Below are 57,500 nucleotides of genomic sequence, written 5' to 3'. Positions count from 1 at the left end.
CCAAGCGGTGTGTGTGTGTGTGTGTGTGTGTGTGTGTGTGTGTGTCTCTTTATGTCCGTCAACTCCGTCGCCTCTGCCTTTATTAGAGGGAAGAGCCGTAGATGAGGGATTTATACACACCGTAAACGTCTTAAATGCTTCTAGTAAAGGCAACACACCAGGGGAACACCTCTTGTGGTCTACAGCCTCGAGATCAACAAACACCGCGCCTCTTGTTAACACGGGACTCAGAGGAAGGGGAGGAAGGCGATATTGTGGGATATATATATTTTGACTTTTTTTTGGGGGACGGGGAAGGGGTTATGGGTTTCTGTCTATGGTTTTAACTTGTCCTAAATCCAGGTTCGGTCTCTTTAAGGTATGTACGTCTGTCGGTCCTGTTCTAAATCCAGGTTCGGTCTTTAAGGTGTACGTCTGTGTCCTGTTCAAGTCCAGGTTCGGTCTCTTTAGGTTTACGTCTGTCGGTCTGTACAGTTCGGTATTGTTCTTTAAGTCTTTTTAAGGTATGTACGTCTGTCGGCTGTTGTATGTTCAAGATTGGTTCTCTGGACGCTACGAAAGTCCCTTTACAGTAGGTGTGTGTGTGTGTGTGTGTGTTTTTCACACTCCAGACTAATTCCATATTTTCACTATCGCACTTGAACAAGTCTTCCACCACCACCACCACCACCACACCACCACCACCACCACCACACACACCACCATCACCACACCACCACCACCACCACCACCACCACCACCACCACACCACTACACCACCACCACCACCACACCACCACCACCACACCACCACCACCACCCATCTCTCCTCCCAAATCCAATACTTCTATATCAATATATTTCATAAATGATATATAGTTATTTTGTGTACGTATGTTAATTATAATATACATTACAGTACTTATAAGGTGTGTTGTATATATTTCTTGGCTTTGGTGAAGATTTATTGTTTATCTTTTAGTGTTTTGTGTTGCTTTCCCTTTTTTTTTTCCCTCTCCCTTCTTTCCCTCTCCCTTCTTTTCCTCCTCTTCCTTTCTTCTTTTCTTTCCTTCTTTCTTTTTCTCCCTTTCTTCTTTCTTTTTCCTTCTTTCTCCTTCTTTCCCTCCTTCTTCCTTTCTCCTTTTCTTTCCTTCTTCCCTCCTTTTTTCTTTTCCTCTTTTCTCTTCTTTCCCTCCTTTCTTCCTCTTTTCCTCCTCCTCCCTCTCCCCCCTCCTTTCTTTCCCTCTCCTTTCTTTCCCTCTCCCTTCTTTCCTCTCTCCCTTCTTTCCCTCCCTTCTTTCCCTTTCTCCTTTCTTTCCCTCTCCTTTCTCTTTCTCCTTCTGTCCTGTTCCACCTTTTATCTCTTCCTTTCTTCCTCTCCTCTCTCCCCTCACCTATCTTCCTTCCTTCCTTTCCTTTCCTTTTCCTTTTCTCTTTTCCTTTTTTCTTTCTTCCTTCCTTCCTTCCTTCTTCCTTTTCTTTTCCTTCCTTCCTTCCTTCCTTCCTTCCTTCCTTCCTTTCCTTCTTCCTTCCTTCCTTCCTTTCTTTCTTCTCACCGTCCCACCTATTTTCTCCCTCCCACCCCCCCCCTTGGCTACCTTTATGACACACCAAACAGACAGACGGACACAGACCTCTCTCCTGCTGGCCGCCTCTAGTGCTATACCTCTTTTTTATTATGCCCCGCCAGTTCTTTTGTATAATATCCATTACTTCTAAACCTCTCACGTGTTGGTTTTATGACGGTCAAGAATTACTGTTTTAAGTTTTTTATTGGTTTTATTCTTTGTTTGTTTGTTTGTTTTGTCATCGTACTTTGTGTGTATGTGTGTTTGTTTGTCTGTCTTTATTTTTATTTGTTTTGTACTCTCTCTCTCTCTCTCTCTCTCTCTCTCTCTCTCTCTCTCTTTCTCTCTCTCTCTCTCTCTCTCTCTCTCTCTCTCTCTCTCTCTCATTGCTGGTAATTTCTTCATATCTTGAACGGGCTTGAAAGATACACTACATACATACATACATACATACACACATACATACATACACATACATATAACATACATACACATACATACTCACACACACACACACACACATACATACATACATACATACATACATACATACATACATACATACATACAATACTTTTGCTTGTTAGTGAAATCGGGTAAAAAGAATGTTATCATTCCTCACTTCTCTCTCCATTCTCCTCCTCCTCCCCCCCCCTTTCTTCCCCTCTCCCTCCTCCTCTTGCTTCCTCTTCCCCCTTCCCTCCCCTTCCCTTTTACGTTGCCGCCTCTCCCTCTTTCATCACCTCCCGCATTTTCCTACTTTCTCCTCGTCCTTCTTTCATCTCCTCTTTTATTCTATTTCTCTTTTCCTCCCTTCTTTCTTTCCTTCCTTCTTTGTATCTTCCTTTTTTTCTCTTCCTTCGTTTCTCTGTTGCTATTTTTTCATATTTCACTTCTGCCTCCTCCTCCTCTTCCTTCCTTCCTTCATTCCTTCTCCTCCTCCTCTCTCATCTATTTCTTTCTCCTGGCTTACACCTTCCTCCCTCTTCGTCTTTCATTTCCACCTTTATCCTTTCTCTCCCTACTTCTCCCTTCTCTCTTCCTCCTCCTCCTTTCTCTTTTGCCTTCTCCTTCCTCCCTCCCTTCCTCCTCCTCCATCTCTTCTTCCTCCCATTCCTCCTCCACGTCCTGCACCTCCTCCCATTCCCCTCCATCCTGCACCTCCTCCTTCCTCCTCTACCCTCTCATTCCTCCTCCACGTCCTGCACCTCCCTCCTTCTCCTCCACCTCCTCTCTTTCTCTTTCTCCCTTCCTGCTACCTCTTCCCCTCCAGTTACCTCCCATTCCTCCTCTACCTCTTCATTCTCCTCTCCCTCCTCCCATTCTCTCTCTCCTCTCATTCCTCCTCCGTCCTCCTCCTCCATTCCTCTGCCTCCTCTTTCCGTCCTGCTCTCCATTCCTCTCTACCTCCTCTCATTCCTCCTCCACGTCTACCTCCTCCCATTCTCCTCCCTCTCTCATTCCTCCTCCACGTCCTGCACCTCCTCCCATTCCCCTCTCTCTTCCTCCTCCTCCCCTCTCCCATTCCTCCTCTCCTCTCATTCTCCTCTCCTACCTCCTCCTTCCTCTCTCCTCCTCTCATTCTCCTTCCCATTCCTCCCTACTCCTCTCATTCTCCCTCCACGTCCTGCACCTCCTCCCATTCCTCCTCCACCTCTCTCATTCCTCCTCCACGTCCCTACACCTCCTCCCATTCCTGCTGCACCTCCTCCCATTCCCCCTCCACGTCCTGCACCTCCTCCCATTCCTCCCTCTACCTCCTCTCCCTTCCTCCTCCACGTCCCTGCACCTCCTCCCATTCCTCCTCCACCTCCTCTCATTCCTCCTCCACGTCCTACCTCCTCCCATTCTCCTACTCCTCCCATTCTCCTCCAGTCCTCCTCCTCCTACACCTCCGTCAGCACCCCCTCCCCCCCTCCCCGTGTTGTGGCTGGTTTCGTCAGGGTGGCCTGGTAAGGTCATGGCGGGCGGTGGTCAATGTGTCAGGCTCACGGCTCCCACCTCCTAGCACTCTGTCTTATGCTTTTATCCTCCCTCCTCACAGTTAATAAGTCTTGTTACACTCTCAATGTCTCTCTTTCTCTCCTCTTTCTCTCACTCTCTTTCTCTCACTCTCTTTCGTGTTTTGAACTAGATGTATGTTATGTGAGAGGAATGATTGGATAGTGTTTGTTTATTTATGTGTGTGGGAGGGAGGGGGAGGGGAGAAAGGCACAGATTGAGCGATTTGCGTCCCTCACTGATGTGTCCTCCCCGAGTCTTGGTCCTTTGCGTTTCTCTGACAGATTGATGTCGTGTTTTTTTTTTTTCATTTTTTGTTTGTGTGTGGGATTTCTATTGAGTTAAAATAATATCTAATCTCTCTATAATCACGTTCATAATATATTCCCCTCCCTCGTCTAACATGTTCATTATCTACAGACGCCCACGACGGCAATGAGGCAAGCTATCACACATAACCCCCGCCCCGCCCGCCGCAAAGGGAAAAAAATTCCCCAAGTTTCCCCTGCAAGCAACCTCATTATGCTCAGTGGGTGGCCCCGTCCCTGTGTGGCAAAGTGTACAGCTAAGATTGACAAAACGTTCGTCCAATAACATATTTCCGTTTCACTATAGACAACATAACGTTATTTTTAAGTAAAGTAAAGATCCTCAATTATGTAACGACACCAATCAGACTACCAGATCGTAATATTGTTTTTAAATGAGTCAGTTTTAGACGCCGCGTTCTGACATCATCATCATCATCACTCATACCGGGAAAAAGTTTAACGCAGTGGACGAATCTCTGAGGGGCTGTGGGCAGGGTAAGAGGAGGCGAGGAGGTGGTGCAGGTGGTGGTGGTGTTGTCGAGTTTTTCTTCCGATGTCGGGGAAATGTTCTTTGGTATTTATGAACCTTCTGCGTCCTGCAACTTCTGACAAGAGTGATCAATTATTTCTGGACACTCAGAGGCAATTAGTGTAACGGAGGGAAGATGTTAAGAACCCAGGACACAATATTTTTGTGGTCTGTCTCTCAAGAATTATATTTTCGTCGGATAAAGTCACGTGTAGTTTTCATTAATATCCGTAGAGTTTAAAAAATATATATATCCGTCTTTTGGGAATCTTTATCATTAATCAAAGTTTATGTTATACTTTATTATGGTAATGGAGTTTTAAATATCAAAATACTTCCATTAGATTTCGTAAATGGAGATAAATAACTCGGAATAATTCACATTAACTTAGGGTCATATAACAGAGATTCCATGTTAACTACAGGTTATAAAATATGTTATTACACCCAAATAAACTTAATTATTATCTGATTTGACATTGTGTGTGTGTGTGTGTGTGTGTGTGTGTGTGTGTGTGTGTGTGTGTGTGTGTGTGTGTGTGTGTCACCTTTACAGATTGGAATATTGTTTGATGATTCTTCCTCACCTCAGTCCATATTTAAAAGAACTTTAAATACATCTTTAGAATTATATTTATTCCGTGTTGGTCTGCCTTTGAGTCATCTCTCTTGGGTGTAGCAACAGTAATTGACGTAATGAGACTGGGTGAACCTTAGTAACAGTGTTTTGAAGGTTGTCTCTGTTACTCTGTACACAGGTATAATTTACATTATTTTATCCTCTGGTGGTTTGTCTCCATCATGGCTGGTCAGTGGTGTCTGTTGTTTGTGCTCTCTCTCTCTCTCTCTCTCTCTCTCTCTCTGCATACAGCACGCCACATGTGTTCCCTACACAAACACACACACCTGTTGCCTCCCCCCCCTCCCCCTTCGCCACAGGTGTTTTGTGGGTGTAAATAATAAATAATAATAATAATAATAAACGGTTTATTTATAGAGTTGCAGTCGGTAGCTGAAAATATACAGTATGTAAGTCTGGGTGTGTTTGTATAATACGTGTATGATTACTGGGTATGAGATTCATACTTCGTGGTGTATGTTCAGTGCTTGTGTGTATATATGTGGGTGGAGGGTGTATATAATAGTTGTGTATTATGTGTGTGTTATGTATATATGCATGTGTTGTGTGTATATGTAACCCTTAAAATTTCATGACGATTAATTTTGTCACTCTAGTTTGATGTATAAGAACGTAAATAGCTTGATACAACAGGCCTAAAAATATCCACAATGGCATCAAAGTTTCCTTAAGTCTGTACCTTAACTTGATACATCGACTTAGTGAGGAGACAATGGCGACACTTGAAGATATTGTGCAGAGAAGACAAGTTTGAGCCAGTTTTAGATGACTACTGTTTTTGTTTCCCTCCCCCATCCCTCCCTCTCCTTCTCCCCCTCCCTCTCCACCCCTCCCTGTATACCTTTCACCTTCGCCTCCTCTCTCTCCCTCACTCTTCTCTCCACCTCCCGTTCAATTCTCAGCCCTCCTGCTTAACCCTCAACCTCTTTTCCATACACTCACCACCATCCTCACCCTCACCACCATCCTCACCACCTTCCTCACCACAATCACCACCTTCTTCACCACCTTCTTCACCACCATCCTCACCTTCTTCACCACCATCCTCACCACACCATCCTCACCTTCCTCACCACCTCCTCACCACCTTCCTCACCACCATCCTCACCACCTTCCTCACCACCATCCTCACCACCTTCCTCACCACCATCCTCACCACCTTCTTCACCACCTTCCTCACCACCATCCTCACCACCATCCTCACCACCTTCTTCACCACCTTCTTCTCCAGCGCCCTCTATAAAGCACCCGGGAGAGCCATAGAACATCCTGCTTTTCAACGTGCGTGGTCGTGTTCATCGCCGTCGTCCACCTGGTATAATCCCGCTCTTTTTTTATTCGTCTTAAAGCGCGTTTCTACCTGCCTGCTCAGATGGAGTATATTAATCCCACCACAATCTCCTCAGACAATAAATCCGTCAGATTGGAGTAATCACTGAAATCGCTAGTGTTCAGAGGGTGTTCACATGTTCATTGTAGATAATGAATAGGGATGAACTGATTTATTTTTGTTTCTGTCTGTGTGTCTGTCTATTAAGTTCATCTCCCGTCTAGTTCTTGTGATCTGTTTCAGGATGTTGGATTACCTGATAATTAGCCACCTAACCTAACCTAACCTATCCAAGACACATTGATGACTTAAACCAGTGATTCTGAGTTTTGTTGGTTGACTTAACTATCTTAGCTTACCATGGTATGACCTGATGATAAATGGTATATCTTATGGTACCTGAGTTATGGTATTGTGTGTGTGTGTAGAGAGAGAGAGAGAGAGAGAGAGAGAGAGAGAGAGAGAGAGAGAGAGAAATCTATACACGTAATTTTATTCTTATTTTTTTCTCTTCACTTTCACTCCCTCCCCCTTCTCTCTTCCCAAACCCCTGTCCACCTCCTTGCTTCTCTATCTCCCTTCCTCTTCTCTTCCCCCTTCTTCCTCTCCTCATCTTCTGTAACCCTTTAAACCCTTTCTCTTCCTCTCCCCCCTCTCCACAACACCCTCACCCCCTTCTCACCTTCATCCCCTCCTCACCTTTACCCTCCTCCTCCTAACACCCCCCCCCCTCTAAGTCCCTCCCTCCCAGACACCTGCCAGACAAGATCCAACCTGTGCACGCGAGCGAGGACACGTGGGCGGCAAGGGTGGTTGTGGGCGGCGTGGTCAGAGTAGTTTTGTGTGTGTGTGTGAGAGAGAGAGAGAGAGAGAGAGAGAGAGAGAATATGTCTGTCTGTCTTTCTCTTCTTCTCTCTTATGTTATCTTTCACTCGTGTTCTTCCCCTGTTCTTTCGTTCCGTGTTGGTTTTGTTTACTGTTGTTGTCTAATCTTCTTTTTCTTCTTCTTCTTTCATCATTAACTTCTTCTTCTTCTTCTTCTTCTTCTCTGTTAGTTTGTCTTCATTCACCTGTTTTATTGGTTCGATTTATTTTTTTTCTGTTTTCGATTCTCTTGTCTTCACCGTCTTCCCACTTTCTTCGTTCGCCTGCTGCTGTTTAGTCTTGCTGCTGTATATCTAATATTTCTTCTTGTTTCGTCTTCTTCCTCTCGTTTTCAACTTTTGATTCACCTGTCGCCGTCTCCCTTGTTTATTTTCATTTTCTTTGGCCGTTCTCTCTCTCTCTCTTTCTCTCTCCCCCTCCTCCGCCTCGTTCTTGTTCCTCTTCTTGTTCTTATTTTCTGATTCGCCCTCCTCATCCTCTCGCCGTTCTTCGTCCTCCTCCTCTTCCCTTCCTTATTTTCCCTTTTCTTTTTCTCCTTCCATTCCCTTCTTCCTCCCCTTCTCCTCTTCTGTTCCTTTTCCTTCCTCCTCCCCCTCTCCTTCCTTTCCCTTCCTCCTCCTCCCTTATTTCTACCATTCCTCCTCCTCCTCCTCCTGGGTGGCCAAGGGGGTGGACCTTACACATTCCAGAGTTGCTTTCAAGAGGAAATTCCAGGACCCCCGAATTATGCTGTGGAATCCTGCCTTGTATAGTTTATCACCTCTAATTATCTCCTCCTTATTCCCTCCTGCCTCCTCCTACCTCTTCATTGATAATAATCGGATAAAAAATAAATAAATACATCTCCTTGCAATACACAGAGCTCAGTAATCGAGAAGTTTAATATTATTGTATTTATTTTTCTCTTACATATATACAGTAATAAACTTTCACTCTCGTTCGTCGATCAGTAATCCGGATATAGTGTAAATAAACCGTCTAATTGTTTATGAGTTCTCCGACGTCTAATTAATTTTTTTTTTTATGATTTATATTTAGACTTCTGGTACACCTGTCTGTCTGTCTGTCTGTCTGTTTTTTACCTGTCTATATTCACAGGGCTGTTCTGATGTGTGTGACTACCTACTCGATCAGCACCATGTACTTACACCACTATTATCATCTACTACCATCACCACCATGGTCATCACCTACAAGAACGCCCACAACTACCACACACAAGCGCCGCCCACAACCACCACACACAAGCGCCGCCCACAACCACCACACACAAGCGCCGCCCACAAGTATGACCAGACTATGCGTCGTCCAGGAATGCAGGACAAACCCCACTTTTATGTTTACCTGAGGGGGGGTTTTGTCCAGGGGATTTTGTCCTAGGTAGGTTTTGTCCAGTTTCCGTCATCCGGGAGGGAGTTGTGGTGGAGGGGGTCGTCCAGGAGTGGGGGTGGTGAAGGGGGCTGTGGTGGGGTTATGGTGGGGTGGGCGAGGTGTTACTACCTCACCACATGATGAAGCAGATCTGCCTTGCTCGAGTTGCTATTGGTTGCCTGAGTCCGGTCTTGATATTGGCTGTAGGCCCGTCAGTGTTCTGGTTCGCTATTGGCCCGTTAGTGTCCTGGTTCGCTATTGGCTGTAGGCCTGTCTGTGTCCTGGTTCACTATTGGCCCGTCAGTGTCCTAGTTCGCTATTGGCCCGTCAGTGTCTTCGTTCGTCAGTGTCCTGGTTAGCTATTGGTTGGTGTATATTCAGGGTCTTTGTCTTCCGATTGGTTGACCTACCCGACTGAGAGTCCTGGATCCCTAATGACTGGCATGATTGCTTTAAGATCCAAGGCTTGTGATTGGTTGTTCATAATTCAGTCCTGGTTCGCTATTGGTCTACATAATTAGTTTGTTCTCAGGGTTGATATCTGAAAAGAGACAAATTATTATATTATTGAAATCATGATTGGTGGAGAGTTAACATACATACATACATACATACATACATAGACAGTTTACCTGCCATTACCTTGAGATAATGATTCACCTGAAGACTAAACACCGCCTTAATGCTAGCTGGTGTGGGGTTAGGTTTGGTTAGTCTAGATTAGGTTGGTCCAGGTTAGATTAGATTAGCGTTAAGGTGATTAGAAATGGGTATAATAAGCAGGGGGGTTAATCTTCAGGTGAGTCACTCGAGCAAGGTGGTCTCTCAATGAAAGGATTCTGATAAAACACCTGTGGATGTTATCTTGGCTTTACCTGTGGTCGATAGATTTCAGAGTTTGTACGTGTATATGTCATTATACACACACACACACACACACACACACACACACACACAGTTCCTATCTTAATCTTCATAAAATACAACCACATAACCACAACATACTGTCTACTGTATGTGTCGACTGAGGCACTACAACACAATACAGTATGTTGTAGAAGTCTTGGTAGAGGGCTTCAGTGTCGCCCCCTACAACACCCGAGGGTCAGTATTACCGTAAACGGGACTGACATACTTTTACCCGGAGTTGAAATAAAATCTGAGGGAACTTCCATCCATAAGTTTGCATTTGCAGCGTAATAGACAATGCAACAGTATGTGCAATGTGAATAGTAACGTGTGCCGTGTGCAACGTAATGAGCAACACGTGTAAGTTAGTAAAATGTGCGTGTGTGTGTGTGTGTGTGTGTGTGTGTGTGTGTGTGTGCGCGTGTGTGTGTGTGCGCGCGTGTGTGTGTGTGTTTAAGGGACTAATAACACACGCAACATAATTAGGAATGTAATTAACGTAATTAATAGTACATGTAACACAATTGGTAACATGTGCAATATAAATACCATAATACGCAACACAAGTGGTAACCTATGCAACGCAAGTGATAACCTATTCAACACGATTGGCAACACATGCAAAACAGTTAACAACATTTCCAAGTTAACAAGCCTGACGCAGCAACACACACACACGGACAGGTAAACCCGGACAACACAGTGACAAGAGGAATTCCTGGGCACATTGAACACGGGTCACCCCCTCCTCTTAAGTAACGGGAAACGGGGTAACACGTGCAAGGGAGGAAAACAACGCCCCCAAACAAGTTTACACAGTGACGGAACTTCAGAGAGAGAGACAAAATTGACATCATCCTGCAACAGATGCAACGAATCATCCATCGTTGTGGTTGTTGACGCCAAAAAAAAACCCCACCAGTTATGTAAACAGAGACAGGTATACAGTTATGTAAATAGAATCAACACTACAGGTAAAAATCACATATTGTGCACAGCAGGTAGACGACTGACAAGTGTTTGATGGGTCTCTAATATTGAGTGAGTTAGATTAGTTAGTCAATCGGTTGGTCAGTTAAGAAATTTAGTACGGTGTATGTCAGTAATAAGTTGGAAAGGGTTAGTGAATCAAGTTATCAGTTAGCTGGTTAGTTAGGTTGAGGTACAATGTCTTAATAGTAAGGACAGGTTGAGGTAAACTCCCTCAGTGTAGACAGGTTTAGGTAAGCCGGTGAGACAAGCGTCCTCTTAACATCAGCCATTGCTATCTTGTGTTCGTGTTCCCGGGAGAGTGAACTCAACAAAAATCACCAATAAAGATTCTTCACAAGCAGGGAACAAAAGTCGTATTTTTTGTATTGAAACTTAAAAGAAATTTCTTATGCTGTACCTATCAAGTCGAGTTATACTGAACGCAAGGTCGAGTGTCTGAGCTAAGTATTTTCCTTGTATATTAAATGACTGTTGTCTAAGTTTTACATAAGTGTTGCATTAAGACGGTGGTAAACTATTGTGATATACTTAATCTCGGTATAAAACTCTATAGTTTATACCCGTACTAAAGTTCCCGTATGCGTGAACATTAATGAATTAACTGTTTAAAGCTAAAAGTGCCGTGACAGTGCTGAGCTCTATAACAATAAATCATCATATGCATCAAGATTTAGTTGGTCATTATGTAAATATCATCTCGTGTGGTGTTCAAAATAAACTACACCGCGCGTGTTTGTTAGCATAAGAAATAACTACAAGTCAACAAAAAAACTCTTGGGGGGAGGGGGGTGTATTCTAGCGAGGCGTTATGCAACAACCTCAAGACAACACCAGTTAGCAACTTCATTCTGGAATCTCCCCCGCGCCGCCACCAACAACAGTGGCTGCTGCGGTTGGGGGGAAGTTTGGCGAGAAATTGCACCACTAGCGACTCCCGACAACTGTCTTCCACGAACTTAGTGACTTGCTTGGCCTGTTCGCGCCAGATGACCAAGTGACTTCTTATAACTTATCAAGATCCCACTATATTCAGTCACACTCTTCGTCCGTCTCCAGTGTTTGCTTTGGTTTCGCCTTGCCAATTCACTGCCAAGAAGTGCCGCTGATGAGCAGCGCGTGAATTAAGAGTGTAAATGTGTCATGATAGTTGATAATTAATGAAGAAGAACGTCTGGGAGGCGTGCTTGGGGCAGCCGTCGCGCCACACACCACCTCAGACTGAGTCGGCACCCGCGCAGCTAGTCAGCGCAGGCCACTCTATACGACTGAGCTGAGACGCTCCCTTGCTTCAGTTCGGTCACGACTGGCGAGGCGTATGGACGTGCAGCGCTTTGGTCCGTGAGCTTACTAGCAAATTTCACGGCTATTGGATGGTCAGAGCCTTTACCCTGTCGAATGGTGACCTCCTTGGTGTGAGATAGTGAGAGATCAACAAAGACCATCGCAGCGGTCCAGTGTTGAGCAATATAATCACGAGAAAAGCAAAAGTGAAATTGTTTTTTTGTTCATTATAATTAATCTGGTGATATCGATATATTTGTGAACCCTTTTTTTCATATTTATCGGAAACCAAAGATTTTATGAGTTTATCGAGTGTATCCAGTCAGTGAGACTTAGCCATATTTCGTTGTTTGCCTCATCGGTACGCAATTTGGCAGACCTTACGGAAAAAAAGGGTAACCAATTTCCATACATCCGAGTGTCTTGGAGACTATCGTGTTCGGTGATCGCCAGGGATTGTCTTGATGGCCGGATGGTGAGGTCTAGTGTCCTCCGGATTCCAACACTCCGGACAGCGGATTAAAGCCATCATAGGAGTATCCGGACAAGACCCCAAACAAACTAATCATGGTAAGTGTCATGAAAATAAGTATTAATTTGCATATGGGAATTTCGTGGATATTTACTGAAACGGGAATATTGGGATGACTATTTAATCACACGTGTTTAGTTCAGACAGTCATCCTGATCTGTCCTTCAGTAAATCTACCTCACATTCAACGCATTAATAACCTGATTGATTTTATTGTATTGGTAATCAATTCTTGAATAGTTCAGTAAACTTGTTTTCATTGTTATTAATGCCTGGTTGAATATAGCCTACTGGGACGCTTATTTTGTTAATATTTAGTGTAAATTGAATTTTTGTTATCTTCGGAGTTTTGTTACATATGTTCTGCATGATAAATATTTACTTGTGGTTGTTGCTCTTACACATTATATTTTATTGCACACTGATGAATTCCCGGTAAATTTAAGCAATCAATTTGTTATCGGTGATTGCTCTTAGAATTTGGGCGGGCTGATCAGCGTGCACGACGATAGATGTTAACGGGCTTCAACAACTGATCCATCCATGCCTGTTGTCTCTTTTGATACATTAGGTGTCGGGACATCTTAGTTTCAATGTAATTTAGATCGCTTATCTTTATCCTGTTAACGGGAACAGTGGTGACAGGTGTTGTTGCCGTAAGCACCCGTGTTCAACACCTGCAGGACAGGTGTATATCGCGTGCGGCAGCGGGGAATATTATGTTGAATCCACGTACAAGATTTTGTTCTCGGAACACCTGTACCCAGTTGCACCTGTGGAAGCAGCGGTTGTTTTTATTTTATGTTGCGGTTAGCTAGTGGTATTGTGACACCTACGCGTCCACGTTTTTTTTTACCTATTGTTCATGTATTTGTGAACCGCATTATATTGTATTGGCCAGGCACTTAACCGTGTCCCAGTAATTTTAAAAAATGCTAGCGAGTCTTCAATCTTGATAGCTTTTCACTTCATAAACGGATTGTTTCCGTAGAATATCATGGCATTATTATCGTTGAAACATCTTGATTTTGACGTTTCCCAAAATAAATGATAATCTGCGTAAATGGGTTTATCGTGGGAAAATTTGCGAGAGCTGTTGAAGGTGATGGATAGGATATGGTAATTCATGCTAATATCTGGGCGTGGGCTGCCCGCGCTGAAACGTGTACACAGGACTCCGCGTTGAGGCGTTACACTTCATAGCCCATCAGCAGTGTTGTGCACGAGTGTTGGCCGTTCCCTGCTGGTGTTGCAAGATTGCAATGTCTGGCTATGTTTCGTGTATTATATTTTTTGTGAGAAAGTAATTGGGTTAAACATGAGTAGTAATTAGGTTAATGTGCTGTATTTATGTCCCTCATCTTGTCTACTATGCGGAGTTAAGTATGTTGATGAATATAAGAAAAAAACATTAATTTGTTTTATTTGGGGGGAGTTATGGCTCGGGTATTATTGTAGTATCTCTTCAACAAACGCTATTTTTTTAGAATTTCTTTTACGCCATGGTTGTATTGTCTTCATCTAGTCGTCGCATATCACGTTGAGCATCGAATGACTACATATTATACGGATGATCGATAATCTTAGTTTTAGTGCAGCTACGACAAACTAAACACTTTTCTGGTGATTCCCGTCTGTTTATCTGTGGAATTTACGTGTACCAGCTAAATTTAAGTGCATCAGTACCACCAGAGTCGGGTAGTCTAGTGTTCCTCTGGTGCGAACGGTCTGGTTTTATGATTGTGTGTATCTTTTAGGCTTGACATTGGTTACACTTCATTGGTCACACTGTCGTCTCATGAGGTTAGGGGGCAGTAAAATTCCCTGTTCTTGGTCGAACCGCAATGTAAACGGCATCTGCAGGTTGTTCTGATGTTACTACTATATAATAAATGCACGGGGAAACAGTAATTATTCCCACTGAAGTACTGAACTGTTTTGGGATTACAAGACCAGCGGAGGTGGTGGTGGCCTCACGGCTTGGCCATAAACAAGTGACGTGACGTGTGTTTTAGGTACAATGCTCGACCCGCTGTGTGCCCGGATGATGTAGAATTTTGTGAAGAGCGCTGACCACCGAAGGTTTGTGTGGTGGTCAGAACTAGGGAATAACTGTTGTGGGGACTAGATTGAGCGAGACAGCTTTACTTGAAGGGAGACTTCCAATTCTGTCAATTTGAGCTATAGTGAACTTGATTTTCCATGTGTAACTAGATTTGTTTACATAGAGCATGATAGTTACGGTCGAGTATAGATTGGTTAGTTTGCTCGTTAGAGTCATTTGGAAGTTCTGTGCAGTTAAACTTGCCACAGAGTTGCTAGCTAGAGTGAGACAGCTCAGAGGAGAGAGAGATAGAGCGCCTTGGAGGGCGCGGGTGTTGCGGAAGAAGGACCACGCTGTCTACCCGGCACAAGTATCCCTTTGTTCCCCGCTGGAGGAGAGGAACAGCCTCGCCATGCTCCGACGGCATTCTCCTTTATCCCCGCTACGGCACCCCAACACCCCTCACACTTATAAGGGATTATTAGATCTTAAAAAAGTTCAAGTGGGTTGCTGGGATTCGTTGACATGTTCTCCACAGCTGTTCGGTGGATATATTTGTTCGTAGAGCATGAATAAAATCGGGATAATTGGTATTACGTTTAGTTTTTACGATGGCAGTGCAGTGGGTGAGAGAATTACCGTGTTTGATGTACTGAGTGAATCGTTAGAGTTCATGAGGGTTTTTTTTTATTGAATTTCAGCATGGTGTCTGTTGTGTTAGAGTAATTGTGTAAAAGTGTAATTATAATATTTTAACATGTCCTGTAGTTTGGTTTTATTGTTAACTGTGATGATATTCTGGTCGTGGTGGAAACATACCTATTGTGGGGTTGCTGTTTGAGCAATGCATCGTTGTTGTGGTTATGGTGTCACAAAAAGCTGTTCTAGTGACAGCATTATGATGTTAGCGATACTACTATTAACAATGGCTGTGATGACTAACATTCCAGGAGAGGCCAGGGATGGGCTAACATTTTAATTGTGGTTGTTATAATATTAAAACCGGTATCACTCCTATCTGGTTGTATTGATGTAAGTTATAATTGATAACTTCCAGCGGTGGTTGTGATAATTCCTAACACACCCCCAGCAATGGTTGTTTTAACATTAAAACCGTGATAACACTCCCAGTAGAAGCTGTGGTTGTGATAACACTTCCGGTGGTGTAGTGGAGCTGGACAGTGAGAGCGGAAGGGCAGTATGTGTCTCCTCATGGAAGTGGTTATTATTCATCATTTCCGCCCTGCCCGCCCGTGTGGAGAAGGGTTAAATGTCACTCGCTTTACTCTGGTGTATAGATTTCCCGAAAAAAAATTAAAATCGTTGTTCACTCCATTAGTATATAAAAAAGTAGCTGTGTTGGGTAATACTCTGGCGCGAGGACAAAACGTTTGGGTGGGCGTATTGTGTTGTGTGTTGCAAGTTTCTTAAAAGAAAACCTGTCAGGCGTATCTCGTTCACAAAACGTTTGGGTATTGTCGGAAATTTCCTGAAACGAAATTTAAGCTGCTCGTTCGACTAACAAGAAATATGTACCACAGTAGGATAGTGTTTTGAGTTGTTGTGTTGGGTGCGCCTCATAGAACGTTTGGGTAGTGGTTACGTCACGGTGTGCTGGAGGAAGAAGAGGGGTGGGTGGGGCGTGGGTATGGGTTGTCTTGTACCATGAAGCTTGGCAACGATTTGTTTCCGGACGCTCACGGTTGCATCATGTCAGCATATAAGGCTTCGCATTAACCTATACTGTACACAGGTCCGATTCGTGATCAGCTCGAGCTTACACCGCGAGGCTTGATGTTAATCCCTTATTTGGCTTTCAAACTTAAATTAGCTCATCTGGTGTGCATTTGTGTGGCGTTTATACAACCAATTTTAAATTAAGACAGAGTGTTAATATATCAAGCGCGATTTAGCTGTAAGCAATGTAAACAAGTTTTAAGTGGTAACACCAGTCAAGAGAACTGGACGCGCGTAAGAGCTGGCGGCGGTTCATTTGTAATAAATAAGAACAACTCCGGATATGCCCAGTAGTCATGCCCAGTAAATGTAATATGTTAGCGGGTGTATTGTTGCCACTAGTAAAAATGTCAACTTTATGGGATTTATATTTATAACAACTTAGCTCATTTCAGGGGGAATTTTTTTTTTAAGTAACAGTTTCCCAATTGGATGACCAACACCTCCCAGATTATGTTTCCGAGTAGTGGGAGTTGACGTAATGGTCTCCGTGAACAGGCATGGTTGTGGTGGCCGCGTTCTGAGAATAGGTTTATAAAACTCGGAAATTGCTGTACGTGGTTAGTGTGACGTCAGGCTTAATTCTCAAGATGGCTCTACGGTACATGGGAAGACACATAGACAATGTTTATTTTCATTGTGATTGGCAATTTATATCATGTTTCCCTTCTGCTGTAATCATGTCCGTTGTCTACAGATGTGTATTGTTTGGTGTGTACGTTGGTCTAGTTACTGTATATTGTGAAAATGTTGAGGTGTTTGTCGATGTGGTTTCCTCACAAGTGTATGATTCATGTCGTGTTTGGATTGTTTGCTTGCTGTGTATGAAGGATATTGAGGTGTTTGTATGTTTTGTCAGCAAGCTCCTTCTCCCCCTCTTCCTGCCCCACATCCTCGCTCCCCCTCCTCCCCCTCCTACTCCAAATCATCCCGCCACTCCTGTCCCAATCCTCGCTCCTCTCCCCTACCCCCCATCCTCCTGCCCCACCCCATCCTCCTGCCCTACCCCCCATCCTCCTGCCCTACCCCCCATCCTCCTGCCGCCCCATCCTCCCCTGCCATACCCCCCATCCTCCTGCCCCACCCCCATCCTCCTGCCCCACCCCCCATCCTCCCCCCCACCCCCATCCTCCTACCCCACCCCCATCCTCCCCCTCCCCCCCATCCCTCCTGCCCCCACCCCCCCATCCTCCTGCCCTACCCCACCCCCCATCCTCCTGCCCTACCCCCCCCATCCTCCTGCCCCTACCCCCCCATCCTCCTGCCCTACCCCCATCCTCCTGCCCTACCCCCCATCCTCCTGCCCCACCCCTATCCTCCTCCGCTCCTTCCCCCCCCCCTTCCCACCCTCCTCCCCTTCCCCCACCCTCCCTCCCTTCCCCCACCTCCCTCCCCCCCACCCTCCCTCCCTCACTCTTCCTGGGGTTGATGTGGCCGCCTTGTAAATTGTTTGCATAAGATGTGTCAAATATTATGCTAGCGTTGTTTACTCGCCTCGTGTGCCTGTTTGCTTAGCCTCACGGGGATACTTGTTTATGGGTTGTTTGTGTATATCCCATTGTTTACCCTGTTTACTGTTGATATATTTGAGTGTACTGGAAGAATCATGTCAGGTAAGTAACTCATTAGAGGAGGGGGCGGCAACACCCCCTCCCCTCCGCACCATCACACCTGTCTTAAAACCAATTGAAGGTAAGTCACAGGTAAAGAGAATGACTACCGTACTCTTTTTACCTGTGTTTTTTTTTCATGCTTGTGTTATAGTTTAGTGTGGAGAGCTACTATCACTCAAGTAGTAGGAAGTAGTAGGGGTGACCAGGAACTATTTTGGGGACTACCATTTTACGTACACGGTCCTCTATTTACACACACACACTTTTGCCTCGTCTCCACGCCGTGGTTGAGTGTTTGGGATCACCTGAAGATTAACCCCTCCACCGTAATCTAACTTCATTTTAACCTACCCTCCCCCCCTTCCTCCCAAAGATGTTAGGGTGATTAATCTTCATGTGAAATAAACTAGGGTATTGATTCTTCAGATGATTCTCTCGTTTATTAATAATAATCTTTCCCATTAACTCAGCAGCCTCTGTACCCCTGGCGAGGTGGTTGGTCTCTGCCACTCGCCTCACTATTACGCAGCCTCCTGTGATAATTTGTCTCAGTAACGTTTTATCTTGAACGGGAGTGAATTCACGCTCTTATCAGCTAACCGCGATAACACCACCTCAGATACCGTGTATGTTTTTTTATCTTCAGTTTTATTTTCATTTTTCTTGGGTCGTATCAGGTTATAGATTATTTCCTTGATAAACACTAATATCTGTTTCGTTATTTGAGAGAATTTAATCAAATTTGTGTAGTTTAGTGTTAAGGTTGTTTATAACTTAACGAGGTGGTTTGTTATGGTTTCTGATGGTTTTTAGACGGTTGGTTTGGTTTTATGTCAAGTGTTAAATTCCATGCTGTAATGATGAGCTGCACTTTGGAGCTGATTAACATTGATCTCTCTCTCTCTCTCTCTCTCTCTCTCTCTCTCTCTCTCTCTCTCTCTCTCCCCCGTGTTATGTCGTTGCGTCATACATCACATTTCCTCAGCCGATCTCGTTAAAGAATTTGTTTTAATGCTTTTTTGTTTTTTTCCCTTGGCCTCAGATGCTGGTAAATCATCCCTCTTCCTCCCACCTCCTCCTCCTCATACTTCCTCTTATGTTTTCTCGTCAGTTTTCCACCCGAGTCTTGATAAATGATAATTAATGTGCGTCGCTGTGTTTTAACTAACCAGATTCTTAGCGCGCGTGTTGTGGGTTAATAAACATGCTATTAATCTCTCTCTCTCTCTCTCTCTCTCTCTCTCTCTGCGGGTTGGATCGTGTGGCGCTCAGCGAAGTAGTCTCTCTGGTAGCCGTCCTGCTGGGGTACTAATAACTGTCTCATCAACAAACATCTCTCTCTCTCTCTCTCAGTGTTCTCGCCCCTTCCCCCTCCCTCCCTCCTCCTCTTTCCGTATCTGATTTTTGTTTGTTTGACCTTTATTCTCTGTTCCTTTAGCCGTAAACATCAACTTGAAGGGGGGGGTGTATTAATGCTGATTTTCCATGTAAAGGATTCGTATGTAATTGCCTCCTCTTCTTACCGTCACTCGTTTGTAATATCTCTCTCTCTCTCTCTCTCTCTCTCTCTCTCTCTCTCTCTCTCTCTCGTGAAGGACACAGGTACATAAAGAGTGAGAGAATTAATACGGATTTTCCATGGAAACTCGCTCACGTCGCGGCAAGGTGAGCGTGACCTGTCGGGTGGCTCCCTCCCTCCGGCCCACCTCACCCAGGTAGTGGCGGCGGAGAGTCACCCCACTACCGGAGGGATTTAATCGAGTGTTGGTGACTTGGTCGGGTTTATTTATCCTCACGTGGCGGATCTGTCTCGTCTCTTGGTTGTGTGTTGTTAGCAGTTAGTTAGTGAGGGTAATGTGATAGATAGATAAATTAAGGTCCAAAATATAAACGCAGAGAAAGACATAATCGGCATTCGCTCTGTAAGTAGTGAGGCGTCGGCAGGTAACGCCCCCTACCTGCTCGCTGCCTCGTTACTGAATGCGTCTCTCCTCATTTTTCTCCCCGTTGTGTTTGTTGTCTGTGTTTTGGCGGGTGTTGCTCTTGTTTCAGCTCGCGGGCGTGGCGGGGGGCTTGGTCAGCTTCCCCACGCGCCCACACCACACCCCAGAAGACGAGAAAATTAGCGAGTAAATGTGCGTATCTCGTATCTGTCAACAGGAGAGCGAGCTTGTGGGTGGCCTTACCGACCCTTTACTACCCCTCCTCCTCCTCCCCGCACCCCCCCCATCCGCCTTACTCCCCCTCCCGCCCTACTCCCCCTCCCGCCTCCACCACCAACACTCACCTATTTTGCTGTTTTCGTGTTTACGATAGCTTTTGTCCGCCGCTCAAAGAGGCCACACAGGTGAGTATTGCTCAGGTGTCGCCGATACATGTAAGAGGGAAGTGTGTGTTGTGCCACCACCATAAGGTAGAGTGAAAGCTTGCAGGTTTGGGTTTTGTGAGAATGTTTCTACCCCCCTCCCTCCCTCCCTCCTATGTCCCCGGGGCCCCTACCAGACTGTGTTGGGCCCGCCACCCACCCACTTGATGTAGCAAGCTGTGGTGGACCCGTGTTCTTAAGTAAGGAAAACATGTACAGGAGGGTCACTCGTGTCAAAAATTCTTCCTTTCCCTCCAACCTTACCTGTGAGGGGTCACGGCTTCATTACGGAGAGGAGGTTGATGATACGGATTTTGGGTGTCGGTAATATGTGGGTTATTAACGTGTGTGGGTGTTGGGGAGGGGGTGTAAGCATGGGTGTAGTACAGGTGAGGGGGGGTGGGGGGTGTAGTACAGGCGGGTGGGTGGGGGTGTAGTACAGGCGAGGGGAGGTGGGGGTGGGGTGTAGGAGGGGGGTGTAGTACAGGCGAGGGGTGGGGTGGGGTGTAGTACTAGTGAGGGGTGGGGGTGTAGTACAGGCGAGGGGGTGGGGTGTAGTACAGGCGAGCGGGGAGTGTGGGTGTGTTCCGCTTACAACCTGTTGCATTGGTCCAGTCTGGGATGATTTAATAGCGTACGGCGGGTGTGTCTATGTGTAAACAAGTTCTTTGTCATTATTCTATGGTGTGACTGAATTTATCCTTGACAACTATTAATTTATCTCTGGAACTGGCTTTAGAAATCCCCGCATATGTAGTGTATAATATAGAGGAGGAGCAAAGTGTGTGTATATATTGGTTCTCTTGTTGTTGGAGTGAGGGAGAGCCTTGTGCCGAGCCTCACGTCCTCCCGTGGTGAGTCCTGTGTGGCTGGGTCCTCCCTGGTCGACCTATCCATGCCTAGGTAGGTAAGCTCCCCCCCCCCAAACGCCACTTGTTCATGGTAGGAAGGCAGGTGTCTCGCGTATGACAAACCTCTGCAGTAAACATCAACAAACCCCTCCCTGTTACTAGCCCATCATCCATCACAACAACAGTCCCGGGTCACCATCCTCTACCTACTGTAACCGTAGACGTCAACCAGGTCGCTTTGGACGAAATGGTCGAATTAAGTTAATTGTGGCAATGGTGTGTAGCGCCCCCCCGCCCCTCCCTCCCCCGCTTGGGTATCCTCCTTGTCTTTCGCCAACTGTCATGTTCTCTCCAGATTTAGATTAGCTCTTGTTTATATCTTAATTTTTAGGTGTTTAGATGAGTTTTGGACAAGGAAGTCATTTTTTTTCATCGGTAAAGAGTTAGTTATTTTTTCTTATCAGTTATGGGCTTGAGAGATATATCATATTAAATAATCAGATTACCTAATTATTGTACTCTTCCCCGCACTACCCTTTCCTAGTCAGGCAGCAGACAGGATACTGTTGGCCCGCTGCGTTCACCCATTTTTGCAGTCTGACAGAGGACTTTTTAACCCATTTCGAATGTGTCAACAATGAAGGATTAGATAAAGACGCCGCCAGAACTGCCTCAGCAACAACAGGATACAACTTAACTGTCGACAAATAAACCATCAAAAGTAGGCGTTTCGGCAACTGTTACCATCACCACCGACTTGCCCCCGCTGCTTCGTTCCATTATGGATGGCTCCCTTTCCCATTTTGTTTCAGTCGTCCGTGTCTCGTGTGGCCAATTACCCCGGTGAGCGGTAACTATCTAGATAATTGACGAAAACACGTGGGCCCCGGCCAGTGTTAAATGGACCAATCCCCACCGAGTTTACGTCTTGGGACAAGGTTGCCTCGTCGTGGATCTAGTGACGGTATTGTGTGTATTGTAGTTGGTGTTGTGGTGTTTGTGTGCTGCGGAATATGTGAGGTTGGGAGCTTTAAAGACCAGTTTCTCGGGATTTCTTGGATTTTCTCATCCTTTTCCCGAGAACAGCGACAACTTGAGGTATGGCGAGACAATTCTGTGCATGAATTTGATCGGTATCTGGTACTTTAGAGGTGTTGTGATGATGTCAACACCCCGGTAGGTAGGGCGGAGGGGCCGTAGGCCAGGGAGCTGCCTGGTGATCTTTGTAGCGCTGAGGTGTTTACCTGCGCTCGCTCAGGTGGACGGCGGAGATTGTTCACACACACACACACACACACACACACACATATATATATATATATATATATATATATATATATATATATATATATATATATATATATATATATATATATTATATATATATTGATATATATATATATATATATATATATATATATATATATATATATATATATATATATATATATATATATATATATATATATATCAATCAGACTTGCTTTAAACCTTCAAAAATATTTGTGACGTTAAACAGCCAAATTATCCACCTGACACAAAGTTGCCACCAGCCAACGTTAAATACTTGTAACAGGTAAACAGTCACGACTTAAAGTTACCCAAACTCTATACCTGGATTTTCCCCACAACTTGGGAGTAACCCATCTTGCCAACTGTTAACTTATGAGACACGACTCAGAGATGAGTAAAAAAATAATAGTAATAATTTCTGAGTAATTATTAGCTTCGTCAGAACAACCAGTTACGAGAGAAAAGAAGAAAATTAACACACGAAACATTTGAGAAGCTTGGTGGTTGTGTGGCCATCTGGCGAGTGATAGTGGCCGCCGCCAAGATTATGAATATGTAGAAGGAAGGGGCAGTTTCTGGGGGAATTAGTGCTGCCAAGGTATAAATGGTCGTTAGCGTAATTGTTTGAGGGATGAAGCCATTATTTGCCCTTGCTGATAGTATTATTTTCCTCGTTAGGGTAGACTGGGGTAACGAGGTCGTCTGTGGTAGGTCCTTGTCGAGTCACCCTTTGGTCTCTACTCAGGGGTAAACGACAGCATTATAGCCTTGGTTGTAGCGTGTGTGTAACCTTGGTTAGCTTAATGTTAGTCTTGCCGTGCGTGTGTTGTGCGCGGCTGTTGCGTTGCTTTTGGTTATTTGTCATGCTCTCGTGGTTGGTTGTTCTTGTCTTGGGTTGACTTTGGTTCTAGTCGTGTAGCCTTTGGTTACCATAGCCGTGGTTGTTATCGAGTAACCTTGGTTGTCGTAGTAGTATTAACAAGGTTAGGTGTTGTCAGCGTGGTTTGGTTGGAGGTAACCTTGGGTAGCTGGGTGGAGTGGTGCACAGAACACTGGTGTAATGGAGGGTAATTTTTGGCATTCACGTTGTACCGCTGTCGACACCTGACATTCGACCAAACCTAGACCAATGTCAGCGATCCCGAGTACTGAATTAGTCGTAAACATAGTGATTTGTGACCCCATGAGACAGATTCCTACTGACGGCAATATGTTATCGGTGATCTTAATACGGGCGATATAATTCTTAAAACAGTAGACGTGTTTATTTTCTTAAGTCCTTCCTTAAAGAGTGGGGGCTTATGTACTTATCATACTTGACCTACTGAACAAGGACGGCCACTTATATTTTTTTTTATTTGGACTTTCTAGTTTATTACGAAGCACTGAGGGTTATCTCCTAGTCCTTGGTTGGCTTATACGTCACTATCTTAACATAAGTTGACCAATAGGAAATTTTGTTTATGTAAGAATTATCTATCAACCAATCCCCACTTGTCTTAGGTCCAGGCAAGCCGCCAATCAGCCAATGAAAGTTTTGTTTATGTAAGGATTAACGGTCAACCAATCAACACATGGCTCACGTGCGGGCAAGCCGTCAATCAGTCAGTCAGGGCCTCAGTCACGTAGTAGTAAGCCTTCAGCCACACACACACACACACACACACGGTACACACACACACACACACACACACATGGTAGCTGACGCGTGCTGACACTCCACCGTACATCAGTCACCTCCCCCCGGTAGCTCGCGTACAGACAACTCATCATCCAATCAGGGGGTCTCACTAACACACAGGCTAAGCTTATCAACCAATCAGCACCCTGCTCACATACAGACTTCAGTTATCAGGCAATCAGAACCTCGCTTACATGCAGACTTCAGTTATCAGGCAATCAGAACCTCGCTTACATGCATATGAGCCTATTATCCTGTCAACGGTGAGCTCACGTACGTCGGGGACCTTCGCCACGGCAGTTGGAGATCAGTATTACGGTAGACTGAGTACGGTTGAACATATTTGGTCAACAGATAGCTTATTCAATGGCCGACCTGATTTAAAACAGAATGTGTAATTAGCATTCAGGTGGTTCGTGCTTGTTAGGGGACGTCATTGTGAGGATGTGATTGGAAATGTTAACTTGGATTCGTTATGGTGTGTGTGTGTGTGTGTGTGTGTGTGTGTGTGTGTGTGTGTGTGTGTGTGTGTGTGTGTACACTTATGAAATATTATGAACTGGATTTACTTATGTTATTAAAAAACATAAATAACAGCGATAATGATCAAAGATAACAATTAAAAGTCAATATAATAAGAGTAACAATAGTAATAACGAAGAGCCTGAGTTATTTATAAGGTTTTTTGTATATAAAATAGTAAACAATAATTAATTTAATTTTTGTGTTGTTTTAAATACTCTTGTCGGTATATTTAAATAGAATCAAAATTAAGTTTATTTTCGCTAAATTATTTTATTTACCGAGAAATTAATGAGTTATTTACGTACATAGAATTTAAGTTTCTGTTTGTTGAATTATTTTTACTATAAATTATAACAAGAAAATTTAAATGTTTCAATATATCGTAAGTTTTTTCTCACATTTAATTTTCCTACTTAGATAAGACAACTTTTTTTTTCAACTTTTAATTCTGATTGTTGAAAAAAAAAATAAGTGTTTCCGTGAAGTGCCTATTGATCTATTGAAAAGGTTGACCTATTATTTAAAGCTATAATAGAAGCAGTTTCATCGTAATTCGCATCATGGGGTTTACAGGAACTGGTCGTGGTTCCCCTCATGTTTGATCGTGGATAAGGGAGGGAGGGAGGGAGGGGGCTGGATTGTTTCTTCCTTTACGCCTTTCTTAATTTTACCATTTATTTTAATATTTCCCTCTTTATTATTCTACCTATTCTGCTTCTATTTTCCTCCTAATATATATAGATATATGTCACCCGTATGTATAATTTTCCTCCCCGTAGTAGACCAGGTGGACCCGGAACACTTGATAGAACAGGTGAAGAAAATGGGAGAGGGGGATTTTGTGATGAAAAGTAATAAATAAGGAGAACTCGAGACAGATTGGGGGATAATAACAGCTGTGAAGTAAGGCGGTGATAGGCCTAGGATGTGTTGTACTAAAGTGGGAGGTGGTGGTGGTGGTGGGGGGGTAGGGTCCCAGGGATGGCCGGAAAGGCGTGAGTGGACGACCATCTGCTCGTTGTAGCGTGAACTATTTCTCTCTAATTACCGCGCCAAGGGTTGTTAGTCTCCCCCCCTCCCCCCCCCCCGCTACCCTCCCAGAGACAAGTGGTGGCAGTGCTGACGACCGCCGCCACTTGTAGTACCTCGTGTTTTGATATCAGAAGCGTGGCGGAAGAGGGGTGGGGAGTTTGTTTACGTGATAGTACAGTAATATCGTTTTAAGGCCTCAACATCGACTCGTTTTGCGACTACCTGTATTTCTTAGTCAACGTAAATATTGTTCATGTAAAACTGGTCCGTTCGTGATGCATTGAATAGATTTGTTGAGCACTGTAATGGGTGTTAGTGCTACAAGATAAAACCCCAGCAGCCTGTGATGTTGGAGCGTGTTTGTGCTTTGATCACTTCCTGTTGATGCGTTTATATCTTCCGGTGTGTGGCGACGCGGGGGAGAGCTGTCAAGTGGATTTTGTCAATAACAGATAGCATATGATGTGCGTATGCTTTTGTGCGTGAAGGGAGGATTTGTTCGATTGAATTTGCGTGTGGGTGTTTGGTTAGCTGGGTTTATTGTGTGTGCGTGTGTGTTTGACGTAGACATCCACGTACACACAATAATAAAACGTCATGTATGTATAATTATATATCACGTCGTCAAAAGTTGAGTACGATCACTGATGCAGGATCTACCACGACCTCCGGTGGCTGACTCCTCCCGTCTTGAAGCGCTTCAGGGAGGTTACCACGCCCTCCCCCCCCCCCTGTTAGTTCTGCCTCGCCCTAGAGTCTCGGAATTTGCTGCCGTGGACCTGTAGTCGTAGGGCCCACGAGACCTGACGCTCCTCACCACCTGCCTCGAGTCCGCGCGAAGTTCCACCCTCCCTCTAGTACCTGACGAGACACGAGGAAGGTGAGCACCTGGCTGGCAGTCATGCAGCAGGCAGGCGTCTCCCCTCCCTCTACTCGTCACCTCTGCACCACTTTCCTCTCTCATCCTAATATGATTTCCGCCAGCTGCTGCTCTGTAATCACCGGGTTCATCTTCTCTACCATAATTCCCCAACGCCCCTCCCCCCTTCCCCTAAATCCACCCCAGGGGAAGGGGGGAGGGCGGGTGATATGCGTGTTGGTCGCACTTGAGTCAAATGAAAGTGGATCAGTTCCACTCTGCGCCCCTGACTACCGCCGCCCCACTACTACGAGAGAGTAGTTTTTTCCAGTACAACCCAGGGCTAGGATTCAGCCTCCTCTCGTGAAGGAATTTTTAGACTGGCAACTTTTACTCTTTATATTTTTTAACCTTGTAATTCCCTCGCCTCGTCTCAGGTTCTCAGTACTATACTAACAGATTGATAGTGTACTCGGCATTTCCAGGATGATTCAGAAGTACCACCACTCTAGGATTGTCCGGGTGTGTACTGGGAAAAGAAGGGTTGGGAGGGGGTTTCCAGGGGTCGCTAGAACGCGTGTCATTACCTTCACTAACCACCTGGGATATCATGAATTATTATTGTCACTTGTGGACCAATTTCCTCTCAGGTGATGTAGGTAGAGGTGTCCCTTTGCACGTTAACGGGATCCCTTAATGGTTTCTCCTGGGTAAAAACATTTCGGGGGGCTTGTTTACATACAGGGAAGGCGTCTTTTTTGTTTTACAGAGGAATTGATGCAATGGAAGTAAAGTAGCTACCTGGCTCACGACTTTGTGTATGGTAGCACTGTTTATTGATGTCCTCAGCAAACGTAGTGCTTCCTGTGCGTATTGCGATTTAAAAAGGATATTACGTCAAGTGCGATATGCTTACACTACTAGTTACATAAATCACACACAGTTTGGCTAGTTAATGGACTTTTGATTGCCCTAATAGACCACTAACACGCTTAAAGGTTCATCCCAACGACCTATCATGTAAGTAATAACAAACTTTACCGCGAAGTCTGTGAGAATTAGGTAAATAAAAGTTTTGCCAAATTTGTGAGAAAACAGAGAAACGAAAGACCATCGTTAAAGTTTATGAGAGTAACGAAAACAAAAGATTACTGCCGAGTCTGTGAGAAATGGCAAACAAAAGATTTAATGTCTGTGAATTCAAGAAACAGAAGACTACCTCCAAGTCCGTGAGAATAAGACGCGGGAGGTTTGTTTGAGTTCGCGGAAATATAATTTTGGCGTAATAATTGAGCCAATAAATCCCCGCCAATTTTTCTCCTCTGGCGTATGGGACACATTAATTATTTTGGGTAGTGGTATAAGGCTCCATTTTCCGGGATGCTTCACGCCCTCCACACTACACTCGTCACCATTTCCTGTGTCGTATTTTTGATCGTTTACCCGCGATCATGGTGCAACAATTATGAGCGCTTGAGTGACGATAAATTTAAATAACTATGACAAATCTAATAAATATGATATTATATAGAATATCTAACGATGTATTAGATAATTATTAAACTGCTGTTAGTAATTAGTAATCATTAACAGATTTGCGTGTGTGTGTGTGTGTGGGGAGGGAGGGGGTAGGTGGAACAGTTAATTACAGTATTGGCGTATTATGGCCCACTATCCCGGCATTTATCTTGCTTTCCCATTCCATCTCTTCCATTACCATATATTTGTTGTGTATTGATCTTTCTTTTCCATCCATCCATCCATCATATTCACCTGTTCCATTATTCAACTTCCACAACGCTCTTTTGTCTATGCTGTGGCTTAGGTCTCTCTTGTCCTCAGTGTACCGTTGGTGTCTGGAGGGTGCCGTTTCTGTTGATGCTGTTGTTGCCGTTTCTGATCATGCTACTGTTGCTGGTGCCATTGCTGTTAATGTTGTTCCTGTATTTTGTGCTTCTATTGCCGTTAGTAGCCGTTAGTGCTTCTGTTGTTGGTGCCGTTGTTCCATGCTTCGAGCTTCTGTTGGTGTTCCTCTTGCTCTGGCTACTGTATTACTGTTACTTTCGTCGTTCATCCTGGGTTAAAAACTCGTAAAACTGGGGAAAACACTTTAGGTAACCTTTTTTTTCCCAGTAATCTCCACCGACTCCTTCGGGATCTTGGTATTATGTGTGGGACGTTTTCCTAGATGTGTGTGCGTGCCTCCCTACCTCCCTCCCTGCTTGCCTCCCTCCCTCCCTCCCTCCCTGCTTGCCTCCCTACCTCCCTCCCTGCTTGCCTACCTCCCTCCCTGCTTGCTTGCTTCCCTCACTCCCTCCCTGCTAGCCTTGACCTCTCGCCAGCGTTTAATACACGAAAAGCTGCGATTCATGATTCACCGTCACGATTTTAGGTAATAAATGTGTGACGCTTCCCCCCCTCCTGCCTCTAGCTGACACCTACACCTTCCCTCCTTTAGCTGACACCTACACCTTCCCCCTTTAGCTGACACCTACACCTCCCCCTTTGTTGACACCTACACCTCCCCCTTTGCTGAGACCTACACACCTCCTTTAGCTGATACCTCACCACGCCAGCTGCCCACATGTCCAGCCGACACCTCACTCCTTGCTGACACCTGCCCTTAGCTCCACCTCCCCTTAGCTCTGCGTTCCCCCTTAAGCCACACACGTTCCCCTTACCTAACACCCCACCCCTTAGCCTCCTTTCTCTGTCTATCTGTTACATCTCTCCCCCTCAGTTACCTCCACCCCTTCCATCCTCCAGTTACTTCCCTCCCTCTTCCTCCAGTTACTTCCCTCCCTCTTCCTCCAGTTACCTCCCCACCCCTTCCATCCTCCAGTTACTTCCCTCCCTCTTCCTCCAGTTACTTCCCTCCCTCTTCCTCCAGTTACTTCCCTCCCTCTTCCTCCAGTTACCTCCCCACCCCTTCCATCCTCCAGTTACTTCCCTCCCTCTTCCTCCAGTTACTTCCCTCCCTCTTCTCAGTTTCCTCCCACCCTTCCATCCTCCAGTTCTTCCTCCTCTTCCTGAAATTAACTTTGCAACAGAAACGTGTTATTGGGAGGTGGGAGTGAGGCTGAGAATGTGTGTGGAGGTGAACATAGGTAATGGGAAGGGAGGTGGAGAGAGTGGTCAGAATGTGGGAGGAGAGAGAGGCTGTGGAGATTGAGAAGGGAGAGGGAGTAGTCTGACAAGGTAAGGGGGGTCTGAATAGGAGGTAGGGAATGGGGGCAATTGGGGGGTGGTGAGGTAAGAGGTATAACTATACTATTTTGCCCTGAATATAATGAGAAAGTTTTGGTGTGAGAGAGAGAGAGAGAGAGAGAGAGACGGTCCAGGAAAGTGTTTTGTTGGACGTGAGAGGCAGAGAACGCTAGAGGTACAGGGAGGTGGTAAGGTAGAGAGAAGGTAACAGGGGTACCGGCTATATATTCTGATGTTATTTACCTGAACACGTAATAGATTGTTGTTAATCAAGACTCGGGTATTATTGACGCACCTCAAACTGTATTATTATGGTACCGTAAGTTATGGTGAGGGGCGCTCATTTCCATACCCAACCCACCCCCACACCCACCTTAACCCACCCACCCACCTTCATTACTACCGAGGTCAAGGTCACGTGAAGGGTGTAGTAGTGGTTAGGGTGAGACAAGGTTATAACACACACACCTTCTTTAGTTAAATTATCACGGTAAATATTGTTTAATTTCGGTTAATGTATATATATACGCTTACATGATGAGCTCACACTCAAGGATGACTTAACACTTGAGACCGTGACACTGAGGAGTGAGTGACTCGTCAAGTGGTCTTCCTCCACCAGATTGATTTGTCTCTTTAAGGTCGTGTGAGTGAGTGAGTGAGGCGGGGTATCGACTCAGACTGATCAAGACAAGAGTAAGACTGAGCCAGACACACACACACACACACACACACACACACACACACCAGAGTTTAAGTGAAAGTATACAAATAAACAGGTTATTATTGGTGGCGTCAGTCCTCGAGGTGACTCCTGGTGACACCGGGTTTGTTTCTTCAGTAATATATAGCTGTACAGCTCCTCCCGCTACCCCACCTGCTCGGCGTCTACAGATTCTCGTCCCTCAGAGGCGTCCTGTACCATCCTTCCTCCACCTGGAAGCTTCCTGTACTTGGGTAGGGCTTCCTTGTTGCTTCGGAGCCCTCGCTAGTCCAAGTTGTCCTTCCATCATTAACTCCTCCTCCCTGGCAAGGTTTCGCCCCCTGCAGGTTAAACCCCTCCCCCCCACTACCCACAAGGTGGTTGAACCTCCTGTCTGCCCATTTCAAGGCTCAGTCTCCCCCCCCTCCCCAAAGGTTGAATTCCTCTTCATCCTCCACGTCACAACCAAGGCGGCAAGGCCTCAAACTTAATTGTGACGGGCCTGTCAATCGCCCCCTCTCCTCTATCCCTCCCTCTCCCTTTATCCCCCCTCCCCCCTTCCTTTCTTTAGTACCAAAGGGACCCACCGCCGCCATACCTAATTATACAAAGGTTTAAAAAAAATCTGGTCCTGCCGCCGCTGATCATTACAGGCTACGTAACCATCATCTACCGGGATAAGAAGGGACGTCCCGCTTCTTCCGAGGCCTTTCCCGAACCTACTGCAAATCACCTGGTTGGGTTCGAAACCCCAAAGGCAGGCCGGAGGGGGGGGTGGAGGAGCCGTAGCAATTTGTTAACCTTGGTGGTTGGTCTGGGTGGCCGTCTAGCTCTTTACAGATCAAATGTCACAGCTTGGTGTTGGTGTAGTGTGTTGACATTTTATACAGGGGGTTTGATCCCCAGTGTGTGTTAGGAGGTGTAGGTGTCTTGTAGGGTAGGTGTGTGTAGTATGTGTCTGAGAATACTAAACATGTTGATCTTAAGTTGAAGACAATAGTTAAGTCGTGAGTGTATGCGTTTGTATTGTCCACTGTATCCTGGTATGTGTTACTGCGTACGAGCCCCGAGAATTTAGATTGGTTAGTGCGGGTACTTGTGGTCGGGTGTTGTGTAGCGACGGTTAGTATGTGTGTGTGTGTAGAGTACAATAAACACCGTGGCTGAATGATCGTCACCGTGTAGTGGCTATCCATGTCAAGGGTGCAGCTGGCTGGTGATAGTGGGAAGAGATTCGAAACCGAGCGTGTACAGTATATCTGGCTTTGCTATGTCGGAATGTGACACAAAACCAACATAACCACCTCGAACATAACCAAACATGACGTACCGTTTGTCTCCTTTCGTCCTCAGGAAAGCCTAAGTGTCGCAATCATATGAAGGTGTTTGCCAGCGTGTCCCAGAAGTGTTGTGACGTCATATAAACAGACATGCCGCTGACGTCATACAGGCTTGGTCCTGGTGGGTTATACTTGGCTCCTCCTTAGGCCGATGACGTCATATACACAGACGTGATCCAGACGGTGCTGTGCTGTAGTGTCTGCCGTGGATGGTGAGGCAGGCAGGTAGGTAGGTAAGGTAAACAAAGGCGTTCCCAAGGGTGGGTATCTCTCCCCATTACCACCCCATGGGAGGCGTCGTCGACCTTCGCCTCGTGTTATTCCCTGGCCCGCGCGTGTATCTGACGGCTCACATGAGTCTCTGTCTCTCTTCTCCGGACGCGATGAGAAACGTGTGTGTCTTTGTCTGCCCATTTACGGTTACATTGAGCCCGTGGTTATAGGGCCTTGTTCCTCGCATCCAACTGTTATTAAGCCTCGTTTTTAAGTTCTTTGTGTGTGTGTGTGTGTGTGTGTGTGTAACGTGTTATTGGAGGCAGGTGTTGGGTGTGTAGGTGTGACGTCCTTGTGTTTAGTGTGGTGTTGAAGGGTGTGTGTGTGTAGGTAGGGTGTGTGTGTAGGTAGGGTGTGGGTGTCGCGTGAAAATGTGTTCAGTCCGTCTGTGGTTGTGAAGCTGCAGGTAACATAGCGGTCGTGTGTGTGCGTGTGTGTGTGTGTGTGTGTGTGTGTATTTGGGTAATTATGCGTGTGTTGGGTCTCGTGCTTGTGTGTTTATCGGTCGATGTATAGTAGAACTTGCATAAAGACAGTAGCGTGTGTGTGTGTGTGTGTATACATCTTTGTGTGGATAGGTCTATTTGTGTGTACATCAGTAGGTACACACAGAGGTTTAGATGGCGGCGCTCAAGTGTGTATTTATGTGTGTGTGTGATCACTCAGCACTACATGAAAGAATTATCACAACAGAAAGTAAAACGCCAGATTCCCACCATTGTGACGCGCTGTGTGGCTTCTCGGGTTTTTGTCATCGTCTGCCTGAGTGTGTTGGAGTGATGTGCTTTTTCACCACCGTGGCGCCGCACTCTTTGCTTGTTGCTCTTCACTTGCTGGTGCTTGTTGTTGACAGGGGGAACTCTTTGAAGAAAATCCTGATCAATATGTTTGTGTTTTAAGCTACGGTAGAGGTCACAGCTAAGCATTAATCCACCAGTAGTTTTATGTTTTCACCACCGTGGCGCTGTGAGTCATGGGAGTTGGTTGGTCACACGTCGTCACACACTTGTTGTCTCATTGTTAAGGCTTGTACGTCTTGTAGATAAACAATTACACAGGTAGATTAAAGCCGCCATCACCTCGCTGTTATCTGGGGGGGGGTGTATGTAGAACTTATAATTGTTGATAACACTTGTATACACCTAGGCCTACTGACCCTCAACTCGTAGGCCTATACCAGAACCCTCATCGTTGTTTGTAAATATTGGAATGTGATTGTTTAGCGTACATGAGTTTAATAAGGAGCGATTATATTACTAACAACCATGAGTAAATATGCCAATAATATGCCTAGTTAATGGTAAGCGTTCTTATGGTACAGTAATATAAATCCTGTGTAATATTTCCCACTGTATTTCTGTATTAATAACAGTGTATAATGTTATGTATCCCAATGTGTATGTATAATGTTTCCACTCGTCTTTTAGTCATGGTAACACGAGTAATCTTCTATGACTTTTTGTTTACCTTTTGTCACACCTGTATCAGTAATTAATGGCCAAGGGTGTATACTTTAGGTACTGTGAGACGATGCCTCCTGTTGAAGCTGTCGTTGGGTTTGAGCGAGTGAGTGAGAGAGAGAGAGAGAGGGGGGAGGGAGGGAGAGAGAGGGGTTGCGGGTCATAAACAAGGTGGCCCTGACATCTCGTGGCTTCAAGCTCGGTGTGTGTGTGTTGACTGAGGCAGGTTGAGGATGGGTAGCAGTGTACACGGGGTGGATGGTGGTGATGAATGAGGTGGGCGGTGAGGGAGTCATTGGTGGGTGGGTGGGTGTGCTTCATAGATAAAGTAACAACAGTATGAGAGAGAGAGAGAGAGAGAGAGAGAGAGAATCTGGCACAGTAATGTCACATGTTTGTAATACAATCTTGTAGCGAGGAGGAATTGAGAGGGGAGGGGGTGACAGTGGTGTTGTAGGGGGGAAGGATGGGAGGGGGCAGGGAGAGATGGAGGGGGGGCAGGGAGGGGTTTAGTGGGTGTGTAGTTGCAGTGTTGGTGACAGTGATGTAGGAGGGAGGGAGAGACAGCTGTAGTGATGTGGTCGTACTGGTGGTAATAGTGGTCGTAGGCTACTTGAGTGTGTGTAGGACTTTAAAGTGACATAGCCAATAGGAGTTTCAGGTTGCTAGGCTACAGTCCTCTACAGGAGTTTCAGGTTGCGAGGCTACACTCCTACAATGAGAATGATAAATGGTAATAATAATAATAGCACTTAGTCTTATAATTAACTCTTACTTACGTTTTAGTTATATACTGTATGTAATTATCCAATCATCTTGCATCAGTAAATGAAAGGAAGTGTTTGAATGGTCAATGAATCTCAATCCTCGACACGTCATTGGAGTTGGATTGGAGCGTTTTCTGCATGACGTCATTGAACACCTCTTCCTCCCTCTCTCCACTCCCTAGTCTGACGTCATCATGTAGGCACCAACATAAGAAAATAAGGAGTCAGTAATAGGCTGGTTGGTCTGTGCATGGCAGCTCCTGTCGAGAGTTACTACCACTCACACACAGAGAGTTACCAAGGTATGAGAACACAACAACAGTGTAGGGGGGGGGGGCAGGAACAACAAACATGGCGTCATACAAGGGAGAGGGCACCAGGTGTGTACTCTTGATTATACGTCGCTACAAACTGCCCACTGACAGGCTGACCATCGTTCTGTCTGCTGTTGTTTACTGTGTCTGCTGTTGCGTGCTGTGTCTGCTGTGCGGTGGTGTCAAAATATGACAAAGGTTCTTTGATATGACTCTCTCTCTCTATCTCTCTCTCTCTTGCCGTGTGTTCTGGAATCTAGCTCCGTGTCGTTCCAGTGTTCCGTGCCACTAAATATACCTTAACTGCTTGTTCTCCGTGTTCCTTGCTGTATCATGTGTTCCGTGCCCTGGTTTTGCCTAGCCCCAGCCCTCACAGCTCCGGTACGCTCCTAAGTCAACATTTTTTACTCCCGTCTGACATTTTATTGTGACAAACGTCTTCTGGCTACTGGCTGGTGCGCCCCTGCCTGTGTCTGCTGGCCGTATCCTGTTAGCTATCTGTTGGTCCACTTTTCTGTTGTCTGCTTGCTGGTTTCCTGTTTGTTGTCTTCGTGTTTTTTTTTTCGTCTGCTGCCTGCTAGTACCCACCACACACACACCCACACCCACCCACCCACACCCACCACCCACCACACACCACACCCACACACACACCCACACCACCCACCCACCACACCCACCCACCCACCCACCCACCCACCCACCCACCCACCCACCACCACACCCACAGACACCACACACCCACCCACACACACCACACCACACACACCCACACAGACCACACACACCCACACACCGGACCACACACACCACACACACACCGACCCACACACCCACCCCACACACCCACCCACCCACCCACCCACACACCACCCACCCACCCACCCACCACCCACCCACCCACGCAGTAGGATAATGCTTCATGTTTTATATATTTTTATTTTTGGTCGTTTTTTTTGTCACCTCCCCCACCCCCCTCACTCACCCTCCCTATCTCCTCCATTTTCACGCTCTACCTCCTCCTCCCTCACTGCCGTCGCCTTCTCTTCTTCCTCTGCTATCTTCTCTTAACTTCACGCTTCTCCTCCTCCTCCTCCTCCCGGCTCTATCTTCACTTTACCCTCAACCGTCCTCAATTTTTTTTCTCCTCCATCTTCACGTTCCACTTTCTCACCTCCCCCACCTCCTTCACGGTGTACCTCTCAACCTCAATCTCTCTCCACTCCTCCCACCACCCTCTCCACTCCTCCACCCACCTCTCTTCCCTGCCCTCCACAAAGCCAACTCTGCATCCCGCTGTATATAATGTTATTGTCAGTAAGTTGTGTCCGATCTTTCGTTGTGGTGTGGGTAATGTGGAAGGGGAGTGGTGTGGATAGAGAGACGGTATGTGGACGTCGTTGGGTGGAGGAGAGGCATGGTGTGGGGTGGAGGCGAGGTGTAGTGGATCGTCTCGTGCGTAATTGTTACCACGGATGAGTGTACTTTGTGGGGGCCCCCGGTTGGTGGGTCATTAGTGTGTGCGTCCACCCGTTCACACCCGGTATGTAGATGTTCTCTTACAGACACACTCTCTCTCTCACACACACACACACACACACACACACACACACACATACACACACACACACATACTAACCTTCTATATGTCTTACGAAAGCCTTAGAATTCACGTCCACCTGTTGCTCACCTAATTAGTACTACACCTCATTGATTAAAACGTGAGGTAGACTTTACAGTGTCTCCTGGGTGCTGGATACAACTGAATCTCTTGTAAACTGTAAACAAACATTTTTCACCCTTTTTTATTTTGGTTTCCGTCGATCCTCAAGTCCTTCTGTTGTTTTGTTCACGTTGATGTCCTCAGGTAAACAGCAGGGGTGTTGTTTGCAGACATTGGTGAACACAAACTGATTAATATATTTTACCTGGTTTATTATCAGCCATATTTGGTGAGTTATGTTTCTAATTGTCTGTTAAGGGTACGAGTATATGGTGAGACTGCATGATAAGAGCGTATGATGAAGTTACCATGATGCTACTGAAGAGAGTGAGAGAGAGGGGGAGGGGGAGAGGGGATAATTGATAGGATGATAAGAGGAATAGAGGGATAAAGATGATAATGACATAAGTAGAGAGACGAGGGTGTAATGGGAGCACGATAGTATAATGTTAGTGTATGATAGTCGGACACGAGGGTATAATTAGGGAGGGAGGGGGAGATGGTGACCTTGGAGGGGGGGTGGGTGGGAGAGGGGTGTTGTTGATGACGGTGATCACTATTACGGAGGCACCTGGTGGCTGGTTATTAATTACACCCCGCTAATAACAGGGTGGTCGGTCTCTGGGTCACACCGTTTATTGATGCCCCCTCCTCCCCCCCCCCTCGCTCGCAGGTGTTGTTCCCTCGCCTGCTGATTGGTTACTGGTGTGGCTTCTGGCTCATCCACGCCCGCTGATTGGTTATGGATGGTTTGTACCTCCACCTGATTGGTTATTGATGACCTTTACTTCACTCTAATTAGTTATTGGGTAGATTCTTCCTCTTCTTTGATCAATGATTAGTGAGTGTTGGTTCCCTTGCGTAATGATTGGTCTATTTTGAAAGGGTGTATGGGCTTATTTTAGTCCAGTATAAGTTAACAGTACAGCCACGAACTAAGGTCCATTTATACGCCTGACACAAGGTTGCTAAAACGAGTCTCATTTGGGTACGATATAGATTCGATCCGGATTGTCCCAGGTTTAGTTGATGGGTGTGTACACAGTCAGAAAAGAAGAGCGTTGTTTTTGGATGAGCACAGCATGTCTGTTTTAATTCACGCATCAACAAATCTCACCACACCCAATGAGCGAATGAATGAAAAATAACAAATGAGCTTAAACGCGAAACCCAAGTCGAGGCCGTTGACTCAGCCCACCCAGGAAATCGGACACGGCCTTCGTAACCCCAGTCGAGTTCTGGCAGCTCCGCCAACCGACCCAAGCTGAGGTATTCTGGTTGCAGATGACCTTTTAATCTCTCTATACTACACCACAGCGGATGTATTTCTCTCTTTTCTCCTTCTCTTGATTTTCTCTTGTTGTTTTTGAGGGGAAAGGAACAGAGTCTTGATGGAGTTTTAAGTCGTAAATGGTGTTGAGGATGGCGGGAAGAGTACGCTCGCTTTTTTGCTTATTTTTCTACGCTATTCCTCAAGCCAGATTGTTTTTTTTCTCTTCTCCCTCTCTTTTGTTTGCTGCTGTTTGTTTTTATTGGTGAGTGCTGCTCTTGGGTGCCCGGGAAGGAGACTGTGTGGGTTACGAGGTGATGTTCTAAGACTTGGATAGTTACAGGTGAAGAATAGGGTAGTAAGTAGTTAAGGTGCTCTCTCTCTCTCTCTCTCTCTCTCTCTCTCTCTCTCAGATGGGATGAGTGAGGATCTCCTTTCACTTTTTCGAGAGGTCGTGTTTAAAAGAAAGTCCTCCTCCCTCGGCCGACAGATCTCATAATGACTGGGATTTGATTTCCTACCCAAGTTGAGAGTGTTCGTGTATGTGTGCACCGAACATGTGCGTGGGTGAGTGTATGTACGCGTGCGCTCAGAACGTACGTGTGTGTGTGTGTTTACCCACGTTTATGAAGCGTAACTGGTCAAATTGTGTTCATCTGGTCCAAGGTGACGTGGTGGAGTAAGGGAGGTGGGTGGGGGAGGGTGTATAGGAAATGATTAACAGTAGTTGGCTGCTTCACCTTAACGAGGGACATTAGTGAGGCTGTTAGTCACCACCCATGTTGTTAGGGGTCACCGAGTCTCTGCCAGTTTTGTTTTATATTTCTAAGGCCACTTCACTAACCGAGCCTGAATAAGCATCATATAGGGTATGTTTATATGAAGGGTCCCTAATGTGTTAAATATGTTGTGTATTTATATGTAGGGTCTGTAACGAGTGTTGTTTACATGACGTGTTTCCAGCCCTTGTTTTTAGGGAACCTTCATATCAAGCCCTGAGTCAACAAAGAGGAGGAGGCCCTTACAATGCACCCTCGTGGAATCCCCCTGAGCCCAACCTGTACCTGGAGCCTGGTTCAGGGATTTTATCTCCATCGTCTTGCAACACTTCCTTATAGGTATGGGGGGATGTCTGATCTCCCGAGCTGTGACTACTCGCTGGCCGCATGCTAACGTCGACTTTGTCTCGTAAAGAAAATGGACTCCTCCCTGTCTGCTGGTCATGTTTATAGCTGCGCCCCGAAAGCCACCTGACGCTGATGTTAACCCAATCCAGTCCTCAGCTGCACACACCTTAAACCCGTGGGCCAATAAAAACCTCTGATCCTATCGCATGCGACTTTGTAATTGGCTGATTAAGGTGCAGTCGATGGAAGGGGCAAATTAAATGATTCGCTTTCGAGCCACGCCGTAAAATACGACATCGTGTGTGAGGGAGGGAGGAGGGGAATGGTGGAGGAGGAGGGGAATGGTGGAGGAGGAGTGGTTTGTGGCATCTGTTCTGATTAGGATCGTCTGAGAGGTCATCATGACTTCAAGGAGTAGGTGACGTCGGAGATGTTGATATGCAGCGTTGGTGACATCATAATCATCTAATGAAGTCAGGGAGGTCTTAGACTGATAAGGTGTGGCTGGCGTGTGCCGTTATAAACTAAGATGATGTATGTGGCGGTGTGCTACCAAAGGTTCGTGTTCAAATTTATCTCCATAAGTGAAATGTTGACCACACTCTACCCAGCTCACGTAGGCCACGGTCACAAGGCCACACAATTACATAGACTGAAGCGTAAATCTGTGTATCTCTCTATTATTATTATTTAATCCCCAACCAGAGAGAAGGATTAACGAGCGAATGTCTCAAGAATTTGTACCCTGGGCTTCCTGTTTGTACCAGAATAAACAAGTTCTCGGACCCTGTCTTGCCTGCAGGAAGCACACCCACTTTAAGTGTTTGAGGGGGTGTTGTGTACCGTGTTGGGCGTTGCTTTTATGGCACTGGCGATTAGGGTTGTAATGGTATTGGAAATGATGATGGCTTGTGTTAGGTCAATGAGGATGGTGTCTGGTGGTTAATGTTGGAGGGGATTTGTCTTGTCCTGATGGTGGTAATGGTGAGTTTACATTAATGATAGTGAAGGAAGTGGCTCGTTAATAATGGTGATACTGACGTGTTCTCTGGGTTGCCAAATCTTTTATGTCTTGTTAGTGATGGTGGTGCTGGTAGTAGTAGTAGTGGTGGTGCAGGATGATGGTGATAATGTACCACCACTCAGAAAACCCTCACATTCCTGATGGGGTGAGTCACTTGCAGTATTTGGTCAACAGTTTGTATACCTGCTGTTGTTAGTGGTGATTATGCAACTTATTCACAATCATGGAATCTTTAACATAGCGCTAAGTCAATTAACGGAGCACATGAAGATTAGCACCTAGCTTATATCACCTCGAAGATTAATTACCCTAATCTGAGGTAAGGTAACAATCTCTCCCCCCCCACACCCGTCTAGGGAGCTTTAGAGTGTTTAATCAACGTGTGAAATGAGCTTTAGGGGGGGGCGGGGATCTAATTATCAGGTGATCCCGAATAACAAACGAGACTAACATACTAAGTCAACAAGAGGTCAGCCACTGTCCACAAGCTCAGTGTGTCCTTGCCTCCAGGAGTCTTGAGATTACCTCCTCCGTCACCCTGAATATCCCTAACCAAACAAAGCCAGTGGAGGTTCGCAGTTATAAGGCAACATCGGCATATCCTTGGGGGAGGTGGCGGGTCGAAACAAAATGGTGTGTAGCAGGTGGGGCGCGGTGTGCTGGTGGTGGTCTTCAAGGCAAGTCGTCTGACCGGTGGGAGCTCTGCCCAAGTTGATCTTTATCTAGCGGTTTTGTGCCGTGCTTGGCTACTACAGCTCTGAACTACTCACACCCCCCCCAGCTTGGCAGCCAGAAGGCTGAAAATATACAGTTACATATTTGGGGAATGGGTTACGAATTACAAATAATATACAAGTGACATAAGTGACACAAATAAGACATATAGTAACTTAGATGGGGATCAGCTCAAAATACAGTTCATTTCAACATAGTGACAGTGTAGGGAGCAGTGTTTACTGGGAGTGAATACACTGATTTATTACATGTTATTGATAATTTTTACAATGGTTGGGACTGGGCTGTTCTTATTGCGTCTTCCGTCTAGTGGATACATCTCCCTTTCCCTCGTTTTCAGTGGTATGTTTACATTGTGTCCGCGGGCGGTAGGGTCTTGGTATACAGTGCAAGGTTTTCCTGGGACTGTGCAATCCGACACGTTAATTTCACGTAATTACAAGGAAACTAAAATATGTTGGAGGGATTTTGTAGGGGAATTAACATAACATATGCCTTGGAATAGATTTTAAGTGATACTCTTTTTAGGCTACTGCAGTTAGCCGAGTCCGGGAAGAGTACGAGCCTAAGTGTGTTTTTTTTTTATCGTACAAAACTATATATCTTCGTAGGTTCAGAGTGTCAACTAGTACTGGGGAGAGGAGGAGTTGTGATTGGTAGTTGACTGGCCGTTTAGACTTCAGTGAGATGACTAGTGCATATGAAAGATTCTAATAGAGGAAGTGGATGTAGTTAACTCTGTGTTCCCGCCGAGTCATTTTGGAGCAGGAAAAAAGTGTTCTGAAGGCAAATACATTTTTTTAATTACTTTTTATACACGTACCTGCAAATATAAATTGTTTAAGGTGATTTTTTTTGTATATTTGGTTTCTCTAATATTTACAACTTTGAATTAATGAGCTTGTGTGTGTGTGTACCCTACAGCAAGCTCTGGCCAGCCATTGTTGATGACCGCACCAGCTCACGGCCCGCGCCACACATCACATGTTATATCAATTTACATCTGAGGGAATCCTGGCACCCTGTCCCTGCCACCACCTCCCTGTCGTTGCACCCCACCTCCCTCGTCCCTGCCAACACCTCCCTGTCGTTGCGTCCCCTTGTCCCTGCCATCTCCCTGCCACCTCTCCATTGCTTTTTTATCGTTTTCGCTGACGGCCAAGAGTGGTAACTGGTTATTTTATGTGATATTTATGCCCCAGAGGATCATATACTTAGTAAAATAAACAATAATAAACGAATAGACTACTGATTTTAGCTGTGTGTGTGTGTGTGTTGTAGAGATATTTAAGATATGTTAACTTGGCTCTGTGAGTGTGGGGAAACTGTGGTATTGGTGTGTGGTTAAGAGATTGTGGTAGAGAGACTGTGGTAGTGGTGTGTGGTGGAGAAACTGGGGTATTGGTGTGTGGTAGGAAGATTGTGGTAGTGGTAAACTGTGGTAGTGGTGTGTGGTAGAGATTGCAGTAGTGGTGTGTGGTAGAGAGATTGTGGTAGTGGTGTGTGGAAGAGAAACTGGTAGTGGTGGTGGAGAAACTGTGGTAGTGGTGGTGGAGGGTGGGCGGTACCTGTTGATGTTGCAGAGGTTGTGGTCGAGGCTTGGTGGGGGGTATGACTCGGGCAGCGGGCAGGGCCACTGACCCGTATCTCCCCCCTCCCCCTACCCTACCTTCCCTCCCCTCACACAAACACACACCTGGCCACCCTGTTTGTTATGGTCGGCCCCTGTAGCACAAAATTGGTGTTGGCAGTGCATCAAGTTGGTTGTAGTACTGACGTGACATTTTCCAGTTAATGCGTTATTTGTTTGGAAAAGTTTGTGTTTTGTAATTACTGTTATCTTTTAACACAATGATAACCGTAAATTACATACATGGGTTTAATTTAAATGGCTGGGGCAGTGTGAGGCGTCGTACAAGGATAGAATGTGTTGCGTAGGTGACACCGCCCATTCCTCCTAGATAGTAGAAGATAGCTCATTGGATAGGCTAATGGGTGAACAGTTCATAGTTTTTTCTTATAGTACGGGTAGTGTAAAAGGCAGGGATGGGTTATGAAGAATGGCTTCGTGAAGTGTGAATAGAGACTACCGAATATGGGTGGATATACAGGTACCTATTATATTTTATACTCATGCTTGTTGTGACTGGGATAAACCTGTGTGTTAACTGGTGTGTGTTTTGTTCTTGCAGGACCCAACGCAAAATATGGATCTCGAACTTTTCGAGGCCCTGCTGGCCAACATGCAGAACCTTCCCCAGGGTGCCTACGACGAAGTAGATGACGACGACGACGACGATTACGAGGACGACGACGACGATGATGATGACGACGACTACGATTACGGTGGTCATGAACACAACATCCACACCATGGCCAACCCCTACGGCGGTGGTGGAGAGGGAGCGGGCGGCATGGCGGGTGGAGAGATGGGGGGTGTGTCCCTCCCCACTATGCAGACAATGAGCATCCTCCAGGGACTCCTGAACATGAATCCTGCTGCCCTTCCTGGAGGCGTCCCAGACATGGGAGGTGGCATGAGTGGGCCCATGAGCTCGGGCATGCCAGGCATGGGGGCCCCCATGGATGGTGGGGCTGGGAGTTTTCTCTCAAATATGCCATCCTTCTTACCTGCCATGAACCCAGAAATGGCAGGCACTCTTGCTGGCGCCTTTGCTGGTGGCATGAACGCCCTTATGGACGGTTTTGCTGGAGGCAATGGTGGAGGTGGAGCCACTGTTCAGGAGTATGATGATGACGAACTTCTCTCTGATGAAGAAGACGAAGATGATGATGAGGATGAAGAGATGGATGAGAGAAGTGGACTAGGGAGTGTGGCCGTTGCCACTGCAGGTGTGGCCGCTGTGGGTGCTGTGGGAGGGCTCATGGCTTCTGGGATGCTAGGCTCTTCACACCCGTCTGTCGGACACCCAGTACACAGTCCTCATCCTGGCCACATGCAGCATCGTGGCCACAGCCCTCTACCAGGACATCATCAACATCCTGGAAATGCATTGCTCCCTGCACATGGTTCTCACCCAGGACATCCACCTCCTTTAGGCTTTGTGCATGGTTATAACTCGGCAGATATGTTAAGTCAGCCTACCTCCCATCCACATATGTCACCGAGTATAGCAGGGCCCATACCATCAATGCACCACACAAACATGGCCCCGAGCATCAGTGGAGGATCTGTGAGAAGTGTAGACCCCTTAGCAGGGGTCTCCATGGGCTTGGCAGGCATGGCAGCAGGAGCAGGCATCTTGGCGCCTGTTGTTAGTAATCTTCTCTCCTCCTCTGTTGGGAGGTCTTTACCCAAGCTGGATAATTCTGACGCCTCCAGTGTAACTCTTGTTGGTGACGATTCCTTGAACACCTCCACCAAAACCCTTCCACCCCCAGACCATCCAGCAGACCCTAATTCTGTAGCTGCAGCTGCAGCAGCACTAGAAAAGTTGCATATCTCACCTCCCGAAAAAGATGTTTCCAAGCCTATTGCCAAGCTTGGTCCTGCAACCACCCCTAAGAAAGATGCTCCAAAGGAAAAGAATGAGGAAAACGATAGTGAAGGTGAAGAGGAGGATGAAGATGAATCTGAACCTACAGAAGAGGCAGCGAAGCCCACTAGAGTATCCGCACCCAAGGACGACTTGGAAGATGACAAGGCCAGTGTAGGGGCTGACTCTGTCCCAGGGTCTGAAGAAGCTGGCGATGGCAAGTCAGATACAGAAAGTGTCAGGAAGAAGACGCCATCGCCTGTCCTTGTTGACAAGTTGGGCAGACTCAGTCCCACTGGAAGTGACTCTTCACCTGTATTAGAGTCCGCAAGCTGTGCTTCTATCACTGACTTGGCAAGTGCGACGGAATCGATGCGAGACTCTGATACAGACAATCACTCAGATGCTCACAACGTTACAGCCAACTTGTCAGACCTAGACAATGACATCCATGAGACGCAGCCAAAAGTGCGTGCCCCTCCACAGTATGCAGTCGGAGCTCTCCCTGTTGTTATTGAGAAACCAACGTTTGGCTGGCAGTCAATGGTTGGCTTAGACACGGCAAAAGATGCACTTAAGAACCTCTTCTTGAGTGAGGCTTTCCCAGAAGTGTATGAGGGCACTCTAGGTACCTGTAAGGGTGTGCTACTATTTGGACCATCTGGATCAGGAAAGACTTGCCTTGCACGAGCACTTGCCAAGGAAGCAAATGATGCAGTTTTGATTGGCATATCGACAGGATACCTGGCGCAACAGCCTCCCCTTGAAGCCCCTAAAATAGTGCGGTTTTTGTTTGATCATGCCCGCATGCAAGGATCTGCAGTCATATTGTTTGACGAAGTTGATGCCCTGTGTTATGATAGGTCAAGCGAGACGGCACTTCGAGCAAAAGCTGAATTACTGGCCCAAATTAGAGGTGAGAGAAACTTTTATTTATTATTATTATAATAGTTATTTTTCCTACTGATTGTGTATATAATATATATACTGTATATATAAGTTAAGATACTGTACTTGAGCAAACTAACAATTGGCCATCTTCTCACCTCCAGGTATGACGACTCTCAACCCGCCGTACCCGCCTCACATTGACACAACTACCTTCAACAGTGGTATCATGGTCTTGGGCACCACTAACCAGCCATGGCTCCTAGAAGATGAACTTAGGAGGATCTTCACATACAATATTCACGTCAAACTTCCGGGGGAGAAGGCGCGAGAGGAACTCTTGAGAATGTTCCTGCAGGCACTGCCACATAATATTAATGATGATCAGTTCAAGTGCTTAGTAGCGAAGAGTGAAGGGTAAGTACATGGTCACTTATAAACCATCTACACCTCTTGTTAAAAACACAAATAAAACTTGGGATTTTCAGTTTTTCAATGAGTAATAAATTTAAGCCAATATTTTTATCAGGGTAAAAATATGAAACAACCTGAAAAACTTGATCATAACCCCCACTGTTCTCGCCTGCAGGTACTCAGCGGCTGACATCAACAATGTGGTCAGACAGGTGGCACACATGCCTCCAAGTGAACCAAACAAGTACATTCAAAACACGCCTCGGGCTGTTACCTATGTAAGTGAAAATGATTAATATTCATTTATTACACTACTCTACCTTGTGTTTATTTTTATATTTCCAAGATATTACTTTAGTATCAAAAATATGTACAGGTAAGGAAAATAAAATGCAATATTTTTTTAATTATTTTTTTCATCTGTTGTCATTGTCAGTATAGTATAGTAAGACTTCACTTTATTGGTCTAATTCAGACTTAAATTTGGTAATGTAATCTGAAGTTTGGGTAAATCCACAAATATTTTTCAACCCTTTATGATACAGTATAAATTAGCATTACACAGTCCTGCCAACAGTTGCCATAGTTGACCCCAAGATGCTGTTTGGTTGTAATAATCATAATACATAGAGCAAAATTATTTCACTGAGCTGTTCTCTCCAAAAGTCCCTCATGGTCAGGACAACCAAGTGATGTAACTACTGTAGTGTTATCCAGTGGTGTGAGTCTCCCATTATTGTTACAGTATACTGTATTTGGTGAAACAATATCACTTTCAAGGCATCTGTATTGTTAATTTTTTTGCTTCTGGTAGCCAAGAGTTTTATCAGCTTTATACTTCATAAAAGATTTGGTGACCTCAACTTCTCCCTTAAAGAGAATCATTGAAACATTACGTTAAATCTTTCATACATTTCTGTACTTTACTGTCAACCACATGACGCCTTTGAACATGAGTCATTGTCACTGTGTTCCAACCACATACTCCTGTACTGTACTAAACAAACTGAGCAAAAGGGTGGTGTATTAAAACATACCATGAACTGAGTTGGCAGTCCTTCTGAAATGTAAATCAAATACTGTACTGTAAATCACAAGAGAGATTGTCACAACCTAATTATTCATGTGTGAAGGACACTCATGTGTGCAGTATCAAGTGTTCACCTCTAAATTATATCCGTTCATACATATAGTTGTACCATTATTTACTTTTATCATTACAAATCAACTATGAAAAGTTAAATCTTTAATGAAAAACTTAAAAGTGCATAAATTATACAAGAAAGAAATGTTTCCTGAAATCATAATTAAGTTTGGTAAAATCATGTTCAAGTACTTGAGGCTCCTGTGATGTGAAGTGTTAATTTATGTGTACTGTACTGTACTTCACAAGACTCTTATTAACATTGCATCTCTTTAATTCACAGGATGACCTCGCCACTGTGATGACTGACTACAGATGTAAATTTACAGAGGATGTGTCTGTCAAATACCAGAGTTACATCAAGGCCGCCACCCACAGATCGGGTAGGTGTCATACTACATGTAGTTGGTCCTGATGTTTAGAAAAAAAAGTTAGTGGTAATGTGACAAAGGGTTAGTTAGGGTTGTAAAAAAATGGACAAAAAGTATACTAGTAATATATTTTTCTTAGTGCAGTACTTGGAGATAGATGTTAGAATGTAGCATTAGATGTTTTTATTATAAGGAATTACATGTACTCATAAATACTGTAGTTCATTTCCATAAATTTTTCATCTTTCTTGTACATTACTATTTTATGACTCCTATTTTAACTATGGCCTTTATTTTCTCCTACAGAAGGGAGGCGGGAAGATGCTAAGAGTGAGGAGAAGGGTAAGCCTAAGGGCGTCAAGAGGTTCGGCCAGAGGATCGCCAAGTCCATTGCTGCCGCGCTCGTTGCTGTGATAGATTAAACTGTGTCTAGATTATAGTGAAAAGACAGACCCTGGCAGTGGGTACAGTCCAAGGCTGCACCTCTCGAGTTCTGTCAGCACGAGCCATGGTCACTGCAAGTCGCAGGGATGTTGTAATTAGCTTTGTACAGTCTGTCTGTGATGAACCATTTTTTTTATAATTCGACCTGCATTGGCCATGATCCGGGCTGAGTACGATAGTGACCCGAAGAGCCTTCGTCAAGTGAAATGACGAGGCACTTCATGCGTTGTTGGCTTTTTTAGAGCAAAGTTTCGCAGTCGTGCCCCAGTCAGGGTCGGAAGAACTTAGTCACTCGAGTCATTTCCTGATCCCCACCATCTACAAGCAAACTCCGCCTGCCCACCCGCCTATCCCTGCCCCTCCGTCGATATCCCTCCCGCCCACCACACACCCACAACTCTGCGGGCAGCAGCCTACAACGAAGCCCACAGCCCAGGATTCCTGAAAGCCCAGCAGCCTACGGTTTGCAAGTGTAAATAAAATTTAATGAGAGAATATTTAAAGCCAAGTGATAATGGCCTTCAGAGAAAGAGTGATGTGTCTCCTTGTGTCTTTGTGCTGTTGTGAAGTGCTGAGAATAATCCTCTTGAGTGCTACCTAAGTGCTGAATATGTTAATGGTGACTATTATTCCTACCTGCACAAGTGCCTTTATTTGTTATATGTGATCTAAAACATGTGACTGTGTTCTGACATCCACTCACTGAGTCTGCTGATGAGTGCTGAAGTGCTGTGCTTAGGAATGTTCCATTTAGTGCTGAGGGTTATGATGTGCAAGAGAGTGCTACTGAGGCTGCCGGGTAGATGTATACCATTGGGGATCAACTACTTTACAGCATCATAAAGGTGTGGGAATTTTAAGATGCCTGGTCTATGTTGTACAAATCTTCTTCAATAGATAATCATTCATTTCGCCTAAGTCACGTGATCTCAAAAGTGCGTAAGCGTTTACTTCCCATTTTATAACGTAGATAAAATGTGTGTTTTTAGTGATTTACAGTGATAAACATACAATAAGTTTCTTATTATTATTATTATTATTATTATTATTATTATTATAATTATCATTATTATAATTATTATTGTTATTGCAGTTGACATGGAAACTAAAAAAGACATAGAAAAATTATTACCAGAGTCAGAATCATAGATGGAGTGACTAAAGGTGACACCTAAAAAAGACTTATATGCTATTCTGGCAAGTATTTCATAATGGGCATATGCTCCTAGTGATTTGCTGAATAGAGACACTGTTGAGGAAGCCGTAGTAAGAAGCTGTGGGTAAGGGTACATCACTGTGGCATTGTTCTGACCTGCTCTTTTGTGCTTGGGGTAAATTTGCAAATGGCCTTTTAGTAATTGTTAGTTGTGGCAGGGTTTTATTTTTAATATACCTTGAAAATGTGTAATATTCTGTAAATGGATCTTTTAAAAATATTGTACATTAGCTCTGTTATTCTGTTACTTTCTCAGTCCGTCCGCTGGATAATTGGCATTATGTGTATATGGCAATTTTTTTGTACAAGATCTCAAGGAAGGCTAAATCCCAAGACAAAGGAGTCGTGTCCAGTTAAAGACTAGCCTTCAAGTCTGTGTGAGTGCTGCCGCTGGTTACACTTATTGCTGCCTTGTGGTAAGTGGTCACGGTGGGCAGTATGTCACTTGTATGACTCAAATTGAATTTTTAAGAAAAGTGGCAGTGCTGGTACACCCCGTGAGTACTTACCCTGGCACAAACGGTCCCCATAGCTGTATAGTTCTTGTAATGTTGGTGTCTGACTGCAGTGATGATGGTACAGGGCGGTGCTTATCCTCGGCTGGGGTGGTGGAATTCAGCTTCTTGCTTTAATTTGTATTGTTGGTTCTAGATGTGATTTTTATGATTTTTTGGTTGGTTACGGTAGATATCTAATGATTTTATTTTTATTTTTTTTATTTGTTTACTCCTGCTGTTCGGCCTGATTTTAAGGGATCCTTCGGACTTTTGAATGAACAAGTCCCTGTGGAATTCCTTCACTTTTGGCCATTGGGTGAGCACCTAACCTGCTTATACACTAAATTCAGCTGCCCCTGTTTCGCTTATTTAGAAATATGGATGGCGAGCATTCCCCTCCCCTGTTCCTTCCCTGGACCAAGGCTCTGGTTGGCTCCTCACTGATCACGTCTCGATAAAATTATAAAATCCTCTTGCTCCTTCAGTCTTCTTTATTAATAGAAATATGTTGCCACTTTTAAACCTTAGTAAGTTGTATTTAATGTTCTTGAGTTCCTGCTTTTATGTTTTGTCCCAGGAGGATGTGGCTGTAGGAGCCCCAGGCTGAAGGTCATGATAGATGGCCGAGCTGTACCTCGGATCATATGCTAGCCTACAGAGTATCTGCACCCCATACTTCCAAGTGCACCGCCGTTTACATGTGTGAAAAGTTTACTTTTAATTTAAATATTGCATTTATAGAGCCTCTGTTTTAGCCCGTAGCATTTGTTCATGCTTAGCTGTTAAGGATGTATAACAGACTGTGAAACAGTCTTGTGTGTGAAGTTAAACTATGGTGTCGCCACAGATCTTTCTGGGCCGTATGGGTAGTGTTCCTCCCGGCCTCCCAGCGATCCCCCGTAGTTATAAATGACTACCCTCCGCTCGCCCAGACAATCCGAGAGTGTTGTTGTTATAGTGTAGGAGCGTCCTCCCTCTGCTGGGTGTTGTCCAGCTACTCTGGGGGGCTTGTCTCTAGCGCACACGTGGACGTCGCCTCGGCGTCTCTGTCAAGTGATTATTGTGGTCATGATGTGATTGTGGTTTGTACCGTAGAAAGAGTATATTTGATCAGAGATGGCAATAGAATTTGTTATAAAACATGACGCGCACAAACTTTACCAAGATTTTTATTTACAACCACAAATACTACTGCTACCCCCCACTGTTGGCCTGTATGTGAGCTGGTGATGACTGCTGGCCGTCTGCACGTCCTATATGGCTTGACCAACGGTGCTGCCAGTGCAATAAGCGGTCTTTCAAGACACATGATGCTAGCAGCTTTGCAATGTTAATTTACCACACCCCATCTCCATAGAATGTAAGGAATACTGTGAACTAATGTATTATGGTGTTGATGATGTGTGTGTTTGTATCGTTTAGTTATATGCCTGTTTTTCATCACTGTCCAGAATTCTGAAACACGGTTGAGGGGGTTTAATAGCTCAAACAGTCCAGGGACTTTTCCTAACAAAGTATACTAATGAGATATATTTGTAGAGTGAAGGACTATCTCGCATGTCCCAAGCAGCCACTCTCGATCACCCAATTTATGTTTAAGAATTCTGGTGTGTGCTTCTGCTTTATACTTACCCGCCAAAGGTTGCTTTTTTTATTCCAGTCCAACGTGTTGAGGTCAGTCAGTCTTTACCCACCCCGAGCCCGTCTTTCCCAGTAGCAGTTAGGTAGATCTATTTTTGCCTTGGCTTGTGATGCACAGTGTGGAGAGGAGGAGGAGGGCCTGGAAGAGATTTTCCACTGCGTGACAAAGTCTTTTAAGGCTCAAACTCGCATGTGTTCAGTTTACCAGCTAAGGCCTTCATGCCTCTCTTAAGTTTCAGGATCATATCCAAAAGATCGTCTTCCCAGCACTCGCGTGTGTACACCCGAGTGGCTTGTGGCAGTACGAAGAATAAAAGTTAGATATCTCAATAGGAAAAGTTGAGACTTGTCTTGGCATCAATATATACCTCGAAGTTCTTAACAACGGTGTTTCGTACTGAATTAACAAACCTCTAAGTGAGTCGACAGATTTGTATGGAAAGATGCAGGAAGAGGCGAGATACCACAACTTCCTGTAATCGATTTCTGAGATTAGTGTCAGCATCCGGGGCACAAGAGCACGGGATAATGACACTCAGAGCAACGACAGTGAGATTGGAACGTTAAATTTGACCACATTCAGTATAAAACAGTTTAGTACCGTCACTTAGTTGTATGGGGGGCCTACGGAAACTAATTGATTGAACAAGATAACGTAGTTTACCATAGATGTCTGTCAGGTGTGTGAAGAGCGGTAAAGAAACTTACCGAGAGAGCAAGGTAAAGGGTTAATCTGACAACTCGACCTCAAGGGTACATCCGGCAGCTGACGTACGACAAGTTCCCCTGCGGGCGTCCCCGAGGCCCTGGCTGCCCACCTCGGGTCAGGAAGGTCAAACAGCGATGAGGAAGCTCACTAGTCGCCTCCCTGTTTTCTCGTAATTTTTATTGCCAAATTCTTGTAACTTTTGCCGATAAAATTCAATTAGATACATCCACTTCATTTGGTAGTTATATACGCTGACCGCTCCAAGCCAATTCTTGTAATTTGAGGCCTGGCTGGCACGTGTTCATTAATCGTGAAGTAGCAGGGGAAATTTATTACTTTTTTCTTCTCAAAGACATCTGTGCTACAAATAGTTAAAAAAGACAATTGGTGAGTGGGAAAAGGCAATCAGCCTTGCGCTTTTCAGTACACACCTGTGTAGGCGTAGCTACCAAGTGTCATATTTCTCGGAGAACTGCAAGCTTATGTAAAAGTAGTAGTCGCCGTGTACATAACCCGAATTAAGTGCATTAAATAAGCTTTAAATTTGTAATATATAAGCCAATAAGTGTGTGCGAGTGACGGAGTAAAAATTATTGTTGTTAAGAATAAGTGGTCACCGTATTTGCCCAGCGCGAGGGTCGTAGCTGCGTCAGACTGCGACCGAGTGAAATGGCGGGAGGGTCTTGCCACCCGTCTTCCGTATTTTCACAGTTCATAGTTCATTTTTCTAGCCATGTAGACGCCCGTTTTCTTTCTTAAAATGTCATATATTTCATTCTTTCGCTCTTTTATGATTAATTCTGCTGCTCAGAGGAATATATTGATGAAGTTCAAACGTTTGCCAAGACTATTTAGCATATTTGAATATTGAGTTCTTAACTATATATATATATATATATATATATATATATATATATATATATATATATATATATATATATATATATATATATAATTTTTTTTCCTCAAAAACACAGCTGGACATTTTACGTATGGTTTCTCTGCCACAGAAACGTAAGAACCTTGTAATCTCTCTTACACCTGCATGTCAAGCGAGAAACATCGAGTCATCCCCTCCCACTCCCGTCCTGGCTGTAGACAGCTGCAGGAGCCCTCCGTCCCTCCGCCCGTACCCTGCTAACCATCTGGCCTCACAGAGCTGCTTCTGTGGTGCAAGCAGGTTCCGGGGGATTGCCAAGTGGAATTAGATCTTATCTAGCTAGGATGTGGTGCCTTTGGCTAGATGCTGGTCAAGTTTTTATGTGAATATACAGTATATGTCCTAGAGTTTATATAAATTTATTGGTTACATTCTATTTTTTGGCGTGTAGAAATATAAGTCAGAAGGATTAGTATATTAAACTGATCACAGCGTTAGATGTACCAGTCAAGGAAGACAAAAAAGAGTCCCCAGAGGCTGTATCCCTCACTGACCATCGCTGGTGTTTTTACAAGCCAAGAGAATAAACAAAACAAGACCTTCACCTAACTGCTTCCGAATATACTCCACACGACACGTTCATGCAGCGTTTTGTTGAGTTAATGTTTTGAGGCCGAGGATCCCACGGCTAGGTCTTCTTTCTCTCTCCGTCGTGCCTTCCATACGACTTACAATGTGATAAAGATGTGTGAGAGGCAGGTTGGTATGAATTATATCTTTTTTGTTTTGTAATTTGAGCCTAGAGTCAAGCCACCTGTATTTTTTATTGCCCCCCTCCCCCCTTACTAAGGCGAAGACCCTGAGTATAAGTGAAGTTAAGGTTTGTTTTACTTCTCTCGCGCTATACTGAGGCAGGGACATATGATGCAATAGACTGATGCCGCTTCAGTGAGTTTTATCTTGATATTGCTTCTATTTATCTTATTTCTCACTCTATCTAATCTTCTTTTCTTTCTGTATACACCCAGTTACCTTTTTTATTTCTCTCATTCTCTCACTTCTTGTTTCCGGAGGCAGATGTGGATTTTAGCTACCTATTTTAATGTTAACTTTCCCCCAAGAAGTTCCAACACGTCTTCCAAGAAGCTATAAACTCCAGAACCTATTTTAGCTTTGGTTTTAATGGTAACGAGTCTTCCGCTTATTGTTTTTGAGGGAAGATGGGAGGATTTGAACCCATCCATCTCCCTTATTGACACACTCGAGTCTTCCAACGATGTAATAGTATAAGTGATTAAGACAAGAATCTACTTAATTTTTCACGTTATTCAAGTGATGAAATTTGTCTACCTTATATTTTGTGGGAGCTTAATTTCATGTTTTAATATTCATACGCTTGCTTCTATCACTGAGGGACGACTTTCATAAAATACTACAGCTATTTTTTATATAATGTGTATATGTGTGTAATTCCTTCTCACCACGGGAAGGAAGCAAGTAATGGTCCACATCCGCCTATTTCTACTACACAATATTTTTTCTGGCTCACTTTGAATATATTCATTTTATGCCTATTATTGATGCAATACATTCCGATATTATGCCTTTCTTTATATGGTTTATGAGTCTCGGTGCTTTTTTTTATATATATACATACATTATTATGCAGGCCAAGCATTATCATGTTTTATTTTTCCCGTTTGTTTACATAAATCCCTGTTGTATTGTACCAAGAGCCTGAGTTGCTTGTCTCTATCTCTATCTCTCTATCTCTCTCTCTCCTGCTTGGGTTATGTCAAATGATTCCAATCTGAACCAAGTTTATTTTATATTCCAAGATGAAACGGCAAGAAAAAGGGTTTCCCAAAAATATAAATCAGTAGTAAAAAATATTGAAAGGTATTGTTAAAAAAAAGTTCAATCCGCTCCGCCTTACCTGTGTGATAATACTGATGTATTTATTAGACCCTGAAAGTGTAATTTGCTCTGAACATGCCCTGTTCAGTCTTTCATCTGGACGTGTTCTCTCTCCCCTTGAACACGCCCAGTTTACTCTGAACGTGTCCCTAGTTTCCTCTAAGAGCGTCAAAGATCCCCTCTAAACTCGTCCACCTCTTCTGACATGTTTACCCAAAGCGCAGTCATTGTTGTTGTACATTTGTGAATTATTAGATAGATATTTTATTGTTTTCTTGATATTCGGAGGCTATAAAATTGGTCATCAAGAATCCCTATTCAAGATAATTGGCTGCCATTATTGTGTTTGTTTTTGAGTGATATTGTGTGTGAATAAATTGTTGTGCAGAGCAGCATCTGGTGTTACTTCCGCTCGTGCGCATGTTCAGAGCAGATTGCGTCTTTTGTTTTTAGGTGGGGTCTGAAATACGCAACAGAAACTCTACGCCAATCCAATGTAGGATCAGCTGGTTTAATAAACGTTATTTTATTATTGCCATATACTGACTTTTATATCCCTCTCCCCGATGTACCTAGCCCGTACCTGGTGTACCGAGCCTGTATTTATGCCCTGGGGAAGGTAAGATGATGCCCAGGATGGAAATGGATAAATACTTCTTACAATAGAGACGTAATGTGATTATTACTATGAAAATATAACTGGCAAAAGTTATTTTACATAGCAACCAAATCAAATTAACCAAACCGAAAGAACAAGAACCTGAATTCAGAAAATATTGGAGCAAAATATTTCAAATAAGTCACGAAGAAAACCTGAATTTCTGTATGAACACCGAGCGACGAGTATCTAATCAAATGACATACACAACCCACATCTGGCAACCGAGACCCAATATACAGGTAGACATAAACACTTGACGATCTATTCTCACTGATCAAACCAGTCACCGCAGACGACACACACAGAGCAATAAACTCATACTCCAGCATCTACCAAACACCATGATACACCAGCTCAGAAACATTTTTAATGCATCTCTCGCCTCTCGCTACTTCCCAAGGAAATTCAAAACAGCGAGCATCAGACTTATACCAAAACAAGGTAAATCCCCCACACAAGTATCAAACTACAGACCAATCTCTCTTCTAGAAACACCGGGAAAAGTCCTGGAAAAAATCACGAACCACCGACTGAGAACACACCTCGAACTTGAAGGGAAATACAATTCAGGCAGCACGGATTTAGAAAATATAGAGGAACCCATACAGCCATAGCCCTTATTTACGAAAACATAGCCAACGCAATGCACAATAGAGATCAATGTAACGTAGTATTAAGGGACGTAACAAAAACATTCGACAAGGTCTGGTACTTACGGCTAAAATACAAAAAAAACAACCAAGAACTTCCCAACAACTTCACTTCTTTTTAATGTAACTTCCTTGATAACAGAGAGGCAAAATTCATCATTGGTAACCACATAGTCCCAAACATCAAGTTATACAGCGGAGTACCACAGGGAAGTAACCTCTCGCCAACACTCTACACAATATACACGGCGGACATGCCACCTCCTACCCACGGAGAATACATAGCCTATGCCGATGACGTCACCCAAATCATCAGACATCCAGGCAAGGGCAAACAGATGATGGCACGAAAAACAGCCCACGCCATCGAGCAAATAAAGAATTGTGAGAAAATGAAAATTTCAAACTAATACGTAGAAACTAAAGATCATTCACATTGCCAAAACAAACCCAGCACCAATCACAGTCAACAATGAACATATACAATACTTCAACGAAGGCAAAACACTGGGACTCACAATGACAAGGACAGGCATAGCAAAACACATAACACAACGCAAAATGCTTGCCCAATCAAACTCACAAAACTACGAAGATTCAGCAAAATGAGCACCAACATTCAATTACACCTATTCAAAGCACTTGTCCGCCCCCACCTGGAGTACCCACCAATACCACTCAGCACGACCAGCAAAACCAGTCAACTTAAACTTCAATCAGTACAAAACAAAGCTATCTGTAGAGCATCAAAGCAACTCCCCCCGTACACCACCAAAACTTCACGAACTATACAATATCGAACCACTGAACACAAGTACACACACTCAAGCTCAGAGAGTATTGGAGGGCCCAATCTTCTCCCAGTTAAAAGAAAAAGAAACCACAAGAACACACTATATGAACAACTAACACTACCATTTAACTAACAAATTATCACACATTACACCAAGGGTGTCAAACTCATGGCCCGCGGGCCAAATGTGGCCCTTGGGATGGTCAGGTGTGGCCTGCAGGATGACGGTAAAATTTATCATCCCGTGAAATTATGAAGAAAAAAAAATAGATATAATCATGTTTATTTAGTAAAATAAATTTTACATCCTTAAGATCAGACAAACCCAAATGAGGTATTCCTGGTAAGCCAGGTAAGGCAATGTGTGAAGCTGTAAACTTCAATCCTACAAATATGTGATATAGCACTTGTTTTGATCTAAGGAGTGGTGCTGTGTATGGTGTGCGTATCGTATTTTTCATTTTGTTATTTATAGTATATACCATGTTGTCTTATTATTCCTGTAATGATGTTAAATTTGCTATTACATTATCTAGTCGCTTACCCTGTGCTGTTAAGGTTTTTTCTGTTATTATTTGTTCTAGTCTTATTTCTTCATTTAGTATTGTAACAAGCATTCTTTGGTTTTAACGACCATCTGCATCGTTAAACGACCAATGTTCACCGGCTGGTCGTTGGCGCTCACGACCATATATATAGTACTCCACCTGTGGACAGAGGCAGTTCAGTCCTCCTGCTTCAAGTTCACATCCTTTGGTGACACTTGTCACCGTTACTTATACTTAATTTGTTTGTGTTGTCCTGTCGCCACCATATGGGTATATCTATGGAGTACCTATTTATGTCTCTATTTATGTCCATCAGTATTTGTTAGTTACATTTAGTAATTCAGTGTTGTTTCACGTTAGTTAATTTCAGTGTTAGTTTTTATGTGTCTATGCAGTGTTAACGTAATCCAATGCTTTTTTTTAGTCTTTAGATGTTTCGATGTTTAGTATTCATTTGTGTCTAAAGTTTCGATGGTGAATCAATTTGTGTGACAGCCTACGAGGCTCTATATTGTGTTAATATTTAATTAGTTAAATTCTAAAGGTTTACTTTATTTATTTTATTCCTTTTAATTTACTTCACTTTTTTGTTTGGTCACGCCTAGAACCTGTGGATATTTAAGTAAATTAAGAGACGGCGTAACAATGTTACCACCCCAACCAAACACCTCGCCTCAGCTAGATGGACAGCCCACCCCATTACTCCCTATTACTTTACTTCCCATTCCTATTCTTTTCCTCTCCTCTCTCTCATGGTAAGGTCCTTTGTCACTTTACTTCATCATCAACATCTGTTTAGAGAGGTTGAGAGGTACTGGCTATATGTTAGCGTCTCGAGGCCCGGGTGAATACATCAAGCCAATTCGGTGTATACACACCTTCCTCCTCATTATGTCACGGGCCTGACTGTAACATACCTAACATAATGTAATGTAACAAAACTAACATTATAACGTGC

At 44.5% G+C, this 57,500-nt stretch overlaps 1 protein-coding gene across 1 annotated transcript; it reads left to right on the top strand.

Annotated features, from left to right (window-relative positions):
• Positions 1–11,747: 11,747 nt before the first annotated feature.
• LOC121877316 (fidgetin-like) lies at positions 11,748–54,428 on the top strand. The gene is made up of 6 exons (XM_042383005.1): positions 11,748–12,367; positions 42,465–44,685; positions 44,822–45,074; positions 45,247–45,349; positions 46,499–46,598; positions 46,893–54,428. Exons 1-6 carry the CDS (start codon positions 12,365–12,367, stop codon positions 47,006–47,008), a joined length of 2,796 nt encoding a protein of 931 aa, XP_042238939.1. The 5' UTR covers positions 11,748–12,364; the 3' UTR covers positions 47,009–54,428.
• The last annotated feature ends 3,072 nt before the right edge of the window (positions 54,429–57,500 follow it).

This window comes from Homarus americanus, unplaced genomic scaffold (assembly GCF_018991925.1).
Source record: "Homarus americanus isolate GMGI-L3 unplaced genomic scaffold, GMGI_Hamer_2.0 scaffold33468, whole genome shotgun sequence".
Taxonomy (NCBI): domain Eukaryota; kingdom Metazoa; phylum Arthropoda; class Malacostraca; order Decapoda; family Nephropidae; genus Homarus; species Homarus americanus.
Note: the sequence above shows the minus strand (reverse complement) of the source record. Positions and strands in the feature narration are given on the sequence as shown.

Bases quoted from the DNA above. Each gene is read 5' to 3' on its own strand.
- LOC121877316 (XM_042383005.1), top strand. The intron at 45,075-45,246 runs GTAAGTACATGG...TCTCGCCTGCAG, and splicing joins TTAGTAGCGAAGAGTGAAGG to GTACTCAGCGGCTGACATCA. The intron at 45,350-46,498 runs GTAAGTGAAAAT...TTTAATTCACAG, and splicing joins CGCCTCGGGCTGTTACCTAT to GATGACCTCGCCACTGTGAT.